The 72089-nt window shown below is 34.7% G+C and overlaps 1 protein-coding gene across 1 annotated transcript; it reads right to left on the bottom strand.

Annotated features, from left to right (window-relative positions):
• Positions 1 to 27866: 27866 nt before the first annotated feature.
• Positions 27867 to 28412, bottom strand: LOC129741765 (uncharacterized). Its single transcript, XM_055733550.1, has one exon. It carries the CDS (start codon positions 28410 to 28412, stop codon positions 27867 to 27869), a length of 546 nt encoding a protein of 181 aa, XP_055589525.1.
• Between the last annotated feature and the right edge of the window lie 43677 nt (positions 28413 to 72089).

The following is a 72089-nucleotide window of genomic DNA, read 5'->3' as shown; positions in this document are numbered from 1 at the left end:
AAAATGTCAAAAATGTCAAAAATGTCAAAAATGTCAAAAATGTAAAAAATGTAAAAAATGTCAAAAATGTCAAAAATGTCAAAAATGTCAAAAATGTCAAAAATGTCAAAAATGTAAAAAATGTAAAAAATGTCAAAAATGTCAAAAATGTCAAAAATGTCAAAAATGTCAAAAATGTCAAAAATGTCAAAAATGTCAAAAATGTCAAAAATGTCAAAAATGTCAAAAATGTCAAAAATGTCAAAAATGTCAAAAATGTCAAAAATGTCAAAAATGTCAAAAATGTCAAAAATGTCAAAAATGTCAAAAATGTCAAAAATGTCAAAAATGTCAAAAATGTCAAAAATGTCAAAAATGTCAAAAATGTCAAAAATGTCAAAAATGTCAAAAATGTCAAAAATGTCAAAAATGTCAAAAATGTCAAAAATGTAAAAAATGTAAAAAATGTCAAAAATGTCAAAAATGTCAAAAATGTAAAAAATGTCAAAAATGTCAAAAATGTCAAAAATGTCAAAAATGTCAAAAATGTCAAAAATGTCAAAAATGTCAAAAATGTCAAAAATGTCAAAAATGTCAAAAATGTCAAAAATGTCAAAAATGTCAAAAATGTCAAAAATGTCAAAAATGTCAAAAATGTCAAAAATGTCAAAAATGTCAAAAATGTCAAAAATGTCAAAAATGTCAAAAATGTCAAAAATGTCAAAAATGTCAAAAATGTCAAAAATGTCAAAAATGTCAAAAATGTCAAAAATGTCAAAAATGTCAAAAATGTCAAAAATGTCAAAAATGTCAAAAATGTCAAAAATGTCAAAAATGTCAAAAATGTCAAAAATGTCAAAAATGTCAAAAATGTCAAAAATGTCAAAAATGTCAAAAATGTCAAAAATGTCAAAAATGTCAAAAATGTCAAAAATGTCAAAAATGTCAAAAACGTCAAAAATGTCAAAAATGTCAAAAAAGTCAAAAAAGTCAAAAATGTCAAAAATGTCAAAAATGTCAAAAATGTCAAAAATGTCAAAAATGTCAAAAATGTCAAAAATGTCAAAAATGTCAAAAATGTCAAAAATGTCAAAAATGTCAAAAATGTCAAAAATGTCAAAAATGTCAAAAATGTCAAAAATGTCAAAAATGTCAAAAATGTCAAAAATGTCAAAAATGTCAAAAATGTCAAAAATGACAAAAATGACAAAAATGTCAAAAATGACAAAAATGACAAAAATGACAAAAATAACAAAAATGACAAAAATGTCAAAAATGTCAAAAATGTCAAAAATGTCAAAAATGTCAAAAATGTCAAAAATGTCAAAAATGTCAAAAATGTCAAAAATGTCAAAAATGTCAAAAATGTCAAAAATGTCAAAAATGTCAAAAATGTCAAAAATGTCAAAAATGTCAAAAATGTCAAAAATGTCAAAAATGTCAAAAATGTCAAAAATGTCAAAAATGTCAAAAATGTCAAAAATGTCAAAAATGTCAAAAATGTCAAAAATGTCAAAAATGTCAAAAATGTCAAAAATGTCAAAAATGTCAAAAATGTCAAAAATGTCAAAAATGTCAAAAATGTCAAAAATGTCAAAAATGTCAAAAATGTCAAAAATGTCAAAAATGTCAAAAATTTCAAAAATGTCAAAAATGTCAAAAATGTCAAAAATGTAAAAAATGTCAAAAATGTCAAAAATGTCAAAAATGTCAAAAATGTCAAAAATGTCAAAAATGTCAAAAATGTCAAAAATGTCAAAAATGTCAAAAATGTCAAAAATGTCAAAAATGTAAAAAATGTCAAAAATGACAAAAATGTCAAAAATGACAAAAATGACAAAAATGACAAAAATAACAAAAATGACAAAAATGTCAAAAATGTCAAAAATGACAAAAATGACAAAAATGACAAAAATGACAAAAATGACAAATATGACAAAAATGACAAAAATGTCAAAAATGTCAAAAATGTCAAAAATGTCAAAAATGTCAAAAATTTCAATAATGTCAAAAATGTCAAAAATGTCAAAAATGTCAAAAATGTCAAAAATGTCAAAAATGTCAAAAATGTCAAAAATGTCAAAAATGTCAAAAATGTCAAAAATGTCAAAAATGTCAAAAATGTCAAAAATGTCAAAAATGTCAAAAATGTCAAAAATGTCAAAAATGTCAAAAATGTCAAAAATGTCAAAAATGTCAAAAATGTCAAAAATGTCAAAAATTTCAAAAATTTCAAAAATTTCAAAAATGTCAAAAATGTCAAAAATGTCAAAAATGTCAAAAATGTCAAAAATGTCAAAAATGTCAAAAATGTCAAAAATGTCAAAATGTCAAAAATGTCAAAAATGTCAAAAATGTCAAAAATGTCAAAAATGTCAAAAATGTCAAAAATGTCAAAAATGTCAAAAATGTCAAAAATGTCAAAAATGTCAAAAATGTCAAAAATGTCAAAAATGTCAAAAATGTCAAAAATGTCAAAAATGTCAAAAATGTCAAAAATGTCAAACATGTCAAAAATGTCAAAAATGTCAAAAATGTCAAAAATGTCAAAAATGTCAAAAATGTCAAAAATGTCAAAAATGTCAAAAATGTCAAAAATGTCAAAAATGTCAAAAATGTCAAAAATGTCAAAAATGTCAAAAATGTCAAAAATGTCAAAAATGTCAAAAATGTCAAAAATGTCAAAAATGTCGAAAATGCCAAAAATGCCAAAAATGACAAAAATGTCAAAAATGTCAAAAATGTCAAAAATGTCAAAAATGTCAAAAATGTCAAAAATGGAAAAAATGACAAAAATGACAAAAGACAAAATGACAAAAATGACAAAAATGACAAAAATGACAAAAATGACAAAAATGACAAAAATGACAAAAATGACAAAATGACAAAAATGACAAAAATGACAAAAATGACAAAAATGACAAAAATGACAAAAATGACAAAAATGACAAAAATGACAAAAATGACAAAAATGACAAAAATGACAAAAATGACAAAAATGACAAAAATGACAAAAATGACAAAAATGACAAAAATGACAAAAAATGACAAAAATGACAAAAATGACAAAAATGACAAAAATGACAAAAATGACAAAAATGACAAAAATGACAAAAATGACAAAAATGACAAAAATGACAAAAATGACAAAAATGACAAAAATGACAAAAATGACAAAAATGACAAAAATGACAAAAATGACAAAAATGACAAAAATGACAAAAATGACAAAAATGACAAAAAATGACAAAAATGACAAAAATGACAAAATGACAAAAATGACAAAAATGACAAAAATGACAAAAATGACAAAAATGACAAAAATGACAAAAATGACAAAAATGACAAAAAATGACAAAAATGACAAAAATGACAAAAATGACAAAAATGACAAAAATGACAAAAATGACAAAAATGACAAAAATGACAAAAATGACAAAAATGACAAAAATGACAAAAATGACAAAAATGACAAAATGACAAAATGACAAAAATGACAAAAATGACAAAAATGACAAAAATGACAAAAATGACAAAAATGACAAAAATGACAAAAATGACAAAAATGACAAAAATGACAAAAATGACAAAAATGACAAAAATGACAAAAATGACAAAAATGACAAAAATGACAAAAATGACAAAAATGACAAAAATGACAAAAATGACAAAAATGACAAAAATGACAAAAATGACAAAAATGACAAAAATGACAAAAATGACAAAAATGACAAAAATGACAAAAATGACAAAAATGACAAAAATGACAAAAATGACAAAAATGACAAAAATGACAAAAATGACAAAAATGAAAAAATGACAAAAATGACAAAAATGACAAAAATGACAAAAATGACAAAAATGACAAAAATGACAAAAATGACAAAAATGACAAAAATGACAAAAATGACAAAAATGACAAAAATGACAAAAATGACAAAAAATGACAAAAATGACAAAAATGACAAAAATGACAAAAATGACAAAAATGACAAAAATGACAAAAAATGACAAAAATGACAAAAATGACAAAAATGACAAAAATGACAAAAAATGACAAAAATGACAAAAATGACAAAAATGACAAAAAATGACAAAAATGACAAAAATGACAAAAATGACAAAAATGACAAAAATGACAAAAATGACAAAAATGACAAAAATGACAAAAATGACAAAAATGACAAAAATGACAAAAATGACAAAAATGACAAAAATGACAAAAATGACAAAAATGACAAAAATGACAAAAATGACAAAAATGACAAAAATGACAAAAATGACAAAAATGACAAAAATGACAAAAATGACAAAATGACAAAAATGACAAAAATGACAAAAATGACAAAAATGACAAAAATGACAAAAATGACAAAATGACAAAAATGACAAAAATGACAAAAATGACAAAAATGACAAAAATGACAAAAATGACAAAAATGACAAAATGACAAAAATGACAAAAATGAATGACAAAAATGACAAAAATGACAAAAATGACAAAAATGACAAAAATGACAAAAATGACAAAAATGACAAAAATGACAAAAATGACAAAAATGACAAAAATGACAAAAATGACAAAATGACAAAAATGACAAAAATGACAAAAATGACAAAAATGACAAAAATGACAAAAATGACAAAAATGACAAAATGACAAAAATGACAAAAATGACAAAAATGACAAAAATGACAAAAATGACAAAATGACAAAAATGACAAAAATGACAAAAATGACAAAAATGACAAAAATGACAAAAATGACAAAAATGACAAAAATGACAAAAATGACAAAAATGACAAAAATGACAAAAATGACAAAAATGACAAAAATGACAAAAATGACAAAAATGACAAAAATGACAAAAATGACAAAAATGACAAAAATGACAAAAATGACAAAAATGACAAAAATGACAAAAATGACAAAAATGACAAAAATGACAAAAATGACAAAAATGACAAAAATGACAAAAATGACAAAAATGACAAAAATGACAAAAATGACAAAAATGACAAAAATGACAAAAATGACAAAAATGACAAAAATGACAAAAATGACAAAAATGACAAAAATGACAAAAAAAATGACAAAAATGACAAAAATGACAAAAATGACAAAAATGACAAAAATGACAAAAATGACAAAAATGACAAAAATGACAAAAATGACAAAAAATGACAAAAATGACAAAAATGACAAAAATGACAAAAATGACAAAAATGACAAAAATGACAAAAATGACAAAAATGACAAAAATGACAAAAAATGACAAAAATGACAAAATGACAAAAATGACAAAAATGACAAAAATGACAAAAATGACAAAAATGACAAAAATGACAAAAATGACAAAAATGACAAAAATGACAAAAATGACAAAAATGACAAAAATGACAAAAATGACAAAAATGACAAAAATGACAAAAATGACAAAATGACAAAAATGACAAAAATGACAAAAATGACAAAAATGACAAAATGACAAAAATGACAAAAATGAAAAAATGACAAAAATGACAAAAATGACAAAAATGACAAAAATGACAAAAATGACAAAAATGACAAAAATGACAAAAATGACAAAAATGACAAAAAATGACAAAAATGACAAAAATGACAAAAAATGACAAAAATGACAAAAATGACAAAAATGACAAAAATGACAAAAATGACAAAAATGACAAAAATGACAAAAATGACAAAAATGACAAAAATGACAAAAATGACAAAAATGACAAAATGACAAAAATGACAAAAATGACAAAAATGACAAAAATGACAAAAATGACAAAAATGACAAAAATGACAAAATGACAAAAATGACAAAAATGACAAAAATGACAAAAATGACAAAAATGACAAAAATGACAAAAATGACAAAAATGACAAAAATGACAAAAATGACAAAAAAAAAATGACAAAATGACAAAAATGACAAAAATGACAAAAATGACAAAAATGACAAAAATGACAAAAAATGACAAAAATGACAAAAAATGACAAAAATGACAAAAATGACAAAAATGACAAAAATGACAAAAATGACAAAAATGACAAAAATGACAAAATGACAAAAATGACAAAAATGACAAAAATGACAAAAATGACAAAATGACAAAAATGACAAAAATGACAAAAATGACAAAATGACAAAAATGACAAAAATGACAAAAATGACAAAAATGACAAAAATGACAAAAATGACAAAAATGACAAAAATGACAAAAATGTCAAAAATGCCAAAAATGTCAAAATGTCAAAAATGTCAAAAATGTCAAAAATGTCAAAAATGTCAAAAATGTCAAAAATGTCAAAAATGTCAAAAATGTCAAAAATGTCAAAAATGTCAAAAATGTCTAAAATGTCAAAAATGTCAAAAATGTCAAAAATGTCAAAAATGTCAAAAATGTCAAAAATGTCAAAAATGTCAAAAAGTCAAAAATGTCAAAAATGTCAAAATGTCAAAATTTCAAAAATTTCAAAAATTTCAAAAATTTCAAAAATTTCAAAAATGTTTAAAAATGTCAAAAATGTCAAAAATGTCAAAAATGTCAAAAATGTCAAAAATGTCAAAAATGTCAAAAATGTCAAAAATGTCAAAATTGTCAAAAATGTCAAAAATGTCAAAAATGTCAAAAATGTTAAAAATTTCAAAAATGTCAAAAATGTCAAAAATGTCAATAATGTCAAAACTGTCAAAAATGTCAAAAATGTCAAAAATGTCAAAAATGTCAAAAATGTCAAAAATGTCAAAAATGTTAAAAATGTCAAAAATGTCAAAAATGTCAAAAATGTCAAAAATGTCAAAAATGTCAAAAATGTCAAAAATGTCAAAAATGTCAAAATGTCAAAAATGTCAAAAATGTCAAAAATGTCAAAAATGTCAAAAATGTCAAAAATGTCAAAAATGTCAAAAATGTGAAAAATGACAAAAATGACAAAAATGACAAAAATGACAAAATGACAAAAATGACAAAAATGACAAAATGACAAAAATGACAAAAATGACAAAAATGACAAAAATGACAAAAATGACAAAAATGACAAAAATGACAAAAATGACAAAAATGACAAAAATGACAAATCAAATGACAAAAATGACAAAATGACAAAAATGACAAAAATGACAAAAATGACAAAAATGACAAAAATGACAAAATGACAAAAATGACAAAAATGACAAAAATGACAAAAATGACAAAAATGACAAAAATGACAAAAATGACAAAAATGACAAAATGACAAAAATGACAAAAATGACAAAAATGACAAAAATGACAAAAATGACAAAATGACAAAAATGACAAAAATGACAAAATGACAAAAATGACAAAAAATGACAAAAATGACAAAAATGACAAAAATGACAAAAATGACAAAAATGACAAAAATGACAAAAATGACAAAAATTACAAAAATTACAAAAATTACAAAAATTACAAAAATGACAAAAATGACAAAAATGACAAAAATGACAAAAATGACAAAAATGACAAAAATGACAAAAATGACAAAAATGACAAAAATGACAAAAATGACAAAAATGACAAAAATGACAAAAATGACAAAAATGACAAAAATGACAAAAATGACAAAAATGACAAAAATGACAAAAATGACAAAAATGACAAAAATGACAAAAATGACAAAAATGACAAAAATGACAAAAATGACAAAAATGACAAAAATGACAAAAATGACCAAAAATGACAAAAATGACAAAAATGACAAAAATGACAAAATGACAAAAATGACAAAAATGACAAAAATGACAAAAATGACAAAAATGACAAAAATGACAAAAATGACAAAAATGACAAAATGACAAAAAATGACAAAAATGACAAAAATGACAAAAATGACAAAATGACAAAAATGACAAAAATGACAAAAATGACAAAAATGACAAAAATGACAAAAATGACAAATATGACAAAAATGACAAAAATGACAAAAATGACAAAAATGACAAAAATGACAAAAATGACAAAAATGACAAAATGACAAAAATGACAAAAATGACAAAAATGACAAAAATGACAAAAATGACAAAAATGACAAAAATGACAAAAATGACAAAAATGACAAAAATGACAAAATGACAAAAATGACAAAATGACAAAAATGACAAAAATGACAAAAATGACAAAAATGACAAAAATGACAAAAATGACAAAAATGACAAAAATGACAAAAATGACAAAAATGACAAAAATGACAAAAATGACAAAAATGACAAAAATGACAAAAATGACAAAAATGACAAAAATGACAAAAATGACAAAAATGACAAAAATGACAAAAATGACAAAAATGACAAAAATGACAAAAATGACAAAAATGACAAAAATGACAAAAATGACAAAAATGACAAAAATGCCAAATATGACAAAAATGACAAAAATGACAAAAATGACAAAAATAACAAAAATGACAAAAATGACAAAAATGACAAAAATGACAAAAATGACAAAAATGACAAAAATGACAAAAATGACAAAAATGACAAAAATGACAAAAATGACAAAAATGACAAAAACGACAAAAATGACAAAAATGACAAAAATGACAAAAATGACAAAAATTACAAAAATGACAAAAATGACAAAATTGACAAAATTGACAAAATTAATTAAAATGACAAAAATGACAAAAATGACAAAAATGTCAAGAATGACAAAAATGACAAAAATGATTAAAATTTCGAGTATGTCAAAACTTGCTAAAAATAATTTGATTTTCTGATTTTTTTTCCATCCGACTTAAGATTTTCTTACTATCAACTGCTGATTTCTTTCTACTTGTTTCGGACCTTTGACTTTAAATTTCAGAATTTTAAATGATTACGTCTGACTTCTGATTTCTATCTTGTGATTTTTAAATTCGTACTGATTATGTTTAAATTCTGATTTATGCTTTCTGTTTTCTGGCTTACGATTTGATTTCTAACTTCTTCCGACTTCTAACTTCGGACTTCTCACTTCTGACTTCTGACTTCTGACTTCTGACTTCTGACTTCTGGATTCTGACTTCTGACTTCTGACTTCTGACTTCTGACTTCTGACTTCTGACTTCTGACTTCTGACTTCTGACTTCTGACTTCTGACTTTTGACTTCTGACTTCTGACTTCTGACTTCTTACTTCTGACTGCTGACTTCTGACTTCTGACTTCTGACTTCTGGCTTCTGACTTCTGACTTCTGACTTTTGATTTCTGATTTGTGACTTCTGACTTCTGATTTTAGATTTCTGACTTCTGACTATCAAAAAAGAAAGAAACTAAATAAATTTCATCTCAATTGTCCATGTTTACATTCAAAGAAAATTAAATGAAATGCTAGTTTTTGTAAATCAATAATAAATAAGGCGTTTGTTTTTTTTTTTTTTTTGTTTTTCTGGGAATTTATCGTTTGGCGTGATTGTTGACACTGCTGGTGAACGATAAAAACGGCAACCCTTCCTCTGGTTCAGCGAGTGAAAGAGAGAAAGTACTCTCAACCCGACCCGCTTGTTGCAATTTGTATGGTGATTTTGAAAGCCGTATTATCATGTAGCTGCATATAGCTGTAACATTGGCAGGCAGCCATAATCATCAACAGTGTCACCGAAGCGAGACGAAATTTCCTTGTTCACTTTTTTCAATGGCGTAAGATGAAGAGACTATCCAACAGGGGTTGGCAAGGAATATGAAGGGAATGGAGGAAGGGGGTCATTCAATTGAATCATAATTGCTCACAACAGGTGGTGCTGCCAAGTGCTGCCCACTTCCGCTGAAACTTTTCTTGCTCCCTCCCTCTGATTGCCATCATGGAAGTTAGGACCCTGGAGTAGACTTGAGACCGCCCCTCGTTGGATGAAGTTGGGTTTTTTCTCAATGGCGATCCGTTTTTTTTTATCGGTGCAAAGCAAAATTGTTGCATGGTTATGGAGCCATAAGGCAAATATTCTCATATTCATATAAAGATAATATGGTAGGTACGACCGGATTATTATGTACCTACTGATTCCAAACTTTAAAAATGTAAACTAATTTGTAGTAAAAGATTTCTGTATTTAAGAGAAGAAAAAACTTTGGTGAAATAATCATAAGTTGCCCCAAATCTGGAATTATAGAGATTCAAAAAACGAATTTCAAAATTTTAAAATTTGAGGGTCGAACTATAAAACACAATTTTGAAAACTTAAATCTCTATCCCTGGAAAATCATTAAACATAAACACGTGTACTTTTGTACTTTATTACATATCCATGTAATATTTGAAAATAAATCTCTGATTATATGATTCTAGTACAGTGATTATTGCAAAGTTTTCTATTTTCAAATAATAAAAAAACCTCGGCATAGTTTGTCTCAGGCGCCTCTACCGTAGCTCGATTAATTTTTATTTTTGGGAATCCTTAAAAATGCAACGCTCAAAAAATAAAATATTATCTATAAGAAGAAAGTACTAATGAATATAAGTTTTTGAAGCACCAGCATTGAGATCAAGCTTAAATTAATCATGAACTGTTAAAGCAAAGAATAACTTAAATTAGCAAAATTAAATTATTTGTTTAGAAAATCTTGAGTAAATTTTTGAATCAATCGAACAAACTACGAAACCCTCATCAAATTTTAAATTTTAATCACTCGCAATAACTTTTTTGCCCTCTATGATTATTGATCAGTTGGAATTTCGAAAACTGTGAATTAATCAAACATTTAGAAGAAAATTTGCAAGTTTGACGCGTAACAACATAACAATATTGGAAAAACTACCTGAATCCTATCCTATTAATGTGAACGGTAATTGTATGTATGTATTTATTTGAACATAAATACCTCATAAGCATTCCAGATTGCTCGGGTTAAACTAGGCAAACCCGGACTTTTCAAGAAAAAATGGGGAAATGCTCGGCCCGGTCCGGCTGCCCTGATATCGAGAAGTAAGTCTCGCTTTTCCCAGATTATTCACAATTTTAAATAAATTCACATTTCTCAACTTGAATTTAGCGAAATAAATTTGCATGCACTTTTTGAAATGGTGAGATAGTATTTGAACGCCGCTGATGTGCCTTGGTAAAAATAATTTTTCGTGTGTTGTTTTTACAGTTTTTTTTTTCAGTAAAAATATGGAAAGCTTGCTCAATAAACAATGGATTTTTGAATACCAAATTCCAAAACTTAGAACTTAGAAATACAAATTAAAGCTTGACAGCTTTTCAAACTCAAAGTAGTAGTAGTTTTTATGATAAAATTGTATGTTTATATAAAAAAAAGTAAACCTGTGAGTCTTTGAACACAATTAAAATATTAAGCCTGCAGCCAATATTTACCAAAAGCACAAATATTATGAGCTAGGATTCAGTTTTTTATTATTTTTGATTAAGGGTTAATCACCGTTGGTTAATTTATATTAATTTTTGTTAGAAACTTTAAAAGTACCTTTGAGCTGATTTTGCCAGTGAAAAATTACTGTTTCTTCATAATTTGTTACAAATTTACAACGAAGGCTTCAAAATAACATTATTATATCTATATTGGTCAAGCCACAGATTTTTTCTCTAGTAGGTAATCTTAACATTAGCATGCATTGATGAATAATCTACAATTTATTGAATTTCATTATTCATTCAATTGGACGCACAATACTGAAGAATCACATGTTATATAAATAGTAATAGATTTTTGAATTTTATTCAAGCAATTAAACCGGTCATTAAAGCAGAATGTATAGCCAAAAGACGTACCCGGAAGTTACTCAACAAGGTTCTTACGAAGTACGATGGATGCATCCTCATGGATGACGAAACGTAGGGGAGGAGCGGGCTATATGCGCCTATTAAGCAGAACACTGATTTAATCAAATATCACATCGAATATGTGTACAATAACTATATACACGTGTGCAGACATATGTTTTCTATACATTGGAGTAATCTTTATGTTAAAATTTTCTTCTGTTTCCAAGAAAACGATTTTTTTTATAAGTGTAGTCTAAAATGCCGAACCTCAAACCGTGCAGGCTAAATGCGCCTATTTATGTTTTGAACAAAATTTCTGTTTTTTGGGCAATATTTCCGTATAATTTCATTGAAACTGCTAGAAAGTAATAATTTTTGTACGAAAAGCTGAAGTTTTATAAAAATCTATGTATATTATAATTTTATGGAATAAAACAAAAGTTAGGGTTGCCATACTATGGAGGCAGTTCATCCATTAGAAAAACTTTATCAAATCTGTTTTTAGATCTCCAATTCTCTCTTAAGATGTTATTCAGAGCTTAGATTTGAAGGTTCAATGATAAAAATCATTTATTTATTCTATTTAACCTGTTATTTATTGTTGTTATTTTATTATTGTATTTTATTATTGTTAACCTGGCATTTTACAAACATGATGGGGGCAATCAAAAACACTATATTATTCCACTATATAATCAATATTAAACCTCACAAAAGCTGAAATATGTTTAATTCCTTAAGTTCATTTGAGTAAGAAACAAAAACCATCCTAGTTTTTGTTTTAAGCTTCTTTACGTATAATTTTTAAAAGTCGAAATATTACATCAAAATGTATCAAAACCTTGTATGATTTTTTAAATTTTTTTGAGTTTATAAATTCATAAAATTCTTTCTAGCCTTATATTCTAAGCGTATCACCCTCAAAATGCATTGTGTTGAAGTATAAACATTGCGGTCCCTGGCCTAGTGGTAGTGGGAGAACAAAACGTCAGAAGGGAACGGGAATTTAGACCATCTGAAACACATCTAAAATATCTCATAGGAGTTAGGAGAGATAACCTCTGTTCATTGAAAAGCAAAAGAGAATTATTTACCTAAAGTTATGCTTTTTCCTCTCAGTATTTAATACTTGAATAATGTACATGTGTTTGTTGTAGAGAACTTTTGCATTATATACATTTCTCTATTTCGCCACTTTTTGTAAAACACAAGTGTAGAAAAAACAGTCCAAACCAATCCGCCGTGTTGACTACATCGCCAATTAACCCCCAATCGAAACCGAAATAAAGTTGTGTTTTTTAAGTTAAGTTAAAACTTATCGCGAGTTCTAAATCTAGTTCCGAAAGTGTTCCGGTACCAAAACATTTGGTCCTTCGAACCGGATGACCGTAAGGAAAGTGGTTCCGGGACATAATTGGACTTTAAGCAGTTTAAGTGAAGAACGCCGTTCGGTCAAGCTCAAAAGTTTGAACCATTTTGGGCTCACAAAATCGCCATAGCGATTGTGAACAATAAAGACAAAGTGATTGTTAACGCTAACAAAGCGAGTGCATATTATTTGGACGCTTGGCTTGGATGCAATTAAGTGCATCGGACTACAGTGTCAGCCATTGCGAAAAAACCTGAATCAACTGTTAAAGTGAAGCAGCTATCTGAAGTGGGATAACGTAGAAGAAAACAGCTGATCTAACAACCAGACATTCTACCAAGCAGAGGACAGCTGATTGAACAGCAGAGGACAGCTGATTTTACGAGCAGCAAACGACGCAACGTCTGAAGGAGCAGTTGTTTGAAACTAATTAAGCAGGAAGTATATTGGCTTGATGCATGCGGCCGAAAGAAAGTGCTAATAAAAATTAGAATTGAAGTTGAATTGTTTTAGTTGCATGACGTGTGTGCCTTGTCCGTTAAATAGAATTGTTCTTGGTAATTCATTGGCATTTTTACTTTACATTTTTACACTGGTTGTGCCCACTCGCTGCTGTCAATATCGGGTTGCTAGTCTCACAAATTCGCGTCGCGATCGGTTGGAACGTCGAGTTGATCAAAATTAAGTGCAAATACCCTAAGTCAGAAGCACATAAGGTGTATGTCAGAGCTCATTAAGGTGCAAGTCAGAAGCACAGAAGGTGCAAGTCAGTTATTTTGGTCAGAACTATTCAGTACTGGACGGATTGGGTCCAAGGTGTATGAGTTTGTCAGAAAATACAAGTTTGCTGAAGAATTTAAGATTGAGTTGGAAATCTTATCACAATCAAGTCTGAATTTTCAGAAAATTAAGTTTGAGTCGGAAATCTTGTCAGAGTTAAGTCTGAATCAGAAATTAAGTTTGTGTTGGAAATCGTTTCTGAATCTTGTCGGAATTAAGTCTGAATCAGAAACTAAGCTTGTGTCAGAATTCTTAAGTGAATATTGTCGGAAATCTTGTCTACATCTTGTCAGAATTGAGTCTGAGTCAAAATTTAAGTTTTTATAAGAAATCTTGTCTGAGTATTGTCAGAAATATCGTCAGAGAAATTTGATCTGAAACTTGTCAGAAATTGAGTCAGTTTACAAATCGTCTGAAGAATTGTCAAATATTAAGCCTGTGTCAGAAAACAACGTGTCAGTTTAAGAATTTGTCTGAAGGTACAAGTTTGATTACGTCAGTAATTGGAAGCCTGAGTCAGTTTTTAGTAATTCTGTATTGGACGAATCAGGTCCAAGGGTGTCTGATTTGTCAGAAATTTTAAGATCGTTCGATATTTTGTCAGAAATTAAGAATAAACTCCTGAACTTTAACAATAAATTCGCCTTTGTCAGTAGTGTGTCAGAATTTCGTCAGTTTTGGACAAATTGGGTCCAAGGGTGTCAGATTGTTCGGACGAAAATTTGGAAATTGTTTTCTACATTTGACCCTCTTCGAGTTGAATTACTGCCTTTTCAGCTCTGAAGCGTAAGAGTGCTTGAAATTAAGGTAGAAGTGAATAAGATTTGCAGTCAGAATGGCGAAGAACGTTCAGTTGAAGTTGTTGCAGAAAAGAGAACGGCAAATAGAAATGATTGTGTATGAAAGCGAAGAAAAGAAGGCCAAGGAGCTCTACGGCGACGCGAAGGATGAAGCTGAAGCACAACGAGAGGAAGAGAACGACGAGCTGCTGTTAAGTTTTGAAGACCGTTTCCTAAACGAACAACTCGCGCCCATGGAGAAATTCACGTACCTGAAGTCATCCCTTTCCGGCGAAGCTCTTAAGGAGATTCTCTAAATCGAGCTGTCCGATGCAAATTACTCTGTCGCGATACGAGAACAAGAAGCTGATCGTTAAGGCGTACCTAGACTAGGGCTACCATACGTACTCTTTTAAGAGTACATGTACTCTTTTTCGATCGAAAAATGGGCGTACTCTTCTTTTTGTGAAATTTTACCAAATGTACTCTTTTTGTGTTGAAAGATATTTGATCAGAAAAACCAACGTATTTCTTCCATTTTATGAAGTTGTTTTACAACTTATGCAAAAACTACGAAAGGAATACAGCCTCAAGCAGGTTACTTTAACATTTTGCTTATAATCATGCATTTTAGTCGTTATAAACAGTGAGCGCGATAAGCGCCCTTGAGTATGCAAGCAGTAATCAATGTGCACAAAATTTAGTTATACATAGTACAAAAATATTTTACAAGAAAATTTATAATTGTCATGAAGGTCACATAACTTCCAAGACATCAACAGTTTTTGATTGAATTGAAATATCTCGGTGCCACAGAAGCATGAAATATCTACAGTAGAACCCTGCTTATCCGAGCTACTATTTTCATTCAAAATCCATGTATGAATGTGTTTTATCATCGCGTTATATTGTTAAAGTATTAAATCTTGAGGAAGAATGACCTTAATGGGTTAAATTCCTAAAAAAACGGTATTAATTGACATTTTTGGCAAGTTCAAAATCTAAACTTTCCAGAAACCAGTTAAATAGCAAAATAAAATCCATGTATGCAAGCATGGGATTTGGGAATGGGATGCAAGAGCAAAAGGATTCGGTTTGTCAATGTATTTCGTTTAATCCGAGGATTCTCTCATCCGCAGTGGTCCCTCCCTCCATTACCTCGGGTAAGCGGGGTTCTACTGTACATCCCTTTACATACCATCCGGGCGCAAAGCTTGGTAAATATAAGGATCTTGGGTCAACCTGAAGGCTGCTCAGAAAACTGGAGTTCGGCTGAACGGGGTTCTACTTTTCAACGTTTCTCCTGACTTTTGGATAAATGAACTCAATGTACTCTTTTTGGTGTCGCGGGATATGGTAACCCTAACCTAGACGCATTATTTTCTATGGAACCGATCCGGAAAGAAAGTTTTGAGAGCATCAACAATCTTAAAAGTGAGTTCGAGAAAAACTTGATGATGCTGCAGAAGGTCGGGGAAGACACTGATGGTTGGAGCACCATTCTAGCGCACATGCTCTACTCGCGACTTGACTCTGTCACTCTAAGGAATTGGGAAAATCAACACAACTGCAAAGAAGTACCGAAATACGAGGACATGAGGAAGTTTCTGCGCAGCTACTGTTCCGTCCTGCAGTCCGTTGCTCCAGCCAAAGAACCCCGCTTCAATGTCGCAGTCAAACCAGTGTCCCTTCTGTACTGAAACGTGGCACTCACCGTTTCACTGTCAGAGATTCCTTCGATTGAAGATATCAGAACGTGTTGAAGCCGCCAATCGAAGTCGAGTCTGTCGAAATTGCCTGCAGCCACCAAATGTTTTGGTACTGGAACACATTGGTCAGATAAGCTGTCTAGTCAGCCATTTCATCAAACAGCCGTAGGGTCATTTAACCCGATAGGCCCATTTAGGAAACCTTTCCCCTACGTAAAGATGGATTTTGGGTAGCTTTCAAACCTAAAATTTTATAAAGCTACTGGTCGGGGTGATGTCCCCGGAAAGTTCAAATTAGTTTTCGCCGATAAGATTGCAAGCAAGTGTTTGATCTGGCAAGGTATTTGCAGCTGAGGATGAATAACCCCAGTTTTTGGGACAAACAAGACTATGAACTCCAAGAGGTACAAGGAAAAGTGCCTGAGAAAACGTATTCTTCCGTACATTAGATGTCACAAAGGACCAGTAAAGTTTCGGCCAGATTTGGCAAGCTGCCACTACAGCAAAGAGGTACTACAGAGGTATCGGGAAAACGGGGTGGATTTTGTCGAAAACGACATCAACCCACCCAACTGCCCTCAACTCCACCCGCAAAACATTCAAACAGAAGATGAAGAAGAATGGTAGTACAACACGGGATGTAACAGAGATGAAGAGATGGTGCAACAAAATAGACGCTGAGGTCAGCAAACAGGATGTCCAAGCTATGATGAGTGGTATTCGTCGAAAAGTTCTAAATTTCAACAAAACCACATAGGAACAATTTTTTTATTATTTTTTTTCCTTTAAAGTGCAATGAAAAACCTACATTTTGAGTACAAAACATTTTTACTTCGTTTACATAGCTCGAAGATAGATCCGTTTTAATGCGTCCAGATTAGACATGATCTATGCTTTAAAAACACAGAAACAACGACCATTTTGTGAGCACAACATAACACTTATCAAATCAACAAACACTATTTTTAAATTTTAAAACACATCAATAAAAAATTTGAAGAATCCCTCAGGATGGTGTTGAACTTCACCGATGCGTCGCAATAGAAACAAATATCATTCGTTTCTTAAAAAAATGTGAATGATTTACCGGAGAATTCACGTTTTTTCATGCTAATTAAATTTGAAATGTATAGTCTACGTTTATTTTTCAGTGAAATAAGACAAATTGATCTACTCCATGATGGTTTTCATTCTACTGTATTGTCGCTGCAACTAGTGCGTACTCAAAAGTGCTTAGCTTCAAACTTACATGGTACCAATACCTTTTTGATTCATCGAAAATCGTGAGATCCTTCAATTGTTATATGCCCAGCAAGAGTCCCGCAATCTCGAAACAAGCGATTCCGCCATAACCTTCAATGATGGACCACACGCTGGGCAATCGATCGCTTCGGCCGCTGAGAGTAAGTAGTAGGGAGCCAGCCGATATGATATGGTGGAGTAGTGGAATGGAAGCTGCCTCCTCTTCTAGTCTAACCTTCCGAAGGTCAACCAGGGCACGAAATATCGCCGATAAATTGAGCATCCAATCGGTTGTAGCCGCGCCGCGCCGCTCGGATGCTACCAGAAGTTATTGGCAAATGGATAACAATTCCACCGGTAAAATTTCAAAAGAATGTAAGTAGTTTTTATTAATTATTTTTACTGGGAGTAAAATATCCAAGTTGCACACTTCGTGGCAATTCTATTTGAAGTCTCATCAAAAAAGGTAATATTTTTTGAAAAAAAAAATCTGCTTATTGATTACGTCTTACTAGAATGTGATTCGCGAATTCTAGGAAGTTCAACTAGCGACTCATAACAACTCGACTAGTTTGTGTGCACTTTTAAGGGCTTCCTTCAAACAAACCAAGTGTATAGATCTGGGGAAATGGTCACGATTTGTTGGTATTAAGCTTTTCCAGATCTGCTAGAAAAATAAAAAGATCAACCAGAATAGGTGTGAGAGCATTCCTTCCTTCTTAAACCGAGAAGAATTCCTCCACTCAATCAGGCGGGGCAGGAATGCTGCCCGGGTAGTTTGTTGCTAAATTTATGAGCATTTTGGCAGCTCACATGTGGCGCGAGGCGGCATATTACAGGATATGAATCGATGTTCGGAGCATCTCCATTGCACTGCTAGCAAGCTAGCTTGTCAGATGGGCTGCTTAAATTGTTGCAGTTTAAACAGATCGCGCTGGGCAAATCCAGTTCTTGAATTCTGATTTGCTCTGATGTGATATCAAGTGTTGCACTCATGTATTTTTGCGCCAGGAATCTGAGCGTTAAATTGCTCTAGTATTTCAATAAACAGCATTGAATTTTACTCATAAAAACTTGTTTTAAGATTTGAATTGGTTGGCCATGAGAAAAAGTGGCAATTGGTCGTGTTCATTCATGACAGCTCCGCGAAAGTTTTATCGTTAAATTTTGTAATTTTTCTAATTTGAATGTTGAAAACGCGAATTGCTTCAAAATCGAACAAGATAAGAAGTTTTGAATACAAGCCTTCGAGAAATACACCTACTTATTTTAAATAAATTTTGCCCATGGCGCTTCTTCGCTTCCGGCTTTCGGCTTCCGAGTTCTGGCTCCGGCTATAATCGATCGACTAGAACATGTGGTTACATCTTTATACATGATGACATGAAGAATCAGGCATGTCAGGAACGATGAATTAGAGTCCTGTTATCCTACTTTTGGTGAGTCCGTTCCAATTTATTTTGATAAAATATTCAATTTGAATGGTTTCACGTAGTTTAAAAGCTCATATTTTGTGGCTAAATTGAATTCGTGTTGTCACTATGTAGTGTTTTGAACTGTTCTTATATGCTTTACTTACTTACTTAATGTTCCCGCGCCGATCCTCCGGTACATAGGGCCGTGGTAAAAGACCTCCACTGTTGACGATCCGGAGCCAGCGTCTTCACTTGGTCCCAGTCAAGATTCTCGTCGACAGTTCGTATTTCGACGGCTAGGCTTCGCCGCCGCGAGTTTCTGGGTCTGCCTCTTCTTCGATGTCCTTCTGGATCTCAGTCAAACGCCTCTCTGCAAATCCCGTTTTCATCTTTTCGCAGCGTGTGCCTAATTCATCTCCACTCGATTTCTACACCCAAAATAATCTGCACGTAGCGGCTACGTGAAAAACTACATAATTTTTATCCAATTGATTTTCACGTAAATGCTACGGAATCAATACGTATTTGCGTCCCTATAAGAATTCGTGCTTCATGGAGCGCATCTACAATTTACGTGAATTTCAAGTAAGTTCAACGCGATGTGGCCATGAATGCTATGGGGAATGTTTTTAATATTTACCCGAATGAAATTAAGGTTGATTTTTCTTTCGTATTTTTATTTTTGTAACAAATGTTCAAAACAAAACAAGTTAACAATGGCATAAACTTTATTTTCACAATATTTACACTTACACTACACTTTATGAGAAATTAGAACACCTCAATTCCTGCACCGTTATTTTGGTTTGTTGAATCCTGTAGAGATAGGAAAGTATACATTACTGAAAAATTAATAATTTAAATTCAAAATACTTCACCTTGTTCTTTGTTGCGTGATTGGTGCGCTGTTGAACCCAGACAGTCATATGTAGTCTGTATACGTCAGGACTCCTAACAAAGAACGGGTGTTGAAACGGATGATGAAAAAACAAAACATTTAAATAAATATAATTTGGCATAATTATCGCTTACCAGGTGATCAAGTTAAATCCAATGAAACCCTCCTTGATATGCATTTTCTCGTCTAGGGAAGATTGAGAACTATTGAAAAATCTGCTTTCCTTCACAACAGCTAAGAAAATCAACCTGAATGTCAATTCCCTTTTCTAATAAGAATTTACCACATCACGCTCTAGAAAAATGAAAAGACATGAATGCACTTAGATTTTACGTGAAATTCATGCGCTAATTACGTAGAAGTAAAGGAGTTACTACAGGCAAACGTAGAATCGATGGGATGCAACAAAATCTTAGTTTACGTGAAAAATCCCGTAGAATAAATTTCTAAATTATTTTGGGTGTAGCGCCTTCTGATGCAGAGGTGCCAGGGGTCCTGATTTATCAGGATTTGTCCTGATTTTCGAGACACCGTTCTGATTTTTCAAAAATTCTCGATTTTTCCTGATTTTCTAAAATTGGTCCCAAAAATGTCCTGATTTGTCCTGATTTTCATAAAAACTTCTCAAATATAATCGAATTTGAAGCTAAACTAAAAGAAAATCGAATAAATAGGTTATGAAATAGACTCAACAGATTCTTCGGTTCGGTTTAGCGATGATATTTAAATGGTGTTTTTCGATATTAACTACAGGCCAGCCAAGAAGCTGCTTACTGTTGTTGCATAAATCAAGGCGTTTACAGCACCTGCATTGCGCCTATATTTATGCAATTTAGGCAGAAATCCTTAATATTTTCAAGAACCCAGAGGTGTCATGAAAAATCCTGATTTTTAGCTTCGCGATGTCCTGATTTTTGACGAAATCACCTGGCACCCCTGTTCTGATGACTCCAGCGATGTCGTTCCTCGTTTGAGATCCAGTTGCCAGGCTACCAGATGATATTCCGCAGGCAGCGGTTTACAAATACTTGCAGTTTTCGCGTCGTCACCGTATATGTGCACCTAGTTTCGTACCTGTACAATTCGGATTTGATGTTAGAGTTGAAAATTCGGATTTTCGTTCGTAGATTCTGATCCGGGTTTCTTTGTCTTTCTCGGTACCATCATCAGGCGTTATCTGGCTACTAAGATACTGGAAGCATTCCACTTTCTCAACCTGTTGCCCAGCTACCATGAAACTGGAGGGATTTACTGTGTTGATATTCATCGACTTAGTCTTTCCGACATTGATTTTGAGACCTGTTTGCCTTGGAGCTTTCGGTGAGGTCTTCGAGTTTGCTCTGCATTACCGGTTGTGTTTGGGCGAGCAAAACAATATCGTCAGCCAGGTCAAGGTCGTGCAGTTTCTCCGTTGTTGAATGATTCCACGGCAATCCTCGGTTCGGTGCACAGTCGATCCACTCAGAATCTGAACCATTACGATTAGAAAAAGTAGCGGTGATAAGGTACATCCCTGTCTCACTCCAGCAGTTACCGGGATTGGATCGGACAAGGCACCGTCGTACGAGACCTTGCATGAAAATGCCTCGTACTGTGCTGGAGGAGATAAACAGTACGTTCATATTTAAGATGATCAAGACTATCAAGATGTGCAAGCTTACTTTTGTTCTAACCAAGAACATACTAGATCAGAGACTCTCGTGTCATCCTACTAACATACACGCATCAACATGTTCGTCGCCATGGGACCCATCATGGCCGGGTGACGGGTGTATTTACTTAAAGGCCCTGTCACATCAAAAAGTTGTGACACTCTTTTACTCAAGTTAGCTGCTAAGTTTAGCCACACGTTGCAAATCTTTGAGTTCTCCATCTTTCCTTTCTCGCTCCGAGAATTTTTTAGGCCCCGCTAGTAAAACTATCAAAATGAGCGTGGAGACGAACGTGTTGAAGGAAACGAGAGACAAAAACATAAACAATAGGAAGAAAGAAATTACGAAGAAAGATAATACGGCTCTCATCGACTATATTATCGTGACAGGACACACATTAAAAATATGCAACACATCTGTATTAGACATAAACCACGGCAAACACACACTCTAAAGGGTGATACGGTCTACATTTGGTCAATATCAACTTGACGTATTTCTTTCAATTTTGCATTTAAAAAACCTAACCGCCCCTCATTTTGAAGGTGTGTGTGTGTGAAGAATGTTGCTCTTATTTTGATTTTGGAATTCACTCTTCAGTTGCCGTCCAAGGAAGAAGAGCAGCGTATCAAAATTTTGCTCGCGCATCCCGAAAATCCGAGCTACTCGCACGCAAAGCTGGCAAAATCGCTAAAAGTAACCATATCATTACAATGTTTAGCGAACGTTTGTCGACAGCCAGGAAGTCTGGATCGGGGGGAAATCGAAAACCGGAAGCCGCTGAGACGACAAAGAGAGTTGCCGGTAGTTTCAAGCGAAACCCCAACCTTTCTCTCCGAGATGCCGCAAATAAGCTGGGTGTATCGTCTACAACCGTGCATCGAGCCAAAAAACGAGCCGGACTATCGACTTACAAGAAGATAGTGACTCCAAATCGCGATGATAAACAAAATACAACGGCCAAAGCGCGATCCCGGAGGCTGAACACGACGATGCTGACGAAGTTTGACTGCGTGGTAATGGACGACGAAACCTACGTCAAAGCCGACTACAAGCAGCTTCCGGGACAGGAGTTTTATACGGCAAAAGGAAGGGGAAAGGTAGCAGATATTTTCAAGCACATGAAACTGTCAATGTTCGCTAAGATATATCTGGTTTGGCAAGCCATCTGTACCTGCAGCATTTTCATAGCTTCCAGGACTGTCAACCAAGAAATTGGGCTCCGCCCAATTGAGAAATACTGTCAAGCGGAACCTAAAGAAGACTAAAAAAAACTGCTAAGGACGAGCAGCAATTCAAGGCAACCTGGCTTTCTGCGGCGAAGAAGGTGGACAAGGTGGATGTACAAAATCTGATGGCAGGGGTTAAGCGTAAGGTCCGGCAATTCGGATTTGGAAAAGCGGAATCCTAACTGAATATTTTTCCTGAATTTCCTACTAGTTAAACTTGAAAAAGAAATTTAGTTTGATTTTTTAAATAAACGATTTCACAGATTTACACGCGTTTTACCCTGACAAATTTTAACCGTATCACCCTTTATGATAAAATTGTAAGTTTACAAATTTTAAACCTTTTCTTCGAAATTTCTCTGAGACAGCTAAAGTTCAATGAATGTTTATTTTCCACGAAACCTCCAATTTACCTTTCTTTCAACTCAATTCTCAAACGAATTGTTTTTCCCAAAGTTGTAGAAACTTGACCGGGGCAAGCAGCCAAAACAATGTTGCAACCATTCCGGCTCCAGCGCATGTGTATAACTATTAGCCGAGCGAGGTTGAGGTCAATCCAATAACGGTAGTCAACCCTGGAGGCAGCTGGACAGATTTCCGTAGAACTTGTCCTACTGTCTCCAGCGATGAATCCACTAATGTGCTTAAGTACTCCTCACCTCACTCCAGAGTCCAGACATCCAGGGTCAAACGATATAGCAGCAGTAGATTCCGCGAGATGGATGCACTTTGCGATGACAGGATTTGAAGTTCCCGAAAAATCGCTTCGAAGTAAGAAGAATTACATCCCTAGTGGGAAGCAAAAGAAACTGGAATTCTCATGTAAGTATTTAGCGAAGGAACAAGCAAAAGTAGCCGGTTTCGGGCTTCCTGAAACAGCTCGGGTTTGGTTTTGAGGTTTCCCTATACATGGCGCGCGAAGGTTTTTGTCCTCGGCCCGACATCAACATTGGCACAAACAAACGATAAACAGCAACGCTGGACTGACAAAAAAAAAACAACCAAAACACCACTCGCACTCGAATTCATCGAAAAGACTGACATGGTTTTTGGTGGATCCAAGGAGGAAAAAAACAAAAATAAAAATGTATCAAAAGAATTCTCCATCATAAAATGTCATCGTTCGACTTTCCTGATGACCGGAAAGGGATTTCGGAATAAGAAAGAGCTTGGGCTCTGGGAGGAAAGGAGAAAAAATCGGGACGAGGAAGTGCTGATGACCAGTGAACAGTTTGATGGTTGACGGGAAAAATAGCATACATGCAAAACTACATACATTGGCAGAATGTCGTTCCAGTGGCGCCGTTATGTAGTTTTGTTTCAAATCCTGTCGTGAAGTGTAACCGGTAATAATTTTTTTTTGAATATTATCTGTTCCTTCTCCTGTTTATTTTCGTATGGCTTCCGGCTCTCGGTCCACTGATGTTCCATTTTTTCAGATTTTTTAATATATTATTTTTTAATTAAACTTCAAACAAACTCTCAGAAAGTCTAACAAATTAAAATATCTACTCCCGGCGCCTTTGGTTGAAGCCCAACTCGGCAGCAGGGTGACCAGGTCGGGCCCTAGTGGCGGGGTGGTCTCTTCGGTCTTCCTCGGCTGCTTGTCAATCGCCAGCGCGACAAATGGTTACCTCTCATTCGCGCGAACGAATGATCTGTCCAAAAGGCCAAAGTATGAGCGATGGCATTTTTCGTTGCTGTTTTCTGACTGAACCCCGTCAACTTTCCATGTCCTCTCGATGGCCATCCCCACCTCAGTCCTTCTTGGATCTGCATCATTTCTTGACTTCGGCGATGCTACTGACTGACGGACGGCGAAAACGACGACGACGGTACCAGAATCGTTGTTCATTTGGCCCGAAAAATGTCCTCATGCTCGCGGGTTCGTGTTTCCCTTATCCCCTGGCTATCGTCTCACATAAGCTACGCTACCCTTGTCCCAGGAGTTGGGAAATTTTTCGGGGACATTGTGTACAAACATATCTTCCGCTGCCTTACGCTGCCAATAACAACAAAAACATCAACGGTATGCATTGTTTTATGATGAGTTTATATCCCGCGAGCTAATGAGGGAAAAATGATGAACCGAAAACCGAAACCGAAGCATATAGACAATATAAAATCGAAATAATTAAAAAAGACTTGGATAGGGTTCAGGAATGAAGCGGGATGGAAGGGTTGGCAAAAGACAGGAAACCGGGAATGCACTGCTTATCAGGAATTCAGGGATGAACTATTTATTAGATAAATCTCGGATTCTGAATTCAGTTGTTGCTATAGAATTTTCAAGAACTAACTGTCTTCCAGTTATTTTCGAGATATCGATTAGATCAGTTTTTGGTACCTACTTGATGCAAATTGCACAATCAAAACAAATTCCAAGTTTTCGACTATTTAATCAATCTTTCCAAAAATTTGTCAATTGATGCAACTCTTGAAATGCAAAAGACGACAAAAACTCAAACCTTATATAAGAATTCAGAAGAGTGAATTTCATTTTAGAAAATTACAAATAGGTGATAATTATAACCTGATTTGTCTAGTGAACAAATTTAAATTCTTCTGCCTTAACACGTTCGTCGCCATATGACCCATACTCGTATGACGGGTGTATTTCCTGGGAGGCCCCGTCACATCAAAAACGTGTGACGCTTTGCCTGATTTTGCCTGATTTTTGCGAATGTGATGAAAAATGGGTAGTAAGGAACTGGATTAGGTATCATTGCTGAAGTGAAAAAGTGGAAATGTGGCTGAATCAAAGCAATCGAAAGATTCCCTTGAATTCATATTAAAAAAAAGGGAATCTAATGGAATCCTTCAGTAGAATTATACAACCAAGTAGACTTACAACACATACTAGAGAGAAAATGAGGAGCGGGGACCAAAAAAAAGGTCATAACTTTTAGCGAAATTTCCGTTACTTTATCGTAGCCTGATTTTGCCTAATTTTTAATTCACCAGTTCCCTGATTTTTGAAAAAAAAAAAATGTTGGCAACCCTGGATGCAGTTGACACTCAGACTTCATAGTGAGAGGACGCTTTTGACTATCACTGAGCCTATTGTGTAGACTTTGCCGTTGTAGCTGCCATTTGTTTTTTTTTTTTTGCATAGTTCAGCGGTTACTTCGATGGAAAGCACAAATCGCATCGCAGATGAAAGATGCTAAGACGCATCAAGTTTGCGACGAAGGCTGCAATGAACACTGCTTTTCTTTAGAAAGCTGAGGTGCAGCAGTTCCAACACTCAAATGGGACTGCTGTAGAGACAACGATGTCGGTTGCTGAAGGTTGCCTGCGGTACGTCAGTGTGTTCGATCTACCGCCACAGGTGTCTGATTTGGACATTTCACTTATCCTTGAAGAATATGGGAAGATTACAAGATCAGTGAACGGTAAATTACTTGCTGAGGTCGAGTTGAACATGTATACAGGGGTGCGGAGTGTACGGTAAACGGTCATGAAAAAAGAAATTCCGAATATTCAGCATTCCCTACGGATTTCCAACGGGTTATCAAAAACATTATAAGGATTCTGCGGATAAACGGAAATTCAACCTGACGACCAAAAAAAAGAAGGGATAATCAAGTTGGTTTTCCCAAAATCAGTGCAATTTGCGTTTTTCGTCAAACCTACGGATTTGGGCGGTTTATAATGTGGTTACACTGGTCAGCCAGTTTTCATCCAGCCGGAAACTACACTCAGCCGAAAAGGAAACGTTAAATTTACTTGGATTTTCACGTAGGGGTTGATTACGTGAATTTTTGCTTGATATACGTGAAGCACTTTGTTTTTACCAAATAAACTGATATCGGGAATTTCGGGGGATAATTAATTTACACTCGATTAACTACTGGACAAGAAATATATTCAAACGAACAAAATGAAACTTAACGCGACAGTTCGAACGGGAAGAAATTTATTCTCATTTAACGATGATACGGAACAGAACAATAATGACAAAACGAGTGTGTTCTGCTGGACGGTTTTTACTATCTTTTGGTTCGATACGCAATGTGGGATGCTGCCATATGCTCTAAATTTTGATGAAATATATTAAGAGAGTGTCTCTCCACTCTGTTCGTCTTAAGAATGACCATGGGTTTTGATAGGAATAGCATTAGCAGGATTTTCGTGTTAACACACTTGGAAGCCAATAAGAAATCACTAGATCCCAATGTGAAATTCACATAGTTGTATGCTGTCAAAACAAGTACACATCTGATTTATACACATTGCTATTTCAACAGAATTTGAAATTGGAGCAGCTAGGGCGGCCAAAAACTCACTACCTTCATATTACAATGAAATCTGAATCCCTTTTCACATTCGATGCACTTTGTTGTTACGTACAACTCATATGAAAATTACGTGAATTCTGCTTGCTATGCGAATCCATGCAAAAATCCATGTACTTTTTCACGTAGCGTTATTGTGAAGATTTTTTTCGGTGTAGCATACCATGTGCTGGTACACTCAAAAGAAAAGCATAGTAAAATTACTAAATCCGTGGTTCAAATGAACAACACGCAACCATATTTTTCAGTCGATAATGTTTTATTTGTTCTTGAAATTACTCCGCGCATAGTAATTTTACTATGTATTGATTCTGACTGTACATAGTGATCACAAATGCGATCGTAGCAAAATTGTCAATGGAAGCATGAGTTATTTTTCTTCGTGCATAGTATAATAAATATATCTGATGATAAAAAGCATTGTGATAGAATTGGCTATATGTAGCTCGATTTTACAATAAAAATATTATGCAGCATGGTATAATTATCACGTAGTTTTTTAGCTTTCCTACGTGATATGATATTTTGTTAGGCTCTTAACAAAATAATGTTTATAAGAAATCGCATTTCATTTATTTATTTATTAAATACACTACATCGCACCATTTACAAACCCTTTCACAGTTTTTAAATTTGTCACACACCGGTCCATTTCAAGTACATGTATATTTTAGTCCGGTTGATCTAAAAATTATTTCAATAGAATAAATAAATTTAAAAAAAAATTAAATTTCATCCGATCGGCAGAGTACACTGTCTGTAGCTGCCATCTCGTTCTATCCCCTTCAGGAACCGACTCGATTTGATAACGATTGTTCTCCAAACAGCTCATTATCAGGATCGTACAATGCTAGAAGTGGACGTGAAATAAGCAGACGTTGGATCTCAGTAAAAGCACTCATCTGCTGTTCGGCCCACACAAACGTGGCATCTTTCTTCAATAACGAATACAATGGAGCCGCGATCACACTGAAATTGCGCACAAATCTTCGGAAAAAGCCTGCCAGTCCGAGAAACTGCTGGACTTCACGAACACTCTTGGGTAAAGGAAACCGTTTCACTGCCAAAATTTTAGCTTCTCCCGGGCGGATTCCTGCCGACGACACTTCGAAGCCGAGAAACTCTACTTTTGGCACAAAAAAGTAACTTTTGTTCAGGTTGATTGTAAATCCTTCCTCTTTCAAGATCAGCAACAACACTTCGAATTTTTCAAGCACTATTTCGCTTTTCCGGCCACAATAAGATCGTCTATGTAAGCCACGATCACTACACCTTGTTGACTTGCTTTTTTCACTATTTTGTTGACCGCTCGCTGAAATACTGCACACCATACTGATAATGACCATCCGGTGTCGAAACCGGTGTTGAGTCAACAGTGTTGACAATTTTCATCCAACGGGATCTTGTAGCACCCGCTGTACAAATCCACCGCAATGAATACTTCCGCTCCTGATAGCTTATTTAGACACGTCTCAATATCGGGCATCGGGAATCGATCTTTCACGGTTTTGTTGTTCAGTAGCCGGTTATCAATTGCCATACGGTACTGGTTATTCTTCTTGGGCACCAACACAACGCGGCTGTTATACAGAGATACGGTTTCTTGGATGATCCCAGCATCAAGAAGCTCATGCACGATTTCTGCCAGTGCGGCTTCTTCCGCGTACTCCATTCGTCTGGGTTTCACAAATACAGGATCATTATCCACCAGCTGAATTTCCATTTCGGTCGACGATGCTCTTCCCATCTCCCTCATACTCAACGCATAGCACTCCCGATAGCGATTAAGAGCACTAAACAAACTTCGGGTACTTTCGGGAGAACCTTCGCTATGTACTTGATCGATCTTGATAGGTTTCCGGGGTACTGACTCCACGATTTTGTACATGGACAACACTTCAGCGTCAATTTTCGATTGATTCACATCGGAAGGATTTTTCGAAATCGGCTTATCCCACATGAATCTCACTTCTTTTTTTTTTTCAGCATCATTATATCATCGCGTTCGATAATGTCTTTCCCGATGATCACCGACACGTCCTGTGCCCAATTCGGTACTACCGCCAGCGATACATTTAGCTCGATGTTGTCAACTTGCGCCCCATGGCCACCATCTCGTAGACGTATTCTTCGATAAATTCACCGGGTTTCAAATTTCGTGCCGACATCAAATTGTGGTAAATTTTGATTATTGAATTAATTTATCAATTTTTTATAATATTCACTTTAATCCAAAATAATCATTGATACGTTTGGATGTGTTTTCTTATTGAAATTTAACATATGGAATCGTGGTTGTCTTTTCCTAATATAAAAAACAGTTATGGAATTTTACACTCAACCTCTACTACAGAAATGTAGTGATTTGGATGAAATTGTAAGGCTCTAAGATTTGATTTGATTATTTATTCCTTAAACGGTTGTTAAAGATCATTATTAGGGGCCTTCTTGTGTCCATTCTAATCCAAAATTTTGTCAAAAAGCTTTGTTTAATTCAATTGACCGCCCAGGAGTTGACATGGCAGAATTAATTTGATTCAATATTTAGAGTTTCGTTAATCTTAAAACGCTGGAAGTTATCAAACAAAAATTTTTTTTTTCAATAAACTTAAAAATAACAGAAATATTCCATACAATAATTGAAAGATCAGTGGAAAATGAAGAACTTCCTGCTGCTGCTTGAAGCACAATTTATTACGCGTGTCTAAAGAGACGCACAGCCTGCCTACGAAAGAAAATCGAATAACCACGCGTTCCCTTCCAAAAAAAAGTTCATGAACCTTTTCGCTAAATGGTTCGTGAGCCGAAATTTTCATGTACCTATGTTACGATTTCCACGAGCGAGACAGGATTCAAAATCCAAAAGAATCGTCTGTTGGTTGGACTGCCTCGCTCGTGTTTCCTATGGTTCGCGAACCTGAGGGATTTTTTTCACAGCCTGCTCGCGCTTTGGCGAACCTTTACGGGTAAAAATCGTAGACGAGCGGGAATCACCACTCGTGTACACGATTTTATTAGTCCTTGGTGGTAATACACTGGATTCTTCTTTGTGGGAAATCCTTTCACAATTTCTTCTTTAAAACTTTCCCAGCTATGGGCTACACGTGGTACAGACTCACTCCTGTTAACCACCCGATTTTCGGTCAAAAGATCCAACTGAACTTTTAGAGCAGCAATTCGCGCTCTTAGTTCTTCATCCATTTTGCTTTTGACTACAGTTGTCTTCACTTTGCGATCAGCAACTTTGCACGAGGGTTCTGAATCTAATATGTCGTAATAGTTTTTATCGTCAGATTCCGACATTACCAGGTTCCACTAAATTGCCTAAGGAACCACATTCAACCAAGGCCCTTCGACTCGAAAACTTCCCGACGATGAAATTTTCTACTCCGGCAACTACTAGATGAGCTCCCCGACGGTGAAACTATCTACTCTGGAACTACTCAGTGCAATCCCCGACGATGGGATGCCTTACTTCGCCAGAAATAAAGCCCCGACGATGACTTTATTCTTCGACCACATATCGCGCCCCGTTTTGCCTGGTTAAACAATCAAGCTTAATAGTCTTGTAGGACAAATTTAATGAGAGCCTACCCTTCACACTTCGGAATACTTCTTCCGACTTGCACGTGCATGAATTACTCCGGTATCTCTAACTCACCAAGATACCTTACACACCAAACTTGCACGTACGGTTCTACCCGGTATTTTGGTCATTCCGGTCAATCTGCGGTATCCGTAGTGCGAATCCTGTCTACAGCTGTGAGAAATCTTAATTCCCCAGTTCCCAAATCACATGGGATATTTCGGATTCTAAAGGATAAGCGTCTAGCTTCTTCGTGTGTAGGATTAAGACTAAGTGTATTGGACAAATATAATTAAGGAGTATTGCTCACTGCGGAAGTTCATGATCGTAGCGAACTGCGTTTGTAAACGCCAAAAATCCATTGCCTTATTGGCCAAATTTTTACACTGTTATGAATCCGACAATAAAACTAACAACACTCATTCATGTTGAGAGTGAATTTGTTGTACAATGTCGAAATAACTATGCGAACGCCACTTTAACAGAAATAATGGTAAAATTGTCATGAGTGTAGTATTTTCGACATTCCTTCGGGCCGCATAACATCAATAATACACGAAGACTTCAAAATTATCAATGTATATGGCCATTTTGGCTCTCAATACAAAGCTGAATGAGAGGAGTTGCTTAAATAAAAAATATGTTCCATTTATCGGGAGAGCAACTTCTGCCCTAATTGTCATGGGAGGCGATTTTAATTGTATCTTGGATGAGAGAGATTTCAAGATCGAAAAAGGGTATTTTGTGAGGGATTAAAGATTTTAGTGAACTCTCTCAAGCTCGTTGATTCGGATCGTCTGCCAGCCGTTATACATTCCATAGAGGTAACTCAGGCTCTAGGTTAGATCGGTCGATACGAATTTTGCTAAACGAGTTGGAAAACATGAAGTTGTAGGGGTACCATTCTCGGATCACCACACTGTGATAATGAATTACGCTTAACAAAGTTCAGCAGTTATGCTATTTATAAGTCGAGGCTATTTTTATTTATTTATATGGTGTACCATCTCACGACATAACCTGATGAACAATATTCCTCCAATACACTCGGTCCATGGCAACCGTTCTCCAACTTCCAGGGCATCCCACATTCACCAGATTCCACTACACTTGGTCTAATCACCTCGCTCGTTGCACCCCTACTCGTCTCGTTCCCAGTAAACATTTTTGTAGGTATATTTCTCAATAACTTTGTTTTACGTTTCATATACATTATAGAATGATCGTATGAAACACGAAAGAACAGCATTTACCTACCAAAGTGGAGGCAATATACATACAAATTTTCAACTTCTGGCTAAAGCGATAAGAGTATACGATTTCGACACCGTATTCATACATACTGAGAAAATGCAAGAGAGCACAAGTTTTTTTCTCTCAACGCATGCGAACTGTTGCCAGCGACAATATTTGCTGCCTCTGTCATTGGGCAATTCTCGCATGTACACCATCTGATTTTTAGCAATCTGGTTGCACTGCTGATCGCAAAGAGAACAACAAAGCTGTTCTCTCTTTTGACCCACGCGGGAGAAAAAAAGGAATGAAATCGTCTTCAAATTCTGCAAACATGGCGGACTTTTTATCATATTCGATTTGAACCATTTAATACGACTTCGAGTAACGATTTTTAAGACATTTTACTTGCGTTAGTAGGAATTACGATTCGCAGTAACGTTTTTAATGACTTGAGTTATCATTTTTAATGCGATTTCATGTTTGCTGGGTTCCTACCGGATTCGTAGCGAACACCTCTTTTGCAGGACAGTCATCCAGCATTCTCACAACATGTTCTGCCCAACGTATCCGGCCAGCCTTAACCACCTTCTTGATACTGGGTTCGCCGTTGAGTCTCACGAGCTCGTGGTTTATCCTTCGCCTCCACACTCCGTTCTCCTGCACGCCGTCAAAGATGGTTCTTAACCCCATCGCTCGAATACTCCGAGTGTACGCAGGTCCTCCTCGAGCAATATCCATGTCTCGTGCCCGTAGAGAACAACCGGTCTAATGAGCAGATTATACTTCGTGCGGGGGCAGTTACTTGTAGAATCCATAGTAGGCACGACATTCGCTGATCATTCACCGCTGGATCTCACGACTAGTGTCATTGTCTGTGGTCACCAGTGAGCCGAGATAGACAAAGTCTTCGACTATCTCCAGCTCGTCGCTCGTCTATCGTGATTACTGGAAAAGTGGGTGCGGTCGATCTTGGATCAGCAGGCCAGCATATACCTCGTCTCGGACGTATTAATCATCAACCCAATCCTTCTTGCTTCGCGTTTCAGTTTGCGATAGATCCCCTCCACCGCCCCGCAGATGATCTTCCGACTATATCATTGTCGTCGGCAAAGGAGATAAGTTGACTGGTCCATGATTTTCAAGCCGATGAATAGATGCTGCGGACTTGGTGTTCACGGCATTTTGGGGGATTTTCCACAGTATGTAGAACTGGTCCGTCGCAGACCGTCCCTCAATGAAGCCAGCCTGATGACTTCTTACGCATCTGTTTGCTTGTGTCGTTAAGCGGCGGAGCAGAATTCGGGACAACACTTTGTAGGCGGCATTGAGGACAGTGATCGCTCGGTTAATCTCACAGTCCAATTTGTCACCCTTCTTGTAGATAGGGCATAATACCCCCTCCTTCCACTTCTCGGGTTGCTGTTCTGTGTCCCCGATCCGAACCATCTACCGGTGTTACAATTGGCCCTTTGTGATACCATTTTGATTAGTTTATCTGCGATGCCATGCTTCTCAGCCGACTGGTTGCTATTCAGCCAGCGAATCGCATCCAACTTCACTCATCGTAGGGAGTGGTTCCTATGTCATTGACTACGCCGGCGATGTACCTTCCTCCACTGTTTTTATCACCTGTATGTGCCGCGTTCAGGTGTTCATCAATGTGCTGGTTCCACCTTTAGATTGTCCGTCAGAATGCCTCCGTACTCATCCCGGCGCATTTTGGCTTGCGGCATGAAGTCTTTGCGGGATGCGTTGAATTTCTGATAGAACTTTCGTGTTTCTTGGGAACGATACAGCTGTTTCAGCTCCTCGAGCTCCTTCTCCTCCAGGAGGCGTTTTTTCTCCTGGAAAATTTGGACTCGTTGCCTCTTCCGCTGTCGGTGATTTTTCACGTTTCGACGGGTTTTTCTTAGGTCTGATGCCGCCCGCGTGCCGTTCTCTTCGTCCATTACCTGTAAAGAGTGTTCCTTGTTCACTACGGTTTTAGAATATGATTAGATGTAATTGTTGAAATTGTTTAAATTAATATTTGAGCTATGATAAGAGATTTTGAAACTACGAATTTAATACTAATCATTTGAGAAACATATGAGTGTCAATTTTTCACTTCTTCCAGCGCTTCTAACAAATCAGGAGAAGTTTAGCAACATTAAATATTGTTTAGTGGAGAACTGTTATCTCCCCATCATCTAACAAAACAAAACAGAAGCTCCTCTTTCCTTGCACAACAACGTGAAACAAAAGATTATTAAATTGATATCGTAATGATTTATGGGCTCAAATTACGTTTTGATGGAATTCCGTTGAGCCCCCCGAGAGGTTTGGATGTGATTTTTTTTTCTCTCTTTCTCCTCCGCTTCCCCTCTTCCTGGATGGCATCAGGGTGCCCATCAATCCTTCAGATCGGATCGAAGCCGGTGTTCCGCCAAGCAAAACATCTACTTCTCCCCCTTCCTTCTAGAAATGGGCAGTTGTCTCAAATGGCTTTCCCCTGCTCTGGGTTTGGCTGCAAAAGGTTATTTGTTGCAGTAGATTTCTTCAACAACGACGATGCGCATCGACTTCCAGGTGCATCGCTGTCCTTCTCCTTCTTGAGTTGCAGCCTGAAAAAAACAAAATCTGGCTTGAGGTGCCAATCTACTGCGTGGTGCGCTACAGCATCGCATTAAGATGCGTTTCGTTTAGCATTTGATCCCGAGAGGTCCGTAAAATGATTGAGAAAAAAAGGGGAGAAAAAACAAAGTGCAGTACGCAAACTGGGCTTCCCGAACTCCTCGCTGCTGCCTCTTTGCTGCCCGAATGAAGAATATACACATAAAATAATTTAATAAATTATAGTAGCTAGGCCTATTTGTGTAAAACAACTTGTTAGCTTGCAGCTTATTGAAACGTTAAGCCCTGTTTGAAAGTGGTGCGTTGTTGTCTTATTCCGGTGTCTGCCTAAGACTAACTCTACAGTTGATCCAGGGGGTTTGTTATCGATATTGAGTGGAAGCCCTTTTTTGCAGGGCATTGATCGATATCCTTCGGGGATGATCATAATAAATCCGGTCATGTTGATGCAATAGGAAAGCCTTTCGTTTTGTACAATGAGTAGACAAAAAATTGGAAAGGGTTCAGTTTTATTGAAATAAAAATCTTTTTGGTTTGGTAGAGGCTAATTTTGAGACTCTCATAACTTAAAGTATGCTGAAGAAATCGTTATTATTTTGGGAACAAGTAGGGTGAATGTACCAGACTTAGCACCTAAGACATGGTTAACACTTTTTTTTCCAACATTTCAAGCTTCCTATTAAGTGCTTCATAGACATCCTTTAATGAATTTACTAGCTAACTTGCTAAGAGTTCGATAAAAAAAATATGTTTGCTCTAAAGAACTTCCATAAATGTTAGAAAAAATGCCAGTATAGTACTCACTACAATGATCTAATTCTGTGGCCGCCGTACCAGTTTGTTTTTGCCGTTTCGATTATCCAATTCTTGGCCACCAATAATGTGAAATACATCTTTCATGCTCAATTTTCAGGAAAACATGCTTAAAGGCTTTTGAAAACATTGATGACTTTCGGTTTGAAGGGAAGCACAAAACAAGCATGCATATAGAAAAGACGAAAATGCAGAGTTACGAAAATTTATATTTTTTTAAACTTAAACAAATTTCTCCAATATTTAAAGTAGAGTACTTACACGGTATTAATAAAATCTGAATAAAGCTAACCAATCTAAGAAAAGTATTTCAGATGAGATGAACTTATCTAGACTAGCCTAGATATTCAATGCAGAATTTTTGAAAAATCCGATGTGGTCCAGTTACTCGAATATGGAAGTAAAATGTTCGTATTTAGAGCGGATTTTTTCAGATTATTTGAAATTTTAGAAGAAACTTCATGTTTATCATTTAGCAAAATCGTTTAATAAAATTTCATCAAAATAAAAATAATCTCACTCAAAGTCTAAAATATGACTCGAACGTGGTATTGTTCTTAGATAATAAAAACGTTAAATTGAATTTTCGTATTTTTTAAATTCTCATCGATTAGATTAACCAAGATGTTGGTCGAAATTGCTTAAATTTTTTCAGTTTTCTGGTAGAATTTTCCGACTCGAATACCAACTAGACCAGGGGTGAGCAACGCGCGGCCCTCGAGACATGTTTGTGCGGCCCGCGAAGCAAGTTTCAAATAAATTTTTTTTTCTGTTTTTGTTAATTATCATAAAATAGCAGTAACAACTAACCAAGAAAAAAAAATTAAAAAAAACCAAAAAAACAAAAATTCCAGCTGCATTTGCCCCATAGTTATCCAGATTGTTGACTTTTTTGTAGGATTTAAGCTTTTCATTGAACTCTTATGAAGGCATGGATGCGATATTATTTATTGGAATAAACGTAATATTGGTTTAGTCCTTCAAGCAAAGTTAAATTGTATGAAAAAGTGAAATATTTTTGTTCTTGATTATTGACGGAAATAAGGAAAATTTTGTAATGAAGAGTGGGTGAACGATTATAGATTTCTTATCGACTTGACTCAGAAATTCTGATTTCTCGACTACAATAATATCTGTAATTCTGTGATTCAACCAAAAAAGTTTGTAACAAGTACACAGGAGGGTTGCATTTTTGGTGCCTATGATTCGATAACTGATTTTATAAGATTTTGATGGCCTGAATTCAAAACATTTAACACATATTGTCTATCACTTGATCAGTTTTAAGTATAATCGATCTTTCATAAATGACAAGCCAATAAACCTCTATAAAAACGACAAGCTGACTTTCAATAATTTACTACCCTTCATTCAATCAAGAACTCAGATATTGCCCAGATATTTTTGTATCCAAGAAATAATGCTTCCAAAAATTAAATTCTACTTACAATTTATAGAACGAATATGAGACGGAATACTATGTAAATAAATAAAATAACTACAGTTTATAGAAATTCAAAAAAAAATGATTAAACTTCTTCTCACATCACTAAATAAGGTCATTGAATATTGGATATTAAAAATTTAATACATTCAACAACTTAGTTTTTTTCTCGAGAGGAAAGGCTTGTTCATCCCGAAGTTAGTTGAAGACTGCAAAATAATTTGACTTACGGTTTTAAAAATATCAAAGATTTAATTTAGTTTAATTTTTCTATAAAACTTCGTCAACATTCTTTTTTTTTGCAGGATTAAAAAAATAACAAAATGATAACTTCCATAACTTTTTTCTCAGAATTCAAAATTACTCGCGGTCTCTGAGAAAGTTGATTTTTGAGTAAATTAGTATTTGTATTTTAAATTTTTGTCAAAAGAGTACGCAAATTAAATAACTAATTTTTAAACTAGTTTTTAAAGTTATCTCGAAACTAGTGCTGACAAAAAAAAAATGATATTTGGACTCAGCAACTCCAAATAAGTAAAAACCAGTTTTGAGATTCCTTGCTCCTCGGGAAATGAGAATTTTGTTGTCTGGTGTAATACTATTTTCAGAAATTTCATGGGCAATTCAAGCCAAACATTGATTAAATAAAATTGATTGAATTGAGTCAGTTTACTTCAAAATAAGCAATCCACATTACCAAGATTTTTATAGTTCAGCCTTAGAAAGCCTATACCATAGGTTACTGAATTAAATTAAGAAAATTTATGAAATTTGTTAAAAATTTCTAGAATAAAAAATGTAAACTGTAACATTGACAAACCTGGTTTAAAATCCGTGAAATTATGAATTTGTCATGAATTTGGAACCAATTATAAAAAAACCGTTGATAGGAAAAATGAGGCATTACGAAGAATATTAAATTAACTGTAGAGAAAACTTTTCGAAAATGGGCACAGAAAAAAATCGCTATGGTCAAGCTCCATGAAACTTTTCAATGGAAGTGATGACGAAAAAAACCATCGCATCGGTTCGAACAAAAAAGGGGTTTTTTTTCAGAAAACGGTTCAAATCTTTTTACGAATCTTCGAAAGACTTTCGAAAATTTTCGTTTTTAACAAGTTCGTCGCCACGCTCATTTTGACAGTTTTACTAGCCAGCCTCAAACATTTTTCGGAGCGAGGAAGTAAAGAGGAAAAACTCCAAAATTTGAAACGTGTTGCTAAACTGAGCGGGTAAAGCGTTTTTAATAAAAGAAAGGAAAGCAAATGATGTTTGCTTTTTGTAAAAATAGAATCTTCGCTAAACATTTCAAATCTTTAAAAACATTCAAATTATTGAAAAATGATCCGGTTTAAGTGATGAAACTAAAAAAATACGTTTTATTCTGCAAATTATTATTAACTAAATTTTATTTTTAATGCGGCCCGCCGAAAGAATTTCATAATAAAAGTGGCCCGTTGCTTCAAAAGGTTGCTCACCCCTGAACTAGACAAATACAAGAGAACCACAGACCAACGATAGATTTATTTGCGACATTTCTGTGATTCTATGCATTATGATGTGTTGTTATTTATACATCATAGCTTAAATTTCTGTTTCAATTTTCATACGCCATGAATTGCTAGTGAAATCTTCAGGAGACTTGCGACACATTGTTATTTTAACTATCAAACAACACTCCTCATTTTATGAAATATTTCTTCACATAGCAAAAAATTGAAATATCCCTTGAAAGGTATTCAAAAAATTGCCCTTTTGAATTTACTAGCTAACTAGCTCGAATGCTACGCAGTGGTTTGGAACGCCAACAAGTTGGTAAAATCCTGCTACATAATTTTATATAATAGGGTTAACGTCTTCTATAATGATCATTTTGAAATAACGCGATATTTACCCTAACTCTAGAACCAAATAGAAACAAAAGCAAAAAAAAATCAAAACTGAATAAAGGATTCCGAGCAACAAAGAAAAAAGAATAAAAAAAATGTTATCCCATGGTTCTAAACAAGCATTTGCAGTAGTTTTCAAGGTTTTCAAATGAAACATTTTAGATAATTTTGTCAAATGGTTATCGAGATACAGAAATTATAATTTTGGAGCACTTTTTATTTATTTCTTTTCGTTCTCCATCTTCAAAACGTTATAACTTTTTTAATAGAGCTCCAATTCAATTGCGGTTCCTACGTGAAAAATTTGTCATAGTTTAAGCTTCATTTAAACTTGTTCCGGTCGAAATTCAAAACGGTATTGATGATTTTTTTTTAATTTCACGAATTTTAATAATTTATTCCTTTGACAAATTTTAGATTTTTTTTTTCAATTTAACTTTTATACAAACTGTTTATTAGATAACATTATAAGTTTTTGAAACCAAGTCTTGATATTTCCCAAAAAAATAATACTGCCTGTCTTCTTAAACAAACAGTTCATCATGATGAATTTTGAAATACTTTTAGATCAAAAACTTTCTTCAGTCTTATCTGAAAGATTCATAATTAAAACCCGATATAGAACACTTGAAAGTGGATTGTAGCCTTTCTTAAAGTCTGTTAATTATGTATATGTAAGGTTGCCAGAATATTTGAAGCACGTATCCGGGCCGGAAAAAATCGGGAAATTTTATATTCAAACCTGGCAATACTCGGGCATTTGATTTTAAAATTGACAACCAGAAATCCGGGCAAATTTTGTCAAAACCCAGAAATAACTTATCAAAAATAAACAAAAAAAAATGTCATCAAAAGTCATCTACCAATTTCTCAACGGCTTCCATAAACCATTCATGATTATTTCAATAAAACTGGCCCGAAATAATTTCGTTATGAGGGTATCAATTTAAAATATTTGACAACACAATTTGTTTTTTTTTTGTTTGATTTGCTGAAAAAAGCGAACAAATCTGGCAAAATCCGGGCATTTTTCAATGATATCCGGGCATCCGGGCCTTGCTAGGCAAGACTTTTACCTAATTTAGTTTGGAACATCCGTGCTAGCCCGGATAAAACCGGGTAATCGGGCAACCTTATGTATATGTGGATAATAAACAAATGATAGTTTTCTTAATCTTGAATCATCAAATTACGATTGAAAAATTTCTAACGCAGTGAATCCAAAATATAAAAATTCCAAATTTTATAGAGGATTAAAATATTTGAAAATGATCATAACTTTCTTTCAAATAAGTTTATTGGCAACTACCTGGTAGTTTTTAATAACTGGATCCCTGAATATCCAGTATCATTCGTTTCTATGATACGGTAAAATTACAATCGCTGCAGTTATTACGATGCGGCAATCTAAAGTAAAAAAATTGGTCGAATAAACCATTGATTATTTTGAATTGAATTTGGAAATTTTGACAACAATTTGAATATCGTCGTTGTGTCGTTTTTGTCATTTTAGTTAAGTTTTCAATTTAATGATTTTTGCAAATTAAGATAAATTACTTATTTTAATAATTTTAAATTTTCAATTTCAATATAATCAGTTCAGCTCATTGCATGATTTATTGTAAAAATTTAAAGATTTGGAAAATTGAGAACAAAACAACAAAATTTACAAAATTTATAAAACTGACATCATTTCGAAAAACTACAAAATTTACATATAAGATAAAAAAAACAAAATATTCATCAATGATAAAATTGATCAAATTAACAAAATAAGCATCAGTGACAAAACTGACGAAATTGACAAATATTACTACATTTAAAGAATAATCAAAATTTAAAAATTGATAAAACTACCAAAATTGCAAGAAATGACAAAAATAACAAATAGGCCAATTTTGTAATTTTTGTAATTTTTGTAATATTTGTAATTTTTTGTAATTATTGTTATTTTTGTCATTTTTGTAATTTTTGTAATTTTTGTGATTTTTGTAATTTTTGTAATATTTGTAATTTTTGTGATTTTTGTAATTTTTGTAATTTTTGTAATTTTTGTAATTTGTGTAATTTTTGTAATTTTTGTAATTTTTGTAATTTTTGTAATTTTTGTAATTTTTGTAATTTTTGTAATTTTTGTAATTTTTGTAATTTTTGTAATTTTTGTAATTTTTGTAATATTTGTAATTTTTGTAATTTTTGTAATTTTTGTAATTTTTGTAATTTTTGTAATTTTTGTCATTTTTGTAATTTTTGTAATTTTTGTAATTTTTGTAATTTTTGTAATTTTTGTAATTTTTGTAATTTTTGTAATTTTTGTAATTTTTGTAATTTTTGTAATTTTTGTAATTTTTGTAATTTTTGTCATTTTTGTCATTTTTGTCATTTTTGTCATTTTTGTCATTTTTGTCATTTTTGTCATTTTTGTCATTTTTGTCATTTTTGTCATTTTTGTCATTTTTGTCATTTTTGTCATTTTTGTCATTTTTGTCATTTTTGTCATTTTTGTCATTTTTGTCATTTTTGTCATTTTTGTCATTTTTGTCATTTTTGTCATTTTTGTCATTTTTGTCATTTTTGTCATTTTTGTCATTTTTGTCATTTTTGTCATTTTTGTCATTTTTGTCATTTTTGTAATTTTTGTCATTTTTGTCATTTTTGTCATTTTTGTCATTTTTGTCATTTTTGTCATTTTTGTCATTTTTGTCATTTTTGTCATTTTTGTCATTTTTGTCATTTTTGTCATTTTTGTCATTTTTGTCATTTTTGTCATTTTTGTCATTTTTGTCATTTTTGTCATTTTTGTCATTTTTGTCATTTTTGTCATTTTTGTCATTTTTGTCATTTTTGTCATTTTTGTCATTTTTGTCATTTTTGTCATTTTTGTCATTTTTGTCATTTTTGTCATTTTTGTCATTTTTGTCATTTTTGTCATTTTTGTCATTTTTGTCATTTTTGTCATTTTTGTCATTTTTGTCATTTTTGTCATTTTTGTCACTTTTGTCATTTTTGTCATTTTTGTCATTTTTGTCATTTTTGTCATTTTTGTCATTTTTGTCATTTTTGTCATTTTTGTCATTTTTGTCATTTTTGTCATTTTTGTCATTTTTGTCATTTTTGTCATTTTTGTCATTTTTGTCATTTTTGTCATTTTTGTCATTTTTGTCATTTTTGTCATTTTTGTCATTTTTGTCATTTTTGTCATTTTTCTCATTTTTCTCATTTTTGTCATTTTTGTCATTTTTGTCATTTTTGTCATTTTTGTCATTTTTGTCATTTTTGTCATTTTTGTCATTTTTGTCATTTTTGTCATTTTTGTCATTTTTGTCATTTTTGTCATTTTTGTCATTTTTGTCATTTTTGTCATTTTTGTCATTTTTGTCATTTTTGTCATTTTTGTCATTTTTGTCATTTTTTTTAATTTTTTTTTCTTTTTTGCCATTTTTGTCATTTTTTTCATTTTTGTCATGTTTATCTTAATAACCCATTTTTTCAATTTATGTTTTTTTTTTGAGAAATTTTTCAATTTTGTTATCGGTTTAAATTTTAAAATTTTGGTCATTTTTTGCATTTTTGTCAATTTGTAAAATATGATGATTTTGTCAATTTTGATGGTTTATTAATGTCTTAATTTTTTTTGTGTTATTAAGATAATTTCGTCTTTTTTGTCGATTTTGCCATTTTAAAGAATTGTTTTTTATTTAGTCGATATTGTACATTTTCACAATTTGTGTCGATTTGGTAGTTTTTAACACTTTTTTTTCATTTTCGTTAATTGTTTCGTTTTTCCTAATTTTGTAAAGTCTATAAATATTTATAACAATTTTATTGAATGTTCTAGTCTTATACATAATTGAAGATTTCGATACTGAAAAAATTATGCTTGGGCATGAATATCATCAAACAATGCTCTTTACGAAATGTCAGAAGAATCTTTTACGTTTTGTCATTAGCAAAAAAAAAAAAAGTTGAAAGTTTTCGATAATTTTTTTTTTTTTCGGGTTGGAAGATGATTCATTTTTTGGTTAACAGTCAACTGAGGTCACAGCATTAGATTGCCAAATCAAGACTCCTCCAAGTAATTCACAAAGCCAAATGCATCTCATCAATCAGCTGCAGCTGTTCAATAGGTGGATGGATATAAATTATAGCTTCCCGTTCTCCGTTCATTAGGAATGACTTGTTTGTTCTTGTTCCTGTAACCGTGTGAAGCATGTTCGGATTTTAACTGTGGTTTAAATCTTTTGAGGATTTGCTCATTCAAATTTTGGTTCATTGTTCGAAACGCTGCACCATCAAAGTTCATTATAAGAGTGACATTTCTGTTATTAATGAGTACTTTAGACTTCCACCGAATATCTTGATGATTGTGGCCTGGATGAATTGAGAATTTCTGTTGAAAAATCTACATAAAATCCCATACAGATCCAATAACGTATAAGGATTCACATGACTTGGCTCCAGCAATCTTTTAACGAGTCACTCCCCAAGACTGATGGCTATAATATGTGGGTAAGTGCAGTTCACCTGCAATGTAGAGATGAAATATTTGCACCTTCATGATGCACAGCTCCAACAGCTTGGGGCGTTTCTTGGCCGTCATTAATTTAACAAATTTCGAACTCCCTTCGCCTGGCCAAACTTGAACGAACGACGGCGACCCATCAATCCCAGGCTGGGGTGGCAAAATTTTGGCCAAGTAACTGCAATTTTTCGTCCCATCAAAAAGCCGCGCAACCAAATCATGACATGGGGATAAACCAAATCCATTTTGAATATATTGCGAATCGGAATCGGTGTTTTGAAGGGTAATGAATATGCATTTATATGCAAGATTTTTCTTTATTCTCCGGTTCCTTTACCTGTCGGCCTCAGCTGGGATCAGGATCAGGTCAATTTTGAGTGCTTTTTCATTACGCCCGAATGCAAAATACTCGATCGGAATTGGCTTGAGGTGGAAAAGAGGGGTGCAATGACCAGGGCCAATGGAATTTAACAAAAATATGATGGATTTTTGGAACGAAAAATTCCCGAACCGAGCGATAAATGAGTTCGAGCAACGGTTTTGACTGATTGCTGCTGATTGTTTGGGAAAGGTTGCACTTTTTTGGGGTTGAAAAATTTGGTATTTTTGATTGACAGTTCGGATTCGCCAGTTAGTTCGCATTCACTCGTCACACCCACGATTTCTGATGAGCAGAAGGTGGGAAGAATCATTTGACTTGAGCAGCAATGCAAAGGAAAAATAATTTAAGAAAATATTCCGATGTTGTTTCGATGGAATTTCGAACGTTTCGTCGAGTCCTACTCATCATAGTTTGGACACCCTGGACACCCTTCACTGACCTCTGCGACCATTTGTTCCACCATCTCTTCATCTCTGTTGCATCCCGAGTCGTCCTACTAATCTGCTTCATCTTCTGATAGACAATTGCCCAACATTTTTCGATAGGGCGGATTTGAGGGCAGTTGGGTGGGTTGATGTCCTTTTCGACAAAATCTACCCGTTGGCCCGATACCGCTGTAGTACCTTTTTGCTGCAGTGGCAGCTTGCCAAATCTTGCGAAAAATTTACTGGTCCTTTGTGAGATCTAATGTACGAAAAAAAACGTTTTTCAGGCACTCCTCCTTGTACCTTTTGGTGTCCATTGTCTTGTTTATCACAAAAATCGGGGGTTTTCTTCCGCAGCTGCAAATACCTAACCAGATTAAACACTTTCTTGTAAAATTACCGGCAGAAATGATCATCCCATCTTTCGATTCTAAAGCAGCATATAAATAGAACTTAAAATGGCGTCACAATACAGAAAATGTGCAAAGTACGGCTGCTCGACTACCGGGTGTGAATTTATTGTTTGTGTTCTTTCCATTCACCTGGCAGAGAACGGAAAAAAGTTTTGTATCCTCCGATAGAGGATACAAATTTGAAATCAAGATAGTCTTATTTTGCTTCAAACCAAGAGGAAACAAACAAACAGTCGAATCAAAACACAGGACCAATATTGAAATAAATAAATACGTATTGAAATTTCTGTATGCCAGATGCTTCCCTGTCAAGGTAAGGAACTTTTCAGAATTTGATTTTTCTCTAGTAAATATTTTGTCAATTTTATTATAGCATCGATAAAACTTAATCGCTTACCAGAAAAGTGGTTCGAAAGACTAATAAATTTTTCATAGAGAATAACTCTTCAACCTACTGAAAAAGCCTTTTTATGCTTAAAATGGGTGATATTCCGATTGAAACTAACCCCCAACAGGCCTGTTATCAAAAACATAGGTAAGTTCAATATTTTCTTTTGTTTGCCAATCAAGTTACATTCGTCTGAAGCACTGTGTTTAATTGAAAAGCAAGATGAGATTTTTTTTCTGAGCACTCTTGTGATAAATTAAAAAAATTTAAACGAGATATGTTAAGTACCTTATTAAACAAAAAGTCCTTTCCTCATCAGCTGATGTATTTTTTTATTTCTACATTTAAGCTTTGACGCATGCAACATTTAGTTTTATTTTTTTAAAGAATGAACAGAAATAAATATGACGACTCTAGTTGAGTATTTTTTTTTTAAGTCTACTCTAACTTAAAAATAAGAACTTGCAGCTTCAACAGCAGAAACAGACACTCTTCAAACCCTTTTTCATGCGTAACTTATTTTTCGTCGTCTAGTATCAATCAAAACAGGATGACAGTAAACAAGTCAGCAACGCACCTCGAAATTTAGGACAACTGCTCAAATCCGATTATCTGGTTTGGCCTGATGCCCTCACTCACTTACCTGGTGTTCTCACGGCAATGTTTGAGCAATTCTCCTGGTGTGCAAATTTATTTGATCCGCCTTTTCATGCCGGTCAGCTATTAGCTGGCAGCTAAACTAAATCTAGCCTTGGATTTGTCGATGTCCTACCAGATCTGAATACTTTCTCGAGTCTTGATAGGATTTACGAAACTGATGAGAAAAGAAACTTAGTGTTTTAGATCCTTTTTTCAATTTTGTTTAGTTCTTCCGTTCATCCACCTGAAGTTTTGTTTGTTATCTCAATGAACCTCAGTGGTGCCAGGTGTAAAAATATTTTTTCATTTGTTGTTTTATAAATTAAAAATTTTATTTTCTATTTTTAAATGTTTTAATTTCAATCTCAAATCTACGTAAGTTTATTAATATTATGATTTCGCAAATGACTTTACTTAACAAATTAAACCAAGTTTAGTTCCCTTGCAACAGGTGGTGTCAGCTAATAGCCATTTTTATTATAGAATGATATTGATTGTTTTCACAAAACAGTAGGCCAGCCAAGATTTGAGCTGCATAAATTAAGGCGTTTAAAGTAGTGTATTTCATTCTTATTTATGAAATTTAAGCCAAACTAGTGGTGTCCTGAAAAAAACCTGATTTTGCTTCTTCATAGTGTGCTGATTTGTGACAAAACCACCTGGCATCCCTGGTAAATAATAAATTTATCAATTTGAATAGAACAAAATGTGTGTCTTACATGATGCAGTGAGAACTTTGATCAAATTCCGAACGTTTTTTTTTTGAACGGTTGATTGCAGTTTTATATTAATAACGGCACATAGCCTTATACCATAGCCGTAGGAACGGAGGGGGTTTTGGGGGTTAAACCCCCCCCCATGAGTGTCCAAAAAAGCAAGCGAGGTATTCTACTCTACACTCAAAATTTTAAATTCATACTCAAATTATGATAGTAGAGCAAAGATATTCAAGAGTAACTATCTGGACTAAAAACTAATACAAAAACCTCAAAAACCCATTTCAAGTACAAAATTCTGCTACAGTTTTTCAAAATTTTCTCACTTGTGCATAGAATAAGATTGTCAGATTTTTTTACAGCATGTATACGGGCCGAACAAATGTTTTGAATCCGTGTATTCGATTTAAAAATTGTTGACCAAATCCAGGCAAAACCGGGCAATTTTGGTCAAAACCCAGAAATTACCCATAAAAAATCTAGAATAATTATTCTTTCAAACTTGGTGCAAAAATTTTGAACACATAAAAAAAATTACAATACTATTTGTTTTTTTCTTAGTTTAATTTGAGAATGAGAATGAGGACAATCCCGGGCAAAATCCGGGCATTTCCAATGAAATCTGGGCAATCGGGTCGGATCGGACTTTTCCCTTATTCAATAATAAATATCCGGGCCAATCTTGGCAACCTCATCATAGAAATTTAGGTCTGAATATTAAATTTTAAATTTAACCCATTTTGGAGATTCTGGTTCCATATTCCTATAACCAGAATTGTATTTCTACATATTATCGTATTTCTTATGGTGTATCAAGCTTGGGATTCTTGATTTTCAGTTCGAGTAATTATAAGAAAGTAGGAAACCCGTGTTCGATTTCGGTTTTGCATTCATATGAAATTTGTGTTCGGGCTCGGCCGATGGGGGGGGTTCGGTATTCGAGGGTTTTCTTCCCGTCTCTTAGGCGACGGCATCCACCAGCAGCAGAAGCAGCAGATCAAATGGATTTTCAATATTTTGATAATAGTTTTCCGAATGTGGAAAAAGAAGAGATTTGTTCTATATTCAAATTCGAAGTTCTTAAATTTTTTTCTAACACAAAATTTCAACATTAAAAGTTTCTAAGAGGCGATTCAAAATTGAAAACCAGATTTAGATTCATCATTAGAAATTCTCATTTTCAATCAGATTCATAAAACAGATTAAAAATAAATTATTGAAATAATGAATTAAGATTAAAGTAGGGCTAGAGAATTTCAATAATAGATCCATGAATGAGGGCTCTAAGATTTGGCTCATGAAATTCTAATCTGGAATTAAGATTCTTAAATCGTATTTTTTGTACATTTCGAAAATCGTATAGAAATTCAGAAACAGATTCAAAGTTTAATTTTTGGATTCAGGTTTAAATTCAGATTTAAAATTCAGAAAAAGATTCAGCTTGTGAATGCGTTTTTCAATCAACATAAAATTGTTGAGAAATTCAAGAGAACATTAACTTAAAAAAAATGTCAATTCAATTTCCAGATTTCAAAGTTTTTAATCAGAATTAGTATGTACACACAATTCAGCTGTAAATCACAAATATAAAATAGAATTTGAATTAATTTTCTAAGTTTTGATTCATGCAAAATATTCCAAATTATATTTAAAAAAAATCAAACATTTATTCTTTATGAAAAATATTTCCTGTTTCAGAAACAAGAACCTGAGATAACTTAAAAATCTGCACAATTTTTTTTTATTTTCATGGTGTATTGTTTAACATTATTAATATATGGCTTTTTTAAAGCCAAATTCCAAACTAAAATCATAAACTTAGTTCAAATTTGCATCAAGCAAATTTGATTCGTATTTTTTTTTTCTCTTCCTGTTTTTTTTTTTTTGGAAAATTGTATTTATTTTCATCAAAGGTTAGAATTTTGGAATTTGCAAAAGAGTTTAGAAGATTGGGCTTGTTTGATTTGAGTATTGAATAAGTTTATTTTTAAGAAATTGAGGGCTACCCTAAAAAGAACTTATTTTATGATCAAATCATACAACTTTGATCTAAAAGACTTTTAAATAAATTCAAAAAAATTATCCATCGATGGAAGCAAATTTCATATTTTGTTTTTAGAGGTTTAATAAAAAAAAATAGCTCACCCTTTAGGCTAAGACCACTTTTCTAAAGCTACTTTTTTTAAAGGTTTTGTCAATGACACTTTTCCATCCTTGTGGCATTCGTGTCTTTTTTCAAGTTACCATTTCATACGTGAAATATTAATGAGTACTTAATAATGAATAACCATATAGTTACAAACATAATTTGTTTTAATTTTTTTTATTCCTGAGTTGTTAAGTAAAAAATCATAGGTAAACATTAGTCACCAAAACCCCCCCCATGAGTCGGTTCTTCCTACGGCCCTGCCTTATACTCATTCCAGTTGAATGGTTTGTCACATTGAACCAATGAATTATTACTCTAATAATCTAGTACATTACTGCTTTACTTATATTTTTTTTCCGATAACATACTTAACGACGTATTTTTCAATGACTTTTCTGGCTCCCAGGTATTTGCCTGGCTAGGTGGTAACTGTTAACATGGTCGATTGAATACTACTGAATAAGGCAATTGAAAACCATTAAATGGAAATATTTTTTTTTCCTCATTAGAGTCTTTCCTTGTTTGGTACTTTTGGTACAACAGTTAGGTACTAAAATTTATATTCCTGTTGCAAATCATAACTTGAATCCTTGAAAAATTATTTAAACTATTGGATGCAATTTAAAAAAAAAAACATTTTTCTAATTCACTAAATTTAAGAAAGCACAACATTAATTACTCTTATTTTCCTTCTCAATTCTTACAGATTTTATTGATAGAATACTTATGTCCAACGTTTAATTCTAACAGGCGTGTGTTTAAGAGAAAATGAACAATTTGTTGGTTTGTGAGGAGCATATTTTTGCGAACATGAAAACAATACAAAACTTTTGAAGGAGCAGATAAAAAAAGCAAACAGCTTGTGGTTCAGTAGAACGGAGAATTGTGAGAATCTGACTGACGACATGATAATTTACGTGCACACTTATTTAAATTATATTTTACTGAATTTATGCTCATGTATGCATTGTGTATGATTAGTAACATGATTGTTTAATAAACTTTCGAAGAATAAATGAAAATTTTCATTCAAATCTTATATCCACTTTTGAGTTTTAGGCCACACTGGAACGCTGATCCTTTTTTAATTTGAGAGTTGCAGAAAACTTCTTGGAGACTATTCCCATATTACACTGAATATCATTTAATGACACATTTTATTTATCAAAACGTGTGACACTGCTGGCGTTCAGCAAACTCTGACCAAACCGTCTCTTTCCCAACGAAATGATAGTAAACAAACCTTTCTTTCAATGAGATAATTTTTTAAATTAATTTTTCGATTTAAATGTACATCAATAATATGCTTCTAGGTTAAAATCGCATCGAAAAAGATGTAAAACTAAATTTCGCAAATTGCATCGAGCAACACGTATTTACATTGAGCAATTGTTTGCATCTGTTGTAATTTTACAAGCCGCGATGTTATTTTCAAACGCAACATAAAATTATGTCTAAAGCGATGGTCCAAAATTTTGCATCGCTTTCGATGTAAAATTGTCTGACTTAATTTTTGCTGTGTATGACAAATATTTCATCCGAAGACTGCATTTCAATTCGACTTATGATAAAAAAGTTATAAGACTTCAAAAATAAGGAAACTTTTTTCAGGGTGATATTTAGTGGGCATCATGCCCTTATCTCCCCTTTATGTGTTTTTTGAGAAAAGTATTTATGTAACAATCAAATTTAGGATATTTCTATGTTTAAGTAACTCCATTCAACGCAAATTCACCGCTGCCAGACAGAGTTGAAAGTTGAGCTGCCAATTTTGCCAGCTACCAACAACACCACCACCACGAACAAACCAGTTCCTAATTAGTGACTTCACGGCTAGCAGTGATTGACAGTTCCCAAACAGTTTTCCTCTAAGCCACTCGATAAACAATTAGATTAAATTCGGCAACAACCTGTTTTGTGTTTTGGATCTCGAGAGCTTTCGTTCCAAAAGCTACGCACAATCTTTTGATCCACAGAAAACCATAGCAAAAGTTTGAGAGAAAAAAAACAAACTACCATACAAGAGTTATTGTTTGTAATTTCCTTCTCGGTTCAGCTTTGATCCCGTTGCGCGCTTTTGATTGTCCGGTAGCCGTTCTTTGGTGCGGGTCAAACAAATTTTGATATGTAGTTTGTTTTGTTGTTTTTTCTTGTCCTCAGCTGGTTGTTTTAGCTTCGCCGTTTCTTAATTTGAGCCGCCCGCAATGGGAATGTCAGTGGAGCATTTGTTATCCCGGACAAGATAATTCAGGCAAACCTGTTCTGTCCGCTTAGATATCTCTTGAGGCACGGAATATGGCGTTAGTAAGAGCTTTGCGGGACTTAACGCGAACCTTCTTGGAGCGATTTGTTATCAGATTATTGGGAACCGTGGGAAATCTAGCAGCGATGGTTGAAGAATGCTAGAGATTAGACGCTTACCATATGGTTTTATTTTAGTTTTGGTTGTTAAATATTTACCTAGAATTTTAAAAAGTCGCAAAATTTCGACCGACCTGTGATGAAGAACTCGGGAAAATTTATAAAACAGACTTCAAATGATGACACAAAACCTTCATTACAGTTTAGAGTCGAACAAAACACTATCATCTACATCTGAGCCTTTTCGAAACGTCTACATTCCATCATACCAAGTCGATAGATCGGACGTAAATCATAGTCCATAGATTAAAACACTAATCCTCAAATGGCATCCGTATCGCGGTCGTTTTGAGATGGTTATTTCGGACGACCTGGTCGGTACCACATCATTTCCATATTAGCCAGAATACCACCTCTAAAACACCATCCTACAGAGGAAAAACCGAACGCCAGGCCTCAAGCAAACGGCCCGGGCAATCAAAACCACTAATCAGTTCAATCAAATTCCAATTCCTTTCTAATCGCTCACAAATCGCTCGCCCCGATCGATTCGGTTTTGTTCCCCGGGATTTCTGCTCTTCGTCGCACTTCCACTTCATCCAGAACGTCTGTCATTCGACCGAAACTAATCACCGGCTATTAACAAATTAATGACCGCTAAAACCATTCATTATCAACAGCAGAAGCACCAATGGCAACTGGCAACAGGCAGCGAATCGGAATCGAAAGACATTGAGCATAGCTATGGCAACTGAATCGAACTGGCGGCGGCGCTCAGAGAGTTGGGTATGATTCTATACCGATCATGGTTGCAGTGCTTTATTTGGAGAAAAAACTTTTTAGATATTGATAAGAGAACGATCACAATTTTATCATTAAATTTCATTTTTTCCAATACGCATTAGTTGTTAATCATTGTTTTGGTTAAGAAAAGTTTAAATATAACTAGAGTTTACCCAAGGTTATTAAAATATATCCCCCTTGAGTTTACCTTTTTTTTGTAAATATTCATCACTGTTAATGCTGCGTTAAATGTTCGAAGCAGTGTCTCTCATTAATAGTGATGAATATCACCCTTAAAAAAGATAGATATTTTTTGAAGGTTAATAACTTTTTCATCTTAACTCGAATCGAAAAACAGTCTTGGGGTGGAATATTTTTCATAGTTTATGCTTAAAGAAAAACCATTTTCAAAAGAAATCGGCCGAAGCGGACCAACGTTATTCATGAAAAACTGGATTTTCATGTTGCTTCCGAACAAAATGTCTTCCTGTGATCCGATCTGGCCCAAATTTGGCATGAGACCTTGTACTAGACCTAGGATCAATTTAAACCTGCAGCGCATAACTTTTTCAAATGTTGGGTCATTTGGGGCACTCTAATGGCCACCTTAAGGAGGACGCTTGTTTAACCATAGAAAACAGCTATGATATGTTAGTCCCATCGTTGTTTCGTGTTCAAACACTGAAAAAAGTCTATTTTATAAAAAGCTGAAACTTGAAAAGTCGATAAAAACGTTGAAAATGCATTTAAAAATATTTGCCGGAAGCTTAAAATCAGTCACTGTAGGGGCATGAGGCAATATAAGCACCACTAATCTGGGCACGATGAGCGTTTCCTTCCGTTGAATCTAGTAGCGAAATCAACAACTCGATGAAGTCAACTAAATTATAGAGCTACAGCTTGACTTGTTTCATCTGACGATTTCGCCTATTGGTTAGGTGTCAGAGAGATAATCAGAGGACTCGAGTTCGATTCCTGGTCGAAGTGATTTTTTTTTTTTCTCATTTACCATTCATGATCGATGCATTCTGCAAAGCTTTTGCCAGAAAAACGTGGTATATCCATGATAGTGCTTTTGCCAGAAAAACTTGAACTCAATCGAGTTTGAAATTAAGCTCATTTGATTTTTATTTAAATTGATTTTTCTCTTAATGATATTGAAAATACGATTTTGGATTTTGAAATACATTTTTATCTACAGACAAGCAGATAGGATTCTTTGGAACATAACTTTCTATAACCTTCTCAAATGCTTTTCGGTCAGATGCTTACTATCAATAAGCTAACTTAATTTTATTGAAATTAATTTCTACTAAATGTCTCTACAACATTCGTTAAAAAGGAAAAAAAACTCGATCTTCTAATTTTTCTCAAAAATATGACAGAAATTATTGCTGAGCTACTTTATCCAGCTTTTCATGATCCGAATGCTAAATACAGCTAAATTGTATTGGATGAAAGACAGTAAATTAAAAAAAATGTATAAAAATCAAGTCTGTATTAAGCTGTACACACTTACAACAGGTGGGATTTGGATACAAAATTTTAGTTTATTGTAAATGAACTTTTTTTTCTTCATTTTTAACCACCACGCCGTTACTCTTCCTATGTGGTTGTTTCGAATAAAAGGATTGTTTCAATGAAGAGTTTTTCGTCAAGAGCCAACTAGTTTACGAGAAATTTGCAATTGAAAAAAATGCACATCAACTCGACATCGTATTTTAAAATAGAAAATTCCCAAAAAGTCGCTGTAAATATCCGCATACGGTGTCTCTGATGGAACGATTTTATTTATCGAAAATTAGCATCGCTAATTTTTGCTCTATTCGAAAACTGGAACTTTCTCTTTTCATTTAAGCTCAAATATGAAATAATCCACCGGGGGGTATAAAACATTTTCTTTTTTGAAGATTTTTTAACCTTTCAATGGTATTTTTCCAAGACAAAATCATGTTTATAACTGTGAAAACGCTCGTCTTCCTTTTAGCATAAATCCAACATCATATGTCAATAATATGATTTAATAGGAAATTTTCCTTGCTACAATTTTGTGGAAGGCATCAAAGTGATACGAATTGAGATAAAGGAGTTGGAATGTCACGAACAAAGTGTTTATTATTTCATTTGAAAAATCTAATAAAACTTCTCACCACTGATTGTTCTAAGACCAAAAAAAAATTCTACGAGCTTTGTTATTGATTGTAGAGGGTATAAATGTTCAAACAATTTATTTACATTAAAAAATCAATCTTTCACATAAAATTGATCAGGATTATCTGAAGTTATGAGCATTTTTGAGGTTTTATTATTCCGGAATAAATATAAAATTCTTTTTTTTTGTCACTCCGATTTTTCTAAAAATCCTTAAGTCTGAAATAAATAAAGTTTAAGATATTTTAAACAAAGTTTTGATACATTTCCCGAAAATTCAAACAGTTGAAAGAGCGAAAGCCAAACTGTGGAAGATGGGAGTACCTGTCGTTTAGATGTTTTTTTCGAATGTTTGATCTTAATTTTCTCTAGTGTTTGATTTCGTGCAATGTAGATTGTATACAAGTTTGTTGCAAGCCAGCTTCTGTTCAATCTGCCCCCACCCCCCGCCCCCTTCTCGTGATGTTTTAACTCCAAATGACAAAAGATGGATTTCAAATTTGTTCCGGCCATATAAAAAAAAAGATGGCACCTGCTTGACTTGAAAATTTTATTACTCACTAGCTGCTTTGCTACACCTTTCAAAATCAAATAATATTTTCAAAAATTAATCAAATTTTTATTGTTTTATTGGCATTATCTTGAATCAAATTATAACATAATTCATAAGCAATTGCTATAAAATGAGAGCTGCAGCTGGAGTTTCGAATTGCAACACAAAGATAACAAAAAAAAAATCTTGCTTTATAAATTTGTTTTAAAGATCTGATTATTTTTACTGTCTGGAGGGTCTCAAATTAATCGTACGCAAACAATCTATCTTATAAAACATGACTGTTTTTGCTTGATGTGTTCTTTATTTATGCTTAAAAGCTGATAAGAGAGCCCCCTCTCCTGTCCTTCCCTTCACCCCCTACTGAATGGTCTCGGTCGTGTCGTGGTCTTTAATAATCATACCCATTTTTTCGTGCCCAAAAATCCTCTTATATCAAATAAAATTCCATTCTTTGATAAGTTTTTCAGTTTTACAAAAAAATGTATATGGAGCCTCCTCCTTTCTTCCTCTCTCTACACTGTAAAGCTTAAGGATCTATAACAATCGTAGAAACATATCCCGTAATCAAGTACCTTTCTAAGCCATATTTGTTTCCATTTGTTGGCTTCGTTAGCATAAATTGAGAACTTATGCTAACAAAATTGTATTGGGCTCACCTCCCTCCTCCTATGTACCTACTCACTGAAAGGAGAATGGTGTGTCAGGTAATCATAGAATCCTACCAAAATGATTGTCCATGTTAAGTTTTGTCCATTTCTAGGCTTTGTAAAAAAAAATTAATGAAAGACTCCTCTTCTATTCCTATATTCCCAGTTCTATCATCCTGCTGCAATGAAGGAATTGTTTCGCATAGAAAAAGTATTTTTCGTACTCAAATACTTTTTGGTTCCAAATTTGGTTTCATTTGCTCGATTAATTCTCGAGTTATGCAAAAAAATTGTATGGAAGCCCCTCTTTCCCCATTTATATCTTTCCGCTGAAAAAAGGTGGGGTTTACATTTATAATTGAAACATTTCTCGTATCCAAATACCCTCACATGCTAAATATGGTTCAATTTCCTCGATCAACTCTTCAGTTATACTGAAATTTGTAAGGGAGACCTCTCCTCCCCCTTTTCATCCTCCTCTTTGAAGGAGGGAGGGATACCAAATATTCATAGCAGCATTTCTTGTACCCAAATATCGTTCCATGCCAAATTTGGTTCCATTTGCTGTTGTAGTTCTTGAGTTATGCAGTAAAAATTGTATGAAACTCCCCTCCCTCTTTCCTTTCTCCCCGCTGAAAGAAGGATGAAGTCTCAAACAATCATTAGAACATGTCACGTTCCCAAATACCCGCCCATGCCAAATTTGGTTCCATTTGCTTTATTAGTTTTTGAATAATGTAAAAAATTATTAAAGAAGCCCCCTCCCCCCTTTATATCTCCCTACTGGAAAGAGGGGGGGTCTCAAACAATCATTGAAATATTTTTCGTATCCAAATACTTTCCCGTGCCAAATTTGGTTCCAATGTCTTGATTAGGTTTCGAGTTATATGAAAAATTGTAAGGTAACCTCCCTCCCCCCTTAATATCACCCCATTGACAGGAGGGAGGGGTACCTAATATTCATAGGAATATTCCTCGTTCCCAAATACCACCCCACGCCAAATTTGATACCATTTGCTTGATGCGTTCTCGAGTTATGCATAAAATTGACTTTTGCTTGAGAGGCCCCTCCCCCCCTTCATGAGAAAGGGAGGGGTCTCAAACCTTAATATGAACCTTTCCCTGGCTCCAATACCTCCATCTGCTAAATTTCACGCAAATCGGTTTAGTTGTTTCCGAGTCTATAGGGAACAGACAGAAATTCATTTTTATATATATAGATTTCATACTTTGAGCATTGTTACATTTTGAATAAGTGCCTAATCTGGGGAAACATATGTAGAAAAATCAATTTAAGCATTTCAAGCCACTGCTTCAAATGTTGTTAATGACACGATGTTATATTTTGGTTTTCATAGAAAAAGGAAAATAGCTTTCCAGGGGAAAGCCAAAAATGTAGAATTCCACTGACAAATGTTTGCAGTGTTCCAAACTAGCAAATAAAACCCATGTATTTTTTTTATCTAGGAAATTTGAAAAAAAAACTCATCAATATGAACAAATGAAAATTTTTCTGAAAACGAAATAAAAAAATCGCAAAAAATCTGATGATTTCAGATCTGACAACTCAAAGTGAATTGAGAAAATATTTTCGGATAATAGTATTACATCAAATCAACCTCTTAAAATTGTTGAAAACAAAGTTGATGTTGAGTTATTGTAATCTTCTTTTTCTTTTTGTAAAAAAATCAATGAAAGACATTAGGTTCAGTTCATGTACTTTTGAGAAAAATCAACAATCTAGAATTTTGGCTTGAACACTTAAATTCGACCACATTTTTACATACACGAGTGCCTGATTTTATTATGACACTTTATCATGCTTGTGATACCCGTGTCTAAGGTTTTACAATCAATCAAAAGTGAAAAGTATGAAAAGCTTCAGAAAGATTTTCAACAAAGATGTTGGATTATGAAATTCAGATGAATTATTTAAAATTTGTCCTAGATCTTTGTTCATAAAGTATCCAAACTAAATTAGCTCAAAATATAAATAACTAAATTTTCAAGAAAGGTGGGTGACAATTTTTCTAGAATAAAACCCTACAAATGCTCATAACTTCAGATAATCTGGCTCAATTTCATGTAAAAGATTTATTTTTTAATGTAAATAAACCGGTTGGTACATTTATACACTCTACAATCAATAACAAAGCTCGTAGAATACTTTTTCTGGTCTTAGAACAATCAGTTGTGAGAAGTTTTAATAGATTTTCCAAATGCAACAATAAACACTCTGTTCGTGACATTCCAACTCTCTTTTCTCAATTTGTATCACTTTGATGCCTTCCACAAAATTGTAGCAATTGTAGCCATAGCCATTGTAGCCATTAAATAACAAAATAAATTTGAAAAATAAGCCAGCATCAAGAAATAGAAAAATGTTAAATCATTTACTTCATCATTTATTTTTACAAGCAAAATTCAAAGTGGTACCTACTATTCTTGTTTAGCTCACTGTAACTGGAAATACAAAAGGAATTTAGTTATGTCTGAGATATTTCAGTTTGACTGGGAAAAAACTGAATGAGCAGTCAAAATGCAAGTCACACGTATTTCAGTAACGTCTAATTTTATCATGAGTTAGTAGCAAGTGCTATGAAAAATCCTGTGTTCTTTGTATGTCTGTTGGGAGCAAGAATCGTTAAAAATCATATCAAAAACAGGTGAACTTTTTTTATCAAAGTCTAAACCGAATCAGACATTTTATTTTCCAGCCATAATAACAAAACAAACCAACATAATTGAAACATCTCGTAAACAAAACAGATAATGCCAGTTGAAAAAAAAAGAAATCGATACAACTCGTTACCACGTAGCTATGTAATTCCCGAACATAAACATGCTAATTGACCAGTAAATAGTATCTCGTCAGAGGAATCAAAAGGCTTCTTATTATCCGGCACACTCTTTCTAATCGATTCCATACGGGGTTGAGTTGAGCGGAGAGAAGCGATAAGTTCTCGAAGTGCTCGGCAACAGATCATCATCATTATCATTAAAAGGTGGCACGGACGGACGTCAGAGAAAGAGGTTCAGGTGTAGATATGGGCATCATTTCTTGAATCTTGGACCATCGCGCTTGGATCGCTGCAACCTTGCAAACGATTTCCCCGCATCAATTTAGTTCTGTAAGGCGGCGCACAGCGCAATTGGTAACCGACATCATACCCTACCTCCTAAGTAGCATAAGGTGGATTCGCGTGAAGCTGCGCGCGCATTACAGAAGCTCAGGTAATGGCCAAGGCCGACCTCCTCCGATGTCTTCGGAAAGCATCGCCATCATCATCGAGTTATGATGTTGCTGTGCATCGCTCGTATGAACTTCGAAACGAGAGAGAGAGCGCGCAAAAAAACCGAAAACTATTATCGGTTGTAATTTGATTTGCGCAAACGATTACCCTCTTCCGTTGTGTGTAATCGAATGACGTGGGTATTAAACTTGGTGTTTGAACGTTCCCATTTGAATTTTGTTGATTACAAGTTTTTTTCAATATGTTTATTTTTAATATATCCTTAAAGATTCCAAAATTTTATTGCTACTGATATGTAGTTAATTTCCTTTGTATTTTTAATGTTCCAATTGAAAATCCCCAGAAACGACCCTGTTCCACTACTAATGAGGTGCCAAAGCGATTCAGTGCAGTAGGAAGTATGATTAATTCGGATCATTTAGCCTCATTTGTGAGCAGCACAGAGTAAGTACCTACAGAGCAAGACGTTCTGTTTTTTTACCGACAAACGGTGGTCTTTAAGAGGTATGAAACTAATTGATAACTTGAACAATAACCATTGGGAGATTCTTTGGGTATTATCTTCAATTGGAGATTGAAACTCATCGCAGGATCATCATTGGGTCATGTTCAAATGATGAAAGATTCCATGTGACCACTTCCATTTCCTCAGTTATTGTTTTTCATTATTTTCCAAAAAAAAATACAAAATTATTTTTCAAAATTATTAAAGCATTTTTTAGGAGTTGAATTTCACCAAAATAATGATATCATTTGATAGATCTTTCAAAATTGCACTTATTTTACCAAAACACAACTAAATTAAATCCTTATTAGCTGAGTAAATTAAGAAATATACAATTATGGGGTGACAATACCTACAACAATAATACAGAAGAGGTTGCAAAAGTTCATTGTCTATTAAGCCAATCTCTGTGCTTAAAATGAGCTAAGAAGTAAATTGTATTAAAGGTTATATGATTGGAATAGCACTACTGGCACTCGAAACTCGAGCTCCCAAGCAATTTTTTTTATTTTCATAGTATGTATTCCGTCTCACGAAAAACTTTACATAATTTCTAAATTTCATTTGGTCTATGGCCTAGTTCTTCAATTTCTCGGACATCCCATATCCGCCAGCACTTGCTCCACTTGGTCTAACTACCTCGCTCCGGCATTATCGCAACATGTCCTGCCCAGCATATCACCACCTTCTGGATACTGGGTTCGCCACTAGCCCAAGCTAGTGGTTCATCCTTCACCTCCACACTCCGTTCTCCTGCATGCCGCCACAGATGGTTCTTAACACTCGTTTCTCAAATACTCCGAGTAAACGCAGGTCCTCCTCGAGCAATATCCATGTCTCGTGCCCATAGAGAACAATCGGTCTAATGAGTGTCATATACAGGTTACACTTCGTGGGAGGGCTAAGTCTTTTCGACCGCAGTTACTTGTGAGGTCCATAGTAGACACGACTTCCGCTGATCATTCACCGCCGCATCTCACGGCTAGTGCCATTGTCTGCGGTCACCAGTGAGCCGAGATAGACAAAGTCTTCGACCATCTCCAGCTCGTCGCCGTAGATGGTTACGGATATTACTGGTAAAGCGGGTACGGTCGGTCTTGGACCCGCCGGCCAGCATGTACTTCGTCTCGGACATATTAATCATCAACCCAATCCTACCTGCTTCGCGTTCCAGATTGCTCTACATCACCTCCACCGCCGCAGATGATCTGCCGGTCATATCAATGTCGTCGGCAAAGCAGATACGTTGACTGGATCTGTTGATAATCGTGCCACGCATTTCGCCCACCGCTCGTCGAATAACACCTGATATCGCCACGTCGAACATCATTCAGGATAGACCATCACCTTGTCGAAGCCCCCTGCGTGATTCGAACGAACTCGACAATTCACCCGAAATCCCATACGCACTGCGTTCCATCCATCGTCGCCTTGATCTTGGTGTTCTTTCCCCTTTTTCTTGATCTCCAGCATGTGCGAAGTTCAGGTGTTCATTGAAGTGCTGCTTCCACCTTTTTATCAACTCACGATTGTTCGTCAGGATGACACCGTCCTTATGCCGGCACATTTCGGCTTGCGGCACGAAACCTGGAAAATTCGGATACGCTACCTCTTCCGCTGTCGGTGATTTTCCACGTTCTGACGGGTGCTTCTTTGTACCCGCGCGGTGTTCTCTTCGTCCATCACACTTCTACACTTCTCGTTGAACCAGTCGTTCCGTCGAGTTCGTTCTAGGTACATGCCCGATGACGTTCTGTGCAGCGCTGTTGATGGCTGTCTTGATGGTATTCCCGCAGTTCTCGGTTTCGTCAAAGCTCGCCTTCTGCTGGCAAACCAGCATAAGCACAGGGGCTAGGAAATATAATTTTCAATACTTTTTCGATTGTAGTTTTTACACTAACTAATAAAGCAAATGAAACCAAATATGGCATGGGATGATATTTGGATACGAAAAATATATCTATGATTATTTGAGACCCGTCTTTCTTTTCAGTAGGGAAATATAAAAGAGGGAGGAGGTCTCTTTTATAATTTTTACATAGCTAAAAATGTAATTAATCCTTCGTTTCATAAAGTAACAAATTTGCAACAATTAATGTATGGAAAAATTGGAAAATCGTATTTTATATAAATTTTTTTTTGATGTAGGGGAACATGCCCTATTATGCGCCACCTAAGCGAATCGCTGATTTTCTATGTATTCCACGTACAAATTGTGTTACACGGAAAATAAAAAAAAGGTAAAATTTACCTTTTTGCGAGGTGAATTTTTTCCACCCCTCTTTCGAGGTAAATTTTACGTTTTTTTCATTCACCTAGCAAAAAGGTAAATTATACCTTTTTTCAATTCACCTAGCAAAAAGGTATATTTTACCTTTTTCGCATTCACCTAGCAAAATAGTAAATAATACCGTTTTCCCATTTAGTGATTTAAAAGGTAAATGCTGGTTGGTTTGATTGGTTTCTTCAATAAGAATATAAAAAATACAAAATTCTATCAAAAATTATATTTATTGGAGATAAATAGCGACTGGTAATCCGGCTTCGCGTTCTTCCGAGCCGCCATGGCCGCTGAATACTCCTGCGTTGCGTACATTCATGACCTCCTCTGTTCGGCTAATCCGGTCAGGTTCGGCTTTTCCGGCTGGAGGATGACGTGGAATACACCTATAAGCTCTATGGGTCGATCTGAAACAAAAGCAATGTATTATGACGAGAACCAGCACAACAAAATGATATCTAAGAAAACACTTACCATTCTATTCCTATTTTCACATATTATGCACAAAGCAAAACTTGTTCCTGAATGACAAAACAGCTTAACCTCAATAAACGGGTTCGGCGAATAGTCACTTTTTTCGAGAAGAATTGTACCGTTTTGTTTAGCTCAATCCAGGTCAACTTCACCTCGCTACGAGGTAAGTTTTACCTTATTTGGTTTTACCTAGATGGTTTTACCTAGGTGGTTTTTTTCTAGGTGAATTATACTTTTTTATTCAACTCAATTCAGGTGAACTTCACCTCGCTACGAGGTAAGATTTACCTTTTTTTGGATTCACCTTTTTCCTCGGTGAATTGTACCTTTCTTCCAACCTCGATTCAGGTAAATTTTACCTCGCTGTGAGCTGAGTTTCACCTCGAAGAGGTAGAAGCTACCTTTTTGGCTTACACGATCGTTTACCTTGGCTATCTCGGTAAATTTTACCTTTTTATTATTTTCCGTGTTAGGATTGTTATCGCTCGGTACACAGCAAAAAATAAATAAATTTACATGACACGTAACTCAACAATCGACATATGATTTGGCGATGCAAAATAAAATCAAATAGCATTTTACAGCGAAAAACATACAATTATAGAGAAATAACTGAGTTTTCCATTTTATATGGTAAACAATTTCTTTTTAAGTGTTGCAAGTGTTGAAATTGGCATGAATGAGCACAAAATTACATCGACCAGATGTAATTTTAGTAGTTCAGATAAAAACAGCCACGTGAACATTGTTGATTGTTGCGTCAGTTTTCAACAGTTTCAGTCGAATCGATTTATTGATTGCAACAATAACCAGTTACCAGAACCAGAGTTAATCTATTTAGAATATATTAATTTGTGTAAACGTTAGAACCTTATAGTTTAAAAAGAAGAAACACAAAAAACGAAAGAGATGCAACAAAAATCAACAGCGCATTAATTCGGAACTGCCAAAATCACTCCAGATCTCTTTTTCGGATTCCGGTTTCCAAACCCAAAGCCTAGAATTCATTCAGTTCCTCCAGACTAACTTGAAATTCCGGAAGGAACACTTTTCTCCAACAAATGTAGTCAAGGTATGATTTTTCATGACTTAAATCCAACTCAATCATTTAAATCAAATTATTGATTTGAAGGAAAAAAGCAAAACTTTTTGTCAATTTAATCGACCAACCCTTAAAATTCAATTAAGGTACACCGGGGTAAGTGGGGACGGTGGCTATTAAAACAATACTGTAAACTATTTTTTCAAACTTTTAATGCAGAATGTTAAATTTACTTGTAATCTATCCATCAACTGTAAAAAAGATACGGTTCCGACAATAACGGATGTTTACGGTGACTTTTTGTTAATTTTCTATTTTCAACTACGATGTGGAGTTGATGTGCATCTTTTTCAATCGCAAATTTTTCTTAAACTAGCTGGCTCTTTTCGAAAAACTCTAAATTGAAACAATCCTTACATTCGAAACAACAAGTTAGGAAAAGAAACGACGATTAAAAATTAAGAAAAAAGAGTTTATTTTCAAAATTCTAAAATGCTGTCTGCAAACCCTACCTGGGGTAAGTGGGGACGGCTTTAAATATACTTGATGTTTACAATTTTTTCAAATTTCTCTCCTTTATTCAATACATTTTAGCTTTATTTAGCATTCGGATCATGAAAAGTTGGGAAAAGTACTTGTGTTTTCTGGAATAAGTATATATTTTCGATAAAATCGGATCTCGTGTGTTGCAACATAAATTACACACACTAATCACTACCATGAACTTTTTTTTCAAAATTTTGGACGGTTCGAGTAATAAAATAACGTATTCAATCAAGAAAACACAAATTTGTTGAAAATTTCCTGAGAAATCAAAGGGAAAATCTACCGTCCCCACTTACCCCATAAAGCGGGGTAAGTGAAGACACCAGCAGTCCATAACAAATTACGTGATAACTTTTTTCGCTTTTCGTCTATCAAGCTCATCTCTTCAGTATTTGTAAAAAACATGTTCTGCATCACATTGAATGCGATTTTATCAAAATTGATCCACTGCTGATTTTTAATGATTTTTTAAAGTTGAACTATACAAAAAACCGTCGCCACTTACCCCGGTTTACCTTATTTATTTTTGTAATTTGGTTTAGGTTCCTCGAGCTTTTATTTCCTACTTAAATCCAAAATCACAAGTGAAAAAAAAATCTTTTTAATCGAAATCATAAGCATAAATTACCAATGGAACTGTTTGTGATCCTCCAGAACTATAAAGCTACTATTCAGTCACTGCAGTTCAATGATCCGGCTTATAAACAAGGAATTAATACCTACGTAATTTACTATTCTTGGATTACTAAGTGAGCATCATCATCTGTCATCGCCTGCACCATACAATAAGGAGAAACGAGCTACATTTTAACTGTTCGGAACCTGCTGATAACTTTTGTTCTTACTCGTAAGTTCGATGTTTCTCTTTTTATATTAACTAATATCTTCTAATATTTGAATTTCAGAACATGGAAAGAACGATCCTAAAAATTGCATGTTGCAGAAACAAAAACTAAATCAATACTGTCGTCGATTGGAATAAACAAAAGTTTTAAAAAATGAGTGCGTAAATTTGTTGATTAAATGAACAGAACAATAATCGGATCTGTGAAGCAATTTGACGCCGGAAGCAAGCTGATTATTGCATAAATGAATGATAAATAGGGCTGTAAGAGAAGTCTCATATCAGACGATAATTTTCTTAAGGAGAACTTTTTCTTGTGTGTATTATCGTAAATGTTTGCCTCAATGTTTGTACACTGTGACAGAAGCACAAATTTATGAATTAAGAAAAACACTTTTTTTTGAAGTATAACATTAAAAAATCACAATTATGTCTTTAATTTAAATATCTAAATAAGCTCGAACTGATTAAATAGATACTTTAAAATGAGATGAACATTAATAGATATGCATTTAATATATTTGGTGATTAATTGAAATTGACTACATAACATATTATAGTAGATTTTCGTATCTCTGCTATTTGAAAAAAATTAATCATTTTGTTTGAATATTTGAATTTCGGCCGGCCAATCTTTGTCATAAAACACAACCTAATTTATCATAGTCAATGAAAAATTCTAAAATGTGTTTTGAAAAAAAAAATTCATAAACTACGCCATTTGAATGTAGAATCATGAATGAAGAAAATATAAGATTTAGTTAAACGTTGATTTGTTTTATTAAGTTATTAACTGATGAATACAGGAATGTTCAATAATTGATTTTCAAAGGATTAGTTTGTGGATATGTAAAATAATAGAACTATATAAAATAACAACAACACAACTCTATGTATACAATACTTTATCATAGTTTCCATCCATACAAGAAAAACCTAAAAAACATCATTCAATTTTAGATCTGAGAGCCTTGATAACCGAATTCTGAATGATGTTTATTAAAATATTTCCGATTTTATCGACTTTGAATTAAGAAACACACTTTGTAACAACACATAGCAAATAACTTTTTCAAATCAATAACTATTAATTGATCTTTTAAATTAGTTTAGTCCTCAATAATTTGGAATTTTTAAAATTTATGAATTGCTTTTTTCTGTTTTCCGTCCTTTGTCTTCTTTCAAATGAACATAAATTTTAAACAAAATGCTACATTAAACCGCGGCATCTCGTTTAAATAAAAATGGATTTCGATGTCAAATTAAATTTTTCCAATACATCGATCGATGCGAATTCACAATCAATCAATATTTCCAGCGCTTGTGATTCTACAAGCCCTGATGTAATTTTAGATAACGATGTAAATTTGTGACTTAAGCGATGGTCCAATAATTTGCATCGCTTTCGATGTAAAATCAAACGATTCAATTTTTGCTGTGTAGCTCTCACAGCCCAATTTGTCATCCTTCTTGTAGATGGGGCATATAACCCTTTCCTTCCACTCCTCCGATAGCTGTTCTGTGTACAAATGTTCCGAAAATCAATCATTTTCACTAAGCCATGCGTGACTACATTCAGAGCCAAAAAATCAAGGCAGTCAAATTTTCCTTCTTCAACCAAATAATACAAACAATCATTCATGACAACGACGCTTATGTATTTGAAACACTTTTGCGCTACATGATGTGGTAAAGAAGGATGCAGACTACCAGCTATCGAACGTCTCGATGCTGATTTCCTTCCTTGACGACTTTAGAATCATAACTGATATGTATCAGTTTTGAGCGATATATGTAGGCTATCAGATGATTTTTTTATTTTTCGCTTTGTGTAGAAGGACAAAATCATGACTAGGTAACCGCAATGCACTGTCCAGAATGTGCTACGGCTTCTTTGAACATGTTGTCCTGGTATTTCTTCAGATTTTTCCTTCTAAAACATTCATGATGTCTATCGATAACGAACATTATCAACAATGATGCGAGGATAGACGTTCGGGAATGATTGAGGGAGCGACGTTCAAAATGTATCACCAAGTATGTCGATCACCGTCGATTAGCCACGTGACGAATAGCAACGGTAGCCTTCGATGGGGCATGGTATATTTTCAAGTATTTAGTTAGTGTTGATTTTCGACATACATTTAACCCTCATCCGCATTAGATTTCATTACCCTAATCAGCACTAGGAGTGTCAATTTGACACCACAAGCTCAAATCGTTATAACTTTTGGCGTGTTCAACCGATTTAAACGAATCTTATATCAATAAAAACCTTGTAATGTCAGTAAAATATGTTTAGAACATTATATATAGCTAAAGCTACTAGTTTTCTTGTTATTCAGCATGAAAAAAAAATCCGAAAAAAACATGCCTCACGAAAACTGCTGTAGTTCATATATTACAAGTTCAAAAAAATATTTGCAAATATTTATTTGGACGTGTAACATATGAACTACAGCAGTTTTCGTGAGGCATGTTTTTTCGGATTTTTTTCTTTCATGCTGAATAACGAGAAAACTTGTATCTTTAGCTGTATATAATGTTCTAAACATATTTTACTGACATTACAAGGTTTCTATTGATATAAGTTTTATATGAAGTTCATAATAATTCAAACGACTTAAATAGATTTTACTTTTGTGGTGTCAAAATGACACCAAAAGTCGGAAAAGGGAGTTTTTTTTGTCCAGGCTTCCAGGGTTCGTCCATAAAAAAAGTAAAGATGCAATATTGAAGAACTTTTGAATTCATTTAGGGTCCCCGAATTTTTTTTTGTATTTTGAAGCTTCTGAAAAAAGTTACAAGCCTTCAAACTTGCAATGGTGTCAAAATGACATCCTAATGCGGATGAGGGTTAAGATTTAAGCTTTTATCTCAAATGCTCTCGAGACAAAAAAAAGCCTAAATCTGAGGAAAAAAAGCTTTAAAACGAGATTTACCAACACTTAGTTAAAAGATGTTAGTACAGATCCAGATCCCGGCAACGTTGTACAATCGATGTGGAGCACATCTCTCAGATTGAAGCTTTTTTTTGTCAGATCGTGTAACGTTGCCGGGATCTTTTCAGATCCCAGGGGGCGGCAACGATGCAGGAATTGTCAATGTATCGTGTGGCCAACATCTTTTAAATAAGTGCTGGTGAATCTCGTTTTTGAGTTTTTTTTTCCTCAGATTTAAGTTTTTTTGCCTTGAGAGCATAGGAGATGAAAGCTTAAATCTAAGGAAAAAGCTTAAATCTGACAAAAAAGCTTAAAGCTGAGACATCTGCTCAACACGGATTGTATAACGTTGCCGGGATCTGTGTTGGTATGACACAGGATTAGTCTATGTACGATGGACCAACACCTTTTAGTTAAGTGTTGTGAATCTTGTTTTTAGACTTTTTATCCTCAGATTTAAGCTTTTTTGCCTTGAGAGCATAGCAGATAAAAATTCAAATCTAAGGAAAAAAGCTTAAATCTGAGGAAAACAGCTTAAATCTGAGAAAAAAAAACTTAAATCTGAGAGATGTGCTTCACATGGATTTTATATCATTGCAGTTATGTGTCTTTAATGTTCAAAAATTTGTAGTACTTTAGCGGTTAGAATAGAATTTAGTAAAAATTTATCTATTAAGCTTAGCTTAGCTTGGTTGACTACTAGAGTGCCCCATATAACCCAACATTCAAAAAAGGTAAGCGCTGCAGGCTTAAATTGATCCTAGCCTTAGAACAAGGTCTCATGCCAAGTTTGGGGCAGATCGGATCACGGGAAGGGGTCGCTCTAAGAGCATAAAGTTTGTATGGGATTTTGGGACATTTTGTTCGGGAAGAACACGAAAATTCAGTTTTTCACGAATAAATTTGGTCCCCTTCGGCCGATTTCTTTTGAAACTGTTTTTCTTTAAGCCTAAACTATTACGAATATTTTATCCGAAGACTACATTCCGATTCAAGTCAAGACAAAAGAGTTTTTAAACTTCATCCGATCTGACCCAAATTTGGCATGAGGTCTTGTACTAGGCCTAGGATCAATTTAAGCCTGCAACGCATATTATTTCACAAGCTTGAAATTTCTCATACAAATTTGGGGCAGTCTATTGCCTACTCATATCCACATTCAATCATTGAACTTGAAGTGCTTAGATAAGATAATTCATTTAAACCTTCAGAATATATATTGGATTAGGCTTTGCTCAACTCACGCACTGCAAATTTCATGGTTGCCAGCGTGGCTTAGCAAAAAAGTGCTACCTCACCCATGGTTACTACTCCTTGATTGATCGAGGCCATGAGTTTTGTGCAGCCAAAAAAATGGTGCTTGGGATAAGCAGTTCATTCACAATGCACAAAACTCATGCTCTCACTTTGAAAATGATCAATAACGGTGCTGGCCACGTTCTAGTAATCAATGAGGAATGAAGGAAGGATTGTTAGAAGGATACATTCTAGGACCAATCAACAACCTTTTGTCCTTATACGTTTCAAAGACTTATGTTTAAAAAAAAAATCAAAAATATCACCAACTACCGTCTATTCATCTTCGAATCAATATTTAAATATCCAAGGAAAGGGCTGTGATAGCAGGGGAAATGCAGGGGAGCAGGATCTATTTTGGGGAATGGTGCTATCAAGATTTCCTACACCTCCCATGCTCCTAGATTATGGAAACTGCTATTTCTATCCGTGAGGCAGTGATAAAAATTTTTATAATAAGGTTAATATGTGTTAAAAAAAACTAATTCTCCTATTTCTTATTCCAGAAACACCTATTTATTTTCAAAAACGACTTTTCAGCGTTAACAAACTTCTGTCAAACTTCGAAGAAAATTAATAAAGAGACGTTTAAAAAATTAAAGTTTTGTTAATGGATGAAGTGATTTTCCTTTTCGATCCTCTTAATTTATACTAGATCGTTTTTGGAAACTCATAAGTGAAATTTACCTTTTTGCCTCATATTGATTTCGCGAGCTACGTTAGCCACGTAACGCTGTGTAGTCCCTCTTGTTCGCTGACTTCGTCTCAGGGCCGGTTCACGAGTGACGGAATCTTGGTCATCATCGTCATCGTCCGGGAATTCCACGCTGCTCTCGTAGTCGCTCTCGCCATGATCGTCAACAACCACACTGTTAACCACAGTATGATCGGGATCAGCAGGCACATCGGCTAACCGCTCAGATGTGTTTTCTGTTGTTGGCACATCGGCTGACCGCTCGAATGTGTTTTCAGGTGTACGCACTTCGATGGGCTGCTCGGATGTGGGCTGTTGTTCTGGCTCATACACATCAGCTAACCGCTCAAATGTGATGGTCTCTGGTGGTTCTTCGACAGGCTTCTCGATGCCCTCCTCTGGCGCAGCACCGCCACGCACTGGCTCCAAAACGCTGATTTCGTCGAAGACCACGTTCCGGTGAATCTCGATGGATCGGCTCGAACCATTCCAAAGCCGATATCCGTTATTCGCGTAACCCACGAATACCAGACGTTTCGATTTCGGATCAAGCTTCTGCCGCTTTTCCTTGGGAACCTGTGCGTACGCTGGACAATCGAAAATGCGCAGGTTGCTCAGGTTTGGCCTCCGACCGTACCACATCTCGAAAGGAGTCTTGTTGACCACAAGATCTCTTGGTGGTGATCTGTTTGTGAGGTACGCAGCGCACAAAACAGCTTCGCCCCACATCGTCTTCGACAATCCGCTACCATGGATCATCGCTCTGGCCTTCTCCATCAGTGTACGATTCGCTCGCTCACTAACGCCGTTCTGCTGCGGAGTATACGGGACCGTGAATATCATCTGAACTCCTTTCTCAGAACAATGTCTCCTTTCTCAGAACAATGTGTGAAACTCGTTACTAACGTATTCACGCCCGTTGTCGCATCGCAGCTTGCACAACTTCTGACCGAAGTGTGCAGTTGCCATAGCCTCGTACTGCTTGAAACGCTCGAACACCTCGCTCTTGTGTTTGAGCAGATAGACAGTCATGAAGGCAACTCGACGTTGTGGAAACTGTTGGCTGCTTGTCTAACTGCCATACAACTTTCGCAGACAGCTTGTTTCTCCACCTTGGCTGGAATATGGCAGAAACCCTCTACCATATTGTCACGGACCATTCGCTGCAATGCTCCAACGCCAAGATGTCCAAGACGCATATGCCATTGTTTGACTGCTGGCTGACTTCCAAGCAAGGCTTTCCGCCTGGATTTAGGGCTCCAAAACAAATCCAAGCAGTATAAGTCATTCAGGAGTTTTTCTTGGGCGAAAACCTCCCCTGAATACTCAAACTGGACTTGCTTTCCGAGAAAAGTAACCCTTTTTCCGTTCTCGGTGCACTTTCTGACCGAAAGTAGGGTTTCGTCAAGTTCTGGAATCACAAGTACATTGTACAGTATAATTGGAACAATGGACTTTCCAATTACACTGCTCAGATGCATAGTTCCAGTTCGCTTGGCTCTCAAACACTCGCCAGTCTTAGCTGTGTTGATGACTTATGGCTCTTCCAGAGTCTTGACATCAACCAACAGGCTCTGATCTCGCACCATGTGTTGAGTGGCACTAGAATTGATGACAAATCGAACTTTACGTTGATTCTGGTGGCTGATAACCTCAGCTTGTGAGCGGTGGGACCTTCTAGCAGGCTGTTTTCTGGTAACCCCAGAAGAACAACCTCTCTTGGCCATCAACGCCGTTTCCCGATGATTTCGAGAAACCTTAAGATTCAGCAGCATGGAGTGGTAAAAGTCGCTGGCAACTAACCATAGCCCAAAGACTCCTCCAGGAGTCCAGAAATTGCTTCCAGCTGTGCTCAAGCATGCTAACAGCAGCGCACAGCCAGAGCACGAGAGTAACCCTCTCGGCTAGCAGCTCCAACCAACTCCTCCAGGGTGTTCCTCCAGGTTGACCTTCGAACCTTCGCGCTGCCCGGTTGCGGATCCAGAGACTCCCCCCGGCCGTCGGACGTGAGCTCACGCATGCTAACCGCAGCGTGGCTCTTGACGGCATCGAGAGTAACCCTCTCAATCCGCGAACCTTCCCGGGCTCGACCTCTGGCGATACCTCCTGACTGGCCTGGTACATCTCGCTGCCTGGTGGTTCTCTGGCTGGTCCCTCTGGGCTGGGTCGTCTCGGCTCAGGCTGGTCCTTCTGGCTGGTGGCCCTCTTCTTGGTGGTCCTCTGGCTAATGCCTGCTCCACTTGCTAACCGCAAGTTAAATACTTGAGAGTACCCCTCTCTAACTAACTCGAAAATTTCCAATCCAGACGTATCTGGGCCCATAACCTGTTGAAAACGCAGGTTTCAGTGGTGGAATAGAGTTTATCTTTATTCGTTTCGTTCGTCAAGTCCTTAAATAACTACTTATAATATAAGCGATAGCTATTTACATTATTCACTGAAGTGATATCCTCACTTATTAGTTTTCTCATTTTCGTGTGAAATTTTGAGCTAACCACTCAGAATATCTGGCAACACTGGTGAGCTATCACGAACCTAAATTGAGTTGTTTGGCTTCACAGTTTGATGATGATGTAAACATTTGTAACGTGTTTACCATCATCAGCTGTCATCATCAATCATCACCGCTATTGTTTCAATTGCGAATTGACTCAAAGCATGCGGAACCAAAACAAACTGTTTTGGTTTCGCAGACGGAGTGGCACCGAAAACCTTAAGTATCAACAAAAACCTTTGCAAAATCATGATATTTTACACAAACTCACCTGGAAAACCAATTGGAATCTGGTTGGAACCTTGTCATAAGTAGGCATCTCGAAGAATTGGACCTCCTGAATTCGGTTTTAACATAATTTTTTTTGTCCATCAGAACACATCTGGCATATTGCGTAAATCTCGGATGCACAGATTGCGATCTATGGAATTGCTCAATATAAATTATTAGCTTGGTGTCTACAAGTCAGGCAACACTTTTTACCTGCCAGAAACTGATTTACTGCATAGTTTAGGGGTCTGCATTCAGTTATCCCCAATAACCATAGACTTTTCACCATAGTTGAGATCAACGGTTTCACTACGATGCTTGGTTTGAACTTCATGAGCATCCTAGAGTGGCTTCTTTTACTTCTTGAACATTTGGGAAAGTTTCAGAAAAAATCAACAGTTCATGAGTTTTCAAATGGACAATGAAAAGTTTCCAAGGCGATTGTGCAAAATTTCTTTTATCATGTCTTTTTGCATAGTAAATATCTCAAACACACGTAGATTAAAAAATCTGGAATTATTATGCAAGACAGTCTTTATTATAACGAACACAACGCTGCTAAATTTGTGTATATCCGAGCTCTAGTAACGTAGCTATCACCGAAACAAAGTGTCCGGATACTAAATGATCATAACTTTATTTGTCAAAAACAG

This window comes from Uranotaenia lowii, chromosome 2 (genome assembly GCF_029784155.1).
Source record: "Uranotaenia lowii strain MFRU-FL chromosome 2, ASM2978415v1, whole genome shotgun sequence".
NCBI lineage: Eukaryota > Metazoa > Arthropoda > Insecta > Diptera > Culicidae > Uranotaenia > Uranotaenia lowii.
The sequence above is the reverse complement of the archived record's forward strand: the minus strand, read 5'-3'. Positions and strand labels throughout refer to the sequence as shown.

Excerpts from the sequence above, each read along its gene's own strand:
- LOC129741765 (XM_055733550.1), bottom strand. The coding sequence starts at position 28,412 with ATGGTGTGCAGTATTTCAGCGAGCGGTCAACAAAATAGTGAAAAAAGC.